The sequence below is a fragment of the Silene latifolia genome, chromosome 2 (genome assembly GCF_048544455.1).
Source record: "Silene latifolia isolate original U9 population chromosome 2, ASM4854445v1, whole genome shotgun sequence".
NCBI lineage: Eukaryota > Viridiplantae > Streptophyta > Magnoliopsida > Caryophyllales > Caryophyllaceae > Silene > Silene latifolia.
This window is the reverse complement of record NC_133527.1, coordinates 195493559-195562798: the sequence shown is the minus strand read 5'-3', so window position 1 is coordinate 195562798 and position 69240 is coordinate 195493559. Positions and strand designations below refer to the sequence as shown.

At 36.9% G+C, this 69240-nt stretch overlaps 7 protein-coding genes and 1 long non-coding RNA gene across 13 annotated transcripts; 3 read left to right on the top strand and 5 right to left on the bottom strand.

Moving 5' to 3' along the window:
* Positions 1–11496: 11496 nt before the first annotated feature.
* On the bottom strand, positions 11497–14504 carry LOC141644204 (uncharacterized protein At1g27050-like). Its single transcript, XM_074453673.1, has 2 exons — positions 14095–14504; positions 11497–11973 (listed from the first exon to the last, which is right to left on the bottom strand). The coding sequence occupies exons 1-2, from the start codon at positions 14422–14424 to the stop codon at positions 11731–11733; spliced, it is 573 nt and encodes a 190-aa protein (XP_074309774.1). The 5' UTR covers positions 14425–14504; the 3' UTR covers positions 11497–11730.
* Positions 14505–16162: 1658 nt separating this feature from the next.
* On the bottom strand, positions 16163–18358 carry LOC141644203 (aldehyde oxidase GLOX-like). The gene has a single exon (XM_074453672.1). It carries the CDS (start codon positions 18123–18125, stop codon positions 16449–16451), a length of 1677 nt encoding a protein of 558 aa, XP_074309773.1. The 5' UTR covers positions 18126–18358; the 3' UTR covers positions 16163–16448.
* Positions 18359–21108: 2750 nt separating this feature from the next.
* Positions 21109–29689, top strand: LOC141644201 (uncharacterized). 2 transcript variants are annotated; one of them, XM_074453670.1, is made up of 11 exons: positions 21109–21443; positions 21565–21962; positions 23521–23598; positions 23705–24225; positions 25271–25888; positions 26040–26194; positions 26705–26916; positions 26998–27131; positions 27217–27521; positions 27608–27711; positions 29284–29689. In XM_074453670.1, exons 2-11 carry the CDS (start codon positions 21572–21574, stop codon positions 29352–29354), a joined length of 2589 nt encoding a protein of 862 aa, XP_074309771.1. In that variant the 5' UTR covers positions 21109–21443; positions 21565–21571; the 3' UTR covers positions 29355–29689. The 2 variants fall into 2 exon arrangements, with proteins under 2 accessions (XP_074309771.1, XP_074309770.1); XM_074453669.1 differs by having other exon boundaries at positions 21141–21443; positions 21535–21962.
* A 1640-nt stretch (positions 29690–31329) lies between these two features.
* On the bottom strand, positions 31330–32521 carry LOC141644202 (transcription factor TCP21-like). The gene has a single exon (XM_074453671.1). The coding sequence runs from the start codon at positions 32372–32374 to the stop codon at positions 31637–31639; it is 738 nt and encodes a 245-aa protein (XP_074309772.1). The 5' UTR covers positions 32375–32521; the 3' UTR covers positions 31330–31636.
* Positions 32522–35216: 2695 nt separating this feature from the next.
* LOC141644200 (uncharacterized) lies at positions 35217–37869 on the top strand. 5 transcript variants are annotated; one of them, XR_012543949.1, is made up of 3 exons: positions 35217–35977; positions 36148–37339; positions 37428–37869. It is a non-coding gene; the product is annotated as an uncharacterized LOC141644200 (long non-coding RNA). The 5 variants fall into 5 exon arrangements; XR_012543948.1 differs by having other exon boundaries at positions 36083–37339; XR_012543950.1 differs by having other exon boundaries at positions 35217–36261; positions 36682–37339.
* A 7234-nt stretch (positions 37870–45103) lies between these two features.
* Positions 45104–52049, top strand: LOC141644199 (serine/threonine-protein kinase PBL34-like). The gene is made up of 6 exons (XM_074453668.1): positions 45104–46189; positions 47001–47338; positions 47428–47563; positions 49913–50049; positions 50138–50261; positions 51280–52049. The coding sequence occupies exons 1-6, from the start codon at positions 45970–45972 to the stop codon at positions 51795–51797; spliced, it is 1473 nt and encodes a 490-aa protein (XP_074309769.1). The 5' UTR covers positions 45104–45969; the 3' UTR covers positions 51798–52049.
* A 3270-nt stretch (positions 52050–55319) lies between these two features.
* On the bottom strand, positions 55320–56175 carry LOC141644198 (MLP-like protein 43). The gene is made up of 2 exons (XM_074453667.1): positions 55926–56175; positions 55320–55798 (listed from the first exon to the last, which is right to left on the bottom strand). The coding sequence occupies exons 1-2, from the start codon at positions 56110–56112 to the stop codon at positions 55515–55517; spliced, it is 471 nt and encodes a 156-aa protein (XP_074309768.1). The 5' UTR covers positions 56113–56175; the 3' UTR covers positions 55320–55514.
* Positions 56176–57440: 1265 nt separating this feature from the next.
* On the bottom strand, positions 57441–58993 carry LOC141644197 (MLP-like protein 31). Its single transcript, XM_074453666.1, has 2 exons — positions 58670–58993; positions 57441–57916 (listed from the first exon to the last, which is right to left on the bottom strand). Exons 1-2 carry the CDS (start codon positions 58854–58856, stop codon positions 57639–57641), a joined length of 465 nt encoding a protein of 154 aa, XP_074309767.1. The 5' UTR covers positions 58857–58993; the 3' UTR covers positions 57441–57638.
* Positions 58994–69240: the final 10247 nt, after the last annotated feature.

Here is a 69240-nt window from a genome sequence, read left to right as displayed (position 1 = left end):
TGAGCTGAACACAGGAAGCCTTCTGGGATGAGGCGTCGGCGGAGACATTTTTATCGCCCGTCTGCACGGGCTGCTTCTCCAATTGCCGTTCGGTGAGAACAACAGTTGGCGACGGCTGATCTACAAAAAACTCAGACAAAGCGTCCATGTCAACATTCATCGACATATCAGAAAGCCTGTCATCAGGAATGCACAAGGAACCTGCTAAATCCGAGCCATGGGTTAGATCCGTACCAGTCCTGGCCTTCTTGGATTGAGGGTCGGCTGGCCCCGACTCTTTCCCTGCCTCGGTAACAGCAGCAGCAACAGGCGTTGTTTCCTTCCTCTTATTTGAAGGAGGAGGACCCTCCAGAACGGTGAGGTCCTCATCAACATCAACGACCTGCTTAACTTCTTGGACTATGGGGGTTGGAATTGACGCCGTAGCTGCCGAAGACGTTGCTTTCCGTGTCCGGCGCGGCACGTTACCGCCAATCTCTGCCTGAGTCGCCCCCACGTCCATTGCCTTCAACGCCTGCTCCATCAGTTCGTGAGGGGCCGGCCTACGATCACGCGGTGCGGCCTTAGGGTGCAGCTCAACAACGCTCCTGTCCTGGTCAAGTCCCAACTTGCGAAGGATGGAGACAGAGAGATCCTGGCCAAACCGGTCTGCAAGAAACAAAGCAAGAGTTAAACAAAAGAAGTAAACCGAGGCTAAAACATCAAAGCATAAAAAGAGGGGCCTCACACCGACCCTACTCACCCTGGCCGAGGGCCGGTATGAGGCCGACGTGACAAAGCGGCTCGTCTTGAAGGACGATCTGCGTCGGAGGCATCCACCCCTTCGGAGTGCCATCCTTCGTCGCCTCGAACATGATCATGGCCCGCACTTCGTCATCCTTATGATAGACCTTCTTGGCGTCCATCTTAATTTTATTACGGGAGACATATCTTTCATGCTCCCTCTGACTCTCACACCGCAAATTGACGCGGCGCTGGAAGGACCGGGGCAATGGATAGTCTTCCGGAAGCTCGACGTATACCCACCGCCCCTTCCAGTCTTTGCAAGATGTCAGCTTGGTGACGGTCACATAGCCCGGCTCAGCCTGTACGCTGTACCACCCCGTGCCGCCTAGGGTAGCCTGCCGAAGATGGTGGAGCCGGCGAAAAAGATTCACCGTTGGGGCCTCCCCCTTAAACAAACGAAACCATACAAAGCCAACGATCGTCCTAATGGCCAACGGATGCAGTTGTGCAACGGCGACATTCATAGCTTTGATTATGGCGGCGACGTGTTCATTAAGAGGAAACCGGAGCCCATACTCCAGGTGTCTGATGTACACTCCGATACAACCTTTGGGAGGGCAACAGACGGCCTGATCACCCTCAGGGACAATTATTCTATACCCCCTGCCGAAGGAGTAATGATTTTCAAAAAGTTCAGGCCCGGAGACAGAGGCGAACTTGTTTGTCCAAACGCGATCAGGATTGATCGAGCAGGCTTCGCCGTGCCACAAGAGATGCGGCCTCTCCGAATCAGATTGGGTCGCCTCATCATCATCATCCTCAAAACCCTCCAAAAAATTTGGATCAATCTCAGGAGAAGGCGACTTGCGGCCCCCAAACCCTATCGGGGTGACAACCAGTGGCTCATGTTCATCAGGATGCGACGGTTCGCCCCCCAGAGGGTCTTGGGTTGAGCATCGTGAAGACATGGTGACAATAAATACTTAACAAATAAAAGTTGGAAAAAACTTGTTTGTTTACCTTGGAAGAAAGTGTTACGCCGGATAACGCTTCGAAGAATAGAGAGAGAAAACTCTGAAAAAACTAGAAAGAAGAAATTTTTTGAAAAAGAGAAGTTTGCACGTCCAAAATGAGGGGCATACTGCTCTATTTATAGAGCAAAGCCCATTCAGCGGACCAATCAGATCAAAGCCCATGAAGCGTCCACCAATCAACACCGGGCCACGTGTCAAGCATGCAGCCACGGAATGTCAATCGACATACAGTAACCAATCTTCTTTGACACGCTCCTTGGTATCTACTTGCCAACGGCCAGCTGATCAACCAAGCTTGGTGGCACCGGCCGGGAGCAATCGAAAGCACGCGGCACTCTCAACATTGGTCTCGGCCAGCGCCATTTTTCTTTTCCACATTCATTGTCCATTACACAACCATGTGGAGGGGGGATATGGTACGGCCTGAACAGGACCAAGAAACAGAACCAAGCCGAGGAAGAAGTTCGACATGCGCAGAATACGCTCAACACGCATCGGAGTCCATACCACGGCATAGACTACGCTGGGGGCAAATTGATGGGGCATATTCTGCACCCGCTGACCGAGTCAACATATTGACCAAGGTCAAAGCTAAAAGACAACAAGTCAAAGGAAAAACAGCCTAGCCGACGAAGCCTGTCGGCCTGTCACTTGGGTCTCGGCTCGGCAACTAGCCGGCCGAGAGGCATATCCGCGTACTCACATCCAGTCCCCTCGGCATGGAGTCAACCAGGCTTGCCGGCCTGCCATGGGTCCCTCGGCCGAGGGTAAGATAGTCTTTCCACCTGCTCTGCCACTTGGCCACTTGGCCACTACGTGACAAAAGGTGAAAGTCTATAAATACTCCACTTCTCTCATTGAGAAAAGGATCCGAAATACATCCAACAAATCTGGTATAAAACTCCCTTATCTCTCTACAATATACTTTCCCAAGTAACATACAAATTATCTCTCTAAGTTTACTGACTTGAGCGTCGGAGTGAGTACGCTCGGCCCCAAGCCGAGCCCTCAGTTTGTTCATCTTTACAGGAAAGAATACAAGGAAGAGACGAGCAACGACATCATTCTACAAGCTCACATGGTCACAAATCCTGCTTCGGAATTACACCCGGAACAAAATGACTGAGACAAAGAAGTGTTTTTTAGTTTTTTTTTTTTTTACAAAGTTTTTTTAGGTAAAAATAGTATTGTACAAAGTTTTACTCTAATTAAGTAGTCTTGAGAGACACTACTGGAATCTTGAAAAGTTTCGTCTTATTTAGTTAAGTAAACCACAAAAGCCATATGAAAAGAAATGGCATCTAACCTAAAGAATCAACACAAATTATAGAATAAAACGATCTCACACCGTATAATAATCCACTTTTATCAAAATTTATTCATTTACTGTTAATAATAAATGAGTTATCATTTTACATAATGGGCCGTCTCACCCTATGAGACCGTTTCATAAAATAATTTCCGAAAAATCGATTAAATTACAATAGAAAAAAAAAAACATGTTCCTTTACTTCAACCATTTAACCCTCTCCCCACAATACAAGAGTACTAAACTCTTCTCCTCCTTGCTCCATATATACACCTTCATTTCCTACAAGACTTTAACATCACTAAACCATGAACCGATATCCACTCACCCTCGCTTCCCTCACCCTTCTTTTCTTCCTTCCAATCATCCACTCCCAAGTATGTCAACGCTTTTGCGGCGACATCGATCCTACCCTCCCCATCGATCCAAAGTAGAATCCCGATCCTGACAACATTGGTATTAACGCAAGGATGCTATTGATATACTTACACAAACCGGACTCTTAGGGGCCAAACCAGCACCAATCCCCATGGAACCAAATCACCAATTAGCCCTTTCCACAACTCCTATTCTGCATGATCCACTGCCCTATCGCCGCCTTATGCGTCGGTTGGTTATCTATCAATTACTCGTCCGGAGCTCAGATACTTCGTTCATTTCCTAGCTCAATTCATGCATGCCCCTACAAATGACCATTCGGCTGCCGCGCTTCATGTAGTACGCTACCTTAAAGGCTCTCTGAGTCAAGGCATTTTACTTCGCTCCGACTCCGATCTTTGCCTCAATGCATATTGTGATTCAGGCAAAGATGTTTACGTTGATTTTGGAGTTCTCTTTAAAAATTACATTATTGTTGTTAAGTTGCTGAAAATTGAGACTTAAGATGAGAGTTGCAAACGACTATTCACTAATTATTGTGTAAGCCCGTCTTATGGTGAGATGCATGGTTTATCTATACATAAAAGCACTCAGGGTTTAACTAGTAAAAGGACCGTTACAATTATACTTCATACATCACACATAAAATAGAACAATAACAAACAAGAAAATTACCAAGGTTAAAGCTCACAAACATATTGTCAGCAATTTCCATCTTTGCATACTCTTCTTCCTAACATTTGTAGAACAAAACAATTTCACTTTATTATACTCATAAAAAAGTTGGCGTATTAACACGTTGATCAAGTGACACGTGGTGAAGTATGTATGGAAGTCAAGAGGGAGATAAATGGTGGTGACTAGCTAAGATAACTCATCTCGTGGACCGGAATACCCAGCTGTTTCATAGTCATTGCTGTTTTTGGTGTGGCTACCAACGAGAACCCTAAATGTTGAAGTTCAGTAGCTATGAATTGCAACTCATTTTCATCGGCAACATAAACAAAAAAAAAAAAGCGCGTTTGAGCTGTTGCAAGAAATCTACGAAAAGAATAAATCATTTCAGCGCAACCCCTTTATACAATGTAAAAAAAATTAGGTTAAAAATAAAGAAAAGTGATTAATCTATACTTATAGCCGTAGTTGATGGCCGAATCGAATACCAAAAGGACTCATAAACATGTCCAATGACTTTCATAGCATGGGTCAACTTCAATGACTTTCATACTGCGAACTCGAACATGGGCATTAGGGAGAACATCTCTGAAAACCTGATCGCTTCTTTGTAATCTTCATGAGAAGACACAATGAGGCTATTTGTGTAAACCTGGTAACAACAAGAACGTTAGAACAAGTTGGAAGTAACCCCTAATATATTTAATTAGGAATGTATGTATAAGAAACTAACCAAAGCAGCATACGCAAAAAAAAGCATTCGGTATAGGAGCTAGCGCGATAGGCTTTGGATAGTTGATATCATACAAATTTACCACCCGGATTTGGAAATCACCTTACAAAAAAAGGTTATAGAAAGAACATATGCATTATAAAGATATTGAAAGTTAATGAAAGAATATCAGAATATACCCGTGTCTAATGTATCAAACATATCAGAGGATAAAGCGTTGATCTTGCCAAATTTTTCATGTTGTTAAAATTATAAAAACGTCAACTTTTTTGTTTTATCATTATCACAAAAAAAATTGTATCTACAGTTAGCGTCTAATCAAGATAATCGCTTACAACAATCACAGGAAAGCCACGACACTCAAGAGAAGCGGCGATTACTGGAGAAGCATAAATGGTGAACCCAAAACGTACAAGTACATAAGCGATCTCATCAATGTCGGTCTCATCCATAACTGATATGAAATTAGACTTCTTGTCATAGCCGTAACTAATTTGTAGTATATAGTCTTCTCTCCATGTGACTTGAAAGTTAAAAATTAGACTTCTTGTTTTGGCTCAAATACAAATTCTGAATTGTTAAAAGACGGGTTAAACTTTATGTATCGAAAACTTAATGACTGCAAACCCGGATCTGATCGACTGCAGCAATTGCGATCGCACTGTGGCCCGAGGACAAAGGACCCTCTTATAAAAAAAAATTCACAATATATTTATGTTATGTATATTGCCACAATTTAACAAAATTTATTTGTATTTTGCCACGACTATTGCTAATATTGTTGTTGTCGTTGTTTTTCTGTTTCTTTTTCTTATTTTAATTATCATAGTTATTATTAGTGACTTAAAAAAATCTTGAACTAGGTCTCTAAATTAACAACTCCGTTTTTGAATGACAGCACTACAAGTTCGTAAGACTAGCTCCAAACTTGGTTGTTAGTTGAAAGTTCAAAAATAACAATAACGTTATGATTAAAAGTTCGTGGAAATTATCACTGGGTTATGTTATTTGATATTGGAAATAAAAACACGTTTAGAAATTCATAATAATTAAACGTTTGTGATATTTCTTCAATTGGTATACGTATATTCTTTTTTTAAAATTCCGTCGCAAAAGAAAAATGTTTTTTAATAGTTTTTTTCCAAATTAAATTCCGTCGCAAATTCCGTAGTTAACAACTTTGTGTGATCTTTTCCGTCGCAAATAATTCCATTTGATACTAAATTTTGCAATAAACAGCATCCATCGCAAATTTCGTTAAAATGACCCTTTAGCGACGAATTTCCACTTGTTTGCGTCAGATTATTCCTGTAGTTAAGGACACATTTTTTTTGTAGTGAATAGGCGATTATGTCAGAAAACTTCCTTGTAGCATCCCCCCTACTACTAAGAGAATAAAAATTCTCTTAGTTTTCCCGCCTTAATAAAATATCCTCTTAATTGGGCCTTTTTTAAATACTCTAATTACCTTGACAAATGGGGCTATAAATTGACAATCTTAAATAATATTTCCTTCCCTATTTTAAAACTACCTCAAATAACATTTTATTTTCTATTCATTTTTATTAAACTATCAAATTTTCTCTCTTTTTTACTCATTGAAAATAAACGTGTCTTTTACAATTTTCCCACAAACAGAAAAGATGAAATACGTTCAATTGGAATATTAATTACGGAGTTGAAAAGATTTAACTTTATCACATAATAACGATTATAACCCTAATTAAATATATTGCGTTTCTAGAGTTCTATTTGCTCGATTGAAAAATTCAATACCTTTTGTTTTAAGAAAGTTGTCTGTTTCAAGACCGTTATTGTTCATGATTAAAGATTCGAACTTTCGACCATCTTAAATATTTGTTTGCCCTCTTTAAAATTATAATTTGTTCGTACTCTTTTGTTGCGTTGCAAAAATAAATGTGTGAAGAATATGAATTTTCTAAACTTTTATTGTTCCTATTACTCCCGAGCTATCATTATTTGAATTCTCCGCATTATAACTGGGAATGAGATCATCTGTCCCATTTTCATGTCTCATTTTGTGTCCCACTACCTTAAGATCTTGACACATCACACATAAAAAAATAAAAATCGTAATAATATATATCAAAGGCCTTATGTGTCAATAGGAGAAGTAATGGGACACAAGATGGGACATAAAATGGGACAGAGGATCCGCACTGTTATAACTGTAATAATTCCTTTATCAATGTCTTAACGTTAAATACAATTATATAACTTTTATATTTTATTTTACTCTATAGATATGCCAAAACTTAAAATGCCGTGCATTTGCACGGGACCTACCCTAGTGTTTAACAAGGTTTATGCTCCAATGATGGAAAGGCAACAGGATTTGATTGAATTTGTTGAAAATGAGATTGCAAACAAAATGGCTTTCATGATTAAAACAAATGTTGTAAGGAACTCATCCGCAGTCTTGATTGTTAAGATTTTACCTCCTTATTCTTCAATCTTCATATTTTAGTAGGACATATTTCTAATTATAGCAAGACAAATGGCAAAATAAAATGCTCGTAATTATCAATTTAGTTTGTATTCAAGCAATTGAGCAATTATGTTTTCTTAGTAAATTAGTTTAAACTAGAGTATGTAATGGAGTATATTTATTTATGGATTACATGAACTCGTCAATTTTGTTGGTTATTCTTCCTTTCTTGTTTAAGAATTAGTCTCCCTTATGACATAGAGTATCCTTCACAAGTGAGAGACGGGTCGGTTTCATACCACATTATGCTATATGAGCAAAAGTAGATGGGTAAATTTATAAACTGATTTGACTACACAACATTTCCACAATAATTATAATAACCTTATACGACAAGAGCAGCTTAGAAAGATTGGAAAGCTACTCCCCAACCAGATACACAAGTTCATCAAAGTGATCAAGCTAATGTCCCTTCAAAAAAAAAAAAAAAAGTGATCAAGCTAATGTTGAGCTAGTTGTTAAATGTGCAATCATTAGATACTAAATGTGCCCACAAATGCACACTCAAAAATATAAGGATGGATCCTCTCCATTACACCTTCTCTCCATTTCCTCAAATACAACAATATAAAATTATTATTCCCTCTACACCTCTTCAAAATAGCGAACCGTTAGATCATTTCGAAATAAAATCTAGACCCTTGAAAGGCACTGGAAGGTACTGGAGAGGGTATCGCTGATAGTCTCTTAAACAAGAAGTCCCATTTTCTTAACAAAACAATCCTCAAAAGCTTAATGAGCAATGATTTTCCTGTAGAACGTAGAACACGGGCTATTATTAAGCTAACAACAAATGAGGAAAGTATTGAGAAGGCCTACACGTAATTCTATTACTCACTTTCTCTCATCCATTTTGTTATACACTCCATTTTCCGCCGTCTCAACCATCATTTACGTCGCCACCATTGAATCTGCAAATCTCACTTTACCTTTCTGCTTCCCTTTACCTTTTTGCACCGGTTGCTTCCCTTTTTTTTTTGTCATCTATTCATGCATGATATGTGTAATTAAATCATTTTATCAACAAAAATAATTAATTACACAATATATTCCATTGATTAAATCTATTCATGCATGCATAGTTTTATGTGTAATAAAAAAAATGAAATAACTACATCAATGTAAGCATTTTAACAAACAAATAATTAATTAAAACAATACCTTCCATAGTTTTTTTCGCAAACTTCTTCGAAGGTGTTCTCTTCGACATTGTTTTTTTACCCATTATCTTCAGGAAGCTAGGAGATGAAGATTGTTAGAAAAAGTGGATCAATATATTACCGTAACAATAAACAATAGTAAAAAGACATAAATAAAGTAACAATATTATAAAATAGAGTAGAGAAGAAAGATGTAGCCTGAGTCGAATCGCGCTAGGCGCTTTCCTAAGAGAGATGACGCCTCCACTGCACTGGTTACCAAATAGTGTGTTTCTCTCTCAAGATACGACAACCAGTTGGACTCCTTCGGTAGCAGCCAGAGGAACCCCGAACCGACGATCGCGATGCTCAATAATATTTTAATAACGAAAGGAGCTTTAACACATTATAGAATAAGGATTTGTAAAAGTAACATAGTATATAAATATAGTAGTTAATCATCGACTTGTGTCAGATATATTTGCAGTTGTTGATAAGAAATGAATGAAAAATAATGACATAGGCTAATAGAATTTGATTTTTGGAAGTAATGGGAATAGAAGGATGATGGTAAGTTGACACCTAGTTTTGCTATAGACGGGTATATCCGTCTACTGCTATAGACGGGTCAAATACAATGAAAGTGGTGACATTTTTTGTCCCCACCACCCCACATGTTGTTTGTCTTTTTTTTTTTTTTTTTTTTTTGAGAAAAGATCATTATCATTAATAAAAAGTCATACGACATCTACAACATATGCCAAGTTCAATCGGATACAAATCGATTACAACCATAGGAAATAAAGTCTTGTTCAAAGAATGAAACACTGCAACAGAGTCTCTATCATCAATTCGCCGCAAAAGGCTTTCATCCATAAGAGGGTCTCCGAATCTTACTTGACGAGTATCCATTTCTTCTGACGTGATTGATTGTAGCCATGAATCGGGCAAAATATGTGAAACCATATAACGATCTATAACAACGTTGATCTTCTGCTGACTTATTAGAAAACTGCAAACGAATCAGAAAACGAAAGCTCTCAAACTGAAAGAAGGACACCACCGATAGACGAGGACAGAGCCCTCGGAAAGAGAGACGAAACAAAAACGAAAGTGGAAATTAAACAAAAACATAAAGGAAACAAAGCGGAACACAGGAGAAAAAAACGGAAGCCACCGCCTCCCTACCAACCCACAACACCGCCAGATCCAAGCACCACCCTGCCACACCACCTCAACAAACTTGTCCGATAAGACCCGAACAGCCCACATACACCACGCAGACCGAGAGGAACGGGCAGACCCGTACGATCAAGAACCGGGTGTGGGTAAGAAATGGGAGGAGGGTTAATCGGAAGAGAGGAGACGGGTCGCCGGAGAAAGGTCTTGAGAGACCCCATCCCCGACGACATGGTAGGGGGTTGATGGGTGGCGGTGGGAGGAAGGAGGAGAACGGCGGCAGCAAAGGGTTTTGTTTTTTAGAGAGAAGGGGAAGAGAAAACTAGAAAGAGATGATATTATTAGTTTTTAATTATTCCCATGTTGTTTGTCTTATTAGGAAAGTAGTATTGTATTTGACCCGTCTTTCATTATAAACGGATAGTGTCCGTCCATAATGAGAATTGGTGGTAAGTTGATTGAACCTTCACAAGAATTAGGGGAGCGGGAATCATGGAATTAAGTGATACTACCAACTTACCAAGAGGGTGTGAGTTAAGGGAGTATATATAAATTGCAGGACGACTTATTAGTCATGAGTTAAATACAATACTATTTTTACCTAAAAAAACTTTGTAAAAAAAAACTAAAAAATACTTCTTTCGTCTCAGCCATTTGTTTACCTATTCCATTTTGGGGTGTCTCGACTCTCGGTCAATTGTTTACTTTTCTATTTTAGAAATGCCTTTGATGGCAGTTTGATTCTCCATACTTAATTTGGTCAACTTGTCATCTAATAATTGACCATCTCCTCTTTCTTTGGTCTTTGTGTCAAAACCAAAGGTAAAACAAATGACTGGAACAGAGGAAGTATATTTTAGTCAGAACATTAGCATTGATTCCTTTGCTAAAACATGCTCGTAATACCGAATAAGTTTTAGTATATTGGTATAGACAGATCAACTATTCGTTGGTGCGTTTTTGCCTTTTCCATATCTCTCTAAAAAACTAAGAAAATATAAACAAAACAATAAGAAGATCGTAATAAATAAACAAAAGTAGAAAAATGGATGAATTGATAGAGTTAAAGGGGGAATAGGTAGAGAAGGAGACGATGAGAAGGGAAAACCGGAAAAGGAGAAGAGTTGGACTTAGGTGTGATGAAAAGCCCGTAGAAAAGTAGGAGATTAAGAAAAAACAGACCAAAGCAAAGCCCAACACAATGACCCGCCAACATCACAGCCCAAACCCGCCCAATGAAGTTGGACTTCAGTTGTTCATTAGTGAACAGTACCAAGTCTTGCTCACTTTTTAGTAAGGGGGGATATTTCTTGATATTTTAATTGATTGTAGATAGAATTGGAGAATGAAGGTGGTGGATCATACCTATTGGTGGTATATACCATAAGATTGAGAATCAAATTTTGTAGCCTTGAGATTGTAGGGATATATTTCTAGAACTTTCATAATTGATCTCGACCCGTCTGACCCGTAAAATACGCGGATATGTACAATGTATTTTATGATATTTACAAAGGGCCCTTCCACTAACTTGTCCAAAATCCGCCAAAACACCTGTTTCGTTCTGTTTGTGCCATTGTGGGCTAATAAACATGAGTCCGCTCATGTCCGACCCAAGTCTACATTTCAAAGTAGACACATTTCAACTTCGTTTATGAGTAGCTCCTGTATGGGCCTTTCTTGGACTGAAAATGAAAATGCCGGACATGAACCGAACAAATCGGAACTAAACTAAGCTGAAACTAAGTCGGAAAACTAAAGTGTTACATCTTCAGCAGGTTTTGTGGTAAGTTGACATGTGCAGAGTCGTGCAATGAAAGAATAACCTTTAGATTGAACTCAAAGCTTCATTAACAACACAAGGCGCGATTGCGGCATTGCGCGACAGTGATCCGCAAAGAATTAAGCAAGAAACTAGAACTACAAACTCGTGAGGTTGGAGTGACCTTAAGGCTCAGCATTATCACAATCACACTAACGGAAATAAAACAGCACCTCAACTTTATAATACAAAGAGAATCAAAGTCGAAATTACGTTACCATTAACTCTACAAGATATCATCGTAGGCAACAATTTCTCTATTATGCTTGAATGGCGGATCTAACACTGCACTATTAATTGTGGCGTTTGGGTTGACAATGGCTGAACTCAGCCTCTTTACCCTACCGTGTCTACTCAAAGGGGTTTCCCCGTTTAAAAGCTTCGACAAATTTGAATTCCTTTTTCGTCTTTCACCGACATTGTCTTGTGCATCATCGTCTTTCGTGTCGCTTTCCCACATCACTTGAACCTGCAAGTTAACCAAAACGATGACGGACATGCATCATCACAACCTATCCAAATGAATCTTAGGCTTTTAAAACAGGAACACGAACAAGCATAAGCTAAAGACATCACCAGCTTTTATAACATTGTCGTAAATAGAGTACCCATCACCTATCAGTTTCCCTTTAAGCAATGATAAATATAGATTATGTTAAAATTTTCAATCTTTTTCTAACTTCCTATCCTACATTCAGCAAAAAAGCTCTTAGATTTAGAAATCTAGACCCGCAAACATTTGAAAAATCAACTTTCAACTCATTATGATGTTAGTACCATCATACCATGCTAAAATACTCCTGAAAACTTCATACTTGAAAATCAAGTATTCAAATCCTAACATCACAATTCACGAAGAATAATGACACACTCGACCAAATTAACGAATGTTCAAATGACTTGCCCTTAGTTTAAAAAAGCGCACCTAGGCATGAGGCGCACAGGATCCAAAAGGCACAAGAAGTGCAACTCGTGAGGCGCATTACTATGCAATTCCATATTATTTTTCCAAATTTTTTAATATTACCATTCTCTTCTCCCCCTTATCCTTAATTTGTCACTTATAAAACACATGTGAGCAGTGACCCTTCTTTAAAAACCAAAAAGAAGTATAAATGTTCTTTTGAAAAATTAGCATGCCTCATGTGCATATGGGAAAAGCCTTGTGCATTATCACTTTAACCCATCGCCTTAGTGCGCCTAGCACCTTCTCAAAACTAAGGACTTGCCTACAATAACATAGAGCCTTAACCTCTCTATAAACCACAAAACTTTCGAGGTGGTATATGATTTATCTTATACCTCACATCAACAATCAGCAAGCAATCCGAGCTATAGTTGTCAGCTCAACATCAAAAAACAAAATTTACTAAGTTTCTATATCCAGAACTTGGAGAAAGTCGACATCACACAGAGGTAAGCAAATTGCTATGTTCATCAAGTAAATCACAGGGAGCTTCATATGACTAAAAACCAATAAAATTTCTATGTTCATTAAAGGCTTAATCCCAAACTTCATGTATCAATCTAAATTGCAGTTCTAGTTCTATGTTCATCAACTAAATCACCGGGAGCTTCAAAAGACTCGAATTCAAGTAAATCTCTATCTACATCAAAGGCTAAACTCAAACTTCCTGTATCAATCTAAATTGCAGTTCTCAAACCCTCAGAAAACGCTCAAACAAAGAATTCGAGCAAAACCTGAACACCGATCACCTACTCAATATACAATATCACTGTCAATTATTCACTCCTGCCCAATCATTTGTTTATTAGGCGGAGGGAGAGCTATCTATCAATCAATTATTACTATCAATGGGGATATCAACCCTAACTAAAGACGGTGTCTCATCCTCATACTTTACCGGCTAATCTAGCTAACATTTGCTAAGACCAGGGGCGGATCTAGGGGGGGCCGGGTGGGCAAGTGCCCACCATGATTTTTCAAGAATAAATATTTGTAAGTATAGATGATAGACATAAGTCTGTTGTAGCGCAGTTGGTAGAAGGTTGGGACACAATGTTAGGCGTCCTTGGTTCGACTCCCCTAACTGGCATTTTGCTTATATAAAGGCCTGTAGTGCATATTTTGGGCCTTGGGCGCCCATAGTGCCCCCATAGTCCATTTTTTATGGTCAAAAACTTGTTTATAACAAGATTCGAACATGAGAACTTCAGTGTAGCATGTCAAAGCTCCTAACCATTGAGTCACTAGTATTCTCTGTTTAATGTGGAATTAAAATGTTTTTTATATCAAAAGAGACATTCTTCGATGTTATAAATCCCGGAGTACGTTTTATAAAGAAAAGTTATGTATTTAAGTTACAAAATAACATTTAGCTCTTTAATTAATGTTTATATTTTATATAAAAAATAAATTAAAATATTTATAAAGTGCCTTATAAAATAGACGACAATTATTTAAAAAAAAAAAATTGTGCCCCCTTATACAAAAATCCTAGGTCCGCCCCTGGCTAAGACGGTCGCATATTAATATAATGCCACCAATACAACTAATTATAAAACCGTCTCATATAAAAATTAGCGCAAAACAAAACAATACATCCAAGTCGAAGTATTAAAAAAGTACCGGGTGAGAGTCGATGGAGATGGGAAAAGAGGGATCAAGCGATGCCGCGACAGCAGAATCGGCACCGGAAAAAGTCCGAAAAGAGATAGACCCAACACCAAGCGGATTAATCCGGATCCGGGAAATAGACCCGTAAATTTCGAACCTGGATTTCAAGTCTAAGACGGAGCAGCCCGTAGGAAGGCCAAGTACTAGTAAAGCGGGTGGGGCGGCGGGTTTATCTTGAGGTTTGTCTTCTGGTGATGGAGCTCGTGGTTGTGGACGACGTCGTTTTGGGTTGGAGTAGGGTTGGTGAGGGGAAAAGTAGGGTTTCTCTCTCTTTCTGCTCATTCTCACCAAACGGGGTTTTGAGTTTTGACTCTTTGGTCTACTCGCACGCCAATTTTAATGGAGGACTACTCCAGTGTGAACAAGTCGTATTTAGGTAGTTGTGTGCTAGTGTTTTGATTAAAAAATTACGACCGGTTTATTTGGACTGAAATATGAAAATTAACTCAAATTAAATACTTTTTAAATTTTAAATTGACCTAGATTTATTAGAACTTGACCGGCCCAAGCGGGTTGGCTTGGGAAAGTGGAGCAAGGTAATCGACCGAACTCAAGCTAGGGACGAGCTACATAGCCTGGAAAAGTTGACCAACCGTTAGCTGAGTCAGGCCAACCTACCCACATGAAGACTGTTGGGTTTTTTGTACAAATAATATAAAATGCAAAGACTTGCAATATTTTGTTATGGACTTAATCAGAACCTAACCTTGTATTATTATTATTCTCCAAACACTAACAATAATAAAATCTCAATCTTCCAACACTTAGCAACTGGCGAAGATTTCAATCTATGCTTAACTCGGGATATTAAGCACACACTCTCTTGCTTTCGAACAATGACTAATGACCCTTATTTATATAAGGTCCTAAGACCTAACTTACCTAGTAACATTAAGAGTCTTTAACATACAAAATACTAACTCCTAATATTTACTACTAATAACATATAACATAAACAAACTTATGACTCTTAATACTTAATAGAATAACTTAAGTGCATCAATGTTGGGGTTACTTTCTCAACAAAAACCTCTACATGAGCCTTAAGTTACTTTTGGATGAAGTTTAACGACGTGGTTTAAGTTGAGAGTTGTTAGAGTTATGAGCGTAATGGCTAGATTTAAGAATCTTTATTTACGGGGATGTGTCATTATGATTTTTACATTAAATTACTCCATAATAAGTAATTTTTTGCTTGACAAAATTGTCACTTAAACCGAATGAGAATATTTAAGTAAAATAGGGGACTAAGATACATACTCCCTCTTATTCTCCATTTTCTTTCCTCTTTCCTAAAACGGATTATTCAGGTTTTCTTCCCATTTTCTTTTTTGGAAACTTTTAATCTTATTTTATTCAATCCTCTCTCCTATTACCAAACCTCACCCAACTCACAATTCCTTATTTAATTCTTAATTATTCATTCATCTCTCATATCACCAAACCCCACCCGATTCACAATTCCTTATTTTATTCATTCATTTCTCTTATCACCAACCCCACCCAACTCACAATTCATACTTTATTCCCTTACTTAATTCTTGTGCCCCCAACAAAGGGGAACAATATGGAGAATAAGAGGGAGTACAAAGCATTATGTTTTCCATGGTCAAAACAATATTACTCCCTAATATAGTGTAGCATAAGCCATAAGCCTACAATGAATGTTTTAGTGGTTGTTAATACCCGTACTTAATATGAAACTCAATTTTACTATTTTGTTATATTTGGAATTATATGTCTAAATTAGTTTTTGTTTTTCTTTACAAAAAAGTTTGTTCCCAATGATGTATAGGCACTGGTAATAATCCATGAAAATTACAAAGTAGTTCTTATTTCTCTTTACCGCTTAAGAGTCTCAAATCACATAATTCGTAGCTACTCTAGCTAGAGTATGGAATAAGAGTTTGAGGAAGATGTATGCAACAAAAACTCAACTAATAAGATTGGTGATCATATTCATAATTAGTACTGTAATACAGGGTATTATAAAAACATAACTCAAATTAGAAAGTACTCGTATAATAGATCTCACACTTAGAAAATCATATTATTACAATTTACAAGCATTATGGTCAATAATTGTCACACCCTAACATACTTTATTCAACAAATCAACAACATATTTTCAAATTTCAAGCACTATACAACAATTGCCAATGCTATTCCATATCATTAGTTCATTACTAATCACAATTTACCAACAAAACAAAGAATTCACAACACTACATCCAACAAACAAAAATCAAACATCTAAATAAAAAAAAAAAAAAAAAAAAAACCCAAAAATAAAATCATTTTCCAACTCACTGCATTACCGAAGGTTTAAGCTGGACCCACACACCATGACTTGGCACTCCAGCGTGTACAACAAACAACATATAATACCCAGGTAAGGCCACATTCACATTAACTGGCATCCTAACTGTCACTTTATATGCCACCTCAGACAATTGAATTACCCCTTCGGCACCTAAAATTACCAACCTTTGATTCATCCCAAATGAATGCGTGGTAAATGGCGGTAAAATCATAGTTACCGCCAACCCTCTTTCTGGTAAATACTCTCCAAGCACAAAATTTACTGCCACCATTTGTCCATAATTCACCACTTTCCCTTCCGTTTCGATTGCCAGTATCGACGGTCGAAACCGTCCGAAGAGCGGGTCTAGGTACGGCGGGTGGAACGTCTCTAGAGATAACTCTGTAGGGAATTTAGCTTCACGGGTGAAATTATAAGTCGGGTGCGGGTTTGACCCGCCTACTAGGACCCGCCCGTCAGATAGTAAAATCGCAGAGGAATGGTATAAACGTGGGATTTTTGTCGGGTTTAGGACGATAAACCTTTGGGTCGGGTCGGGTGCAGAGACCCGGTATAGAACCGGGTTTAATACCGGATTATCCGCATTTTCCCAACCGGCTGTACCATTTCCCGCGCCATTTATAATCAAAATATCACCCGTAGGAAGCATGACCATGTCGGGCATAACACGTGACATTGGCATCTCCTCCATCATCCAATGCGGGTTCGGGTCGGTTATTACCATACGACCACACGTCATCGACGCTGCCACGTATACACCTTCAACATTCGCGAGATCAAACGAACCCGGTTTTGCCCCGCCGCATACCAAGATTTCAAGATTCTCTCCAATTATCGGTAGCAGGGTAGAAGACCCTGTTGAAGGGTAATTACGTCTGTCACCCGAGGGCATTATCGGAAATTCCTTTACGACAGTTCCGGTCATGTAATTGAACTCGATAGACCGGTTGTTAGCGAAGATGAAGAGGTGATTGTTCGGTAAAAGATGCAAGAACGGGTAAAGATTGTTTTCTTTATTTCTACCGTCCCATGTCTCAGAAAGAAATCTAAGAGGGTATTTTCTTGGAACTTGACTCGGGTAAAACTCGTAATTGGGGGACCCACGTCCCCCAACTACGATCACCCTCCCGTTAGGGAGGATATGATTTGACGCGTACCACCTCCGCGCTGCTAAATTAGTACGTAACTCATCCCAATCACACGTAAGCTCATTATTATTACACGGAGAAAACGTCCGTATCACACGCTCTCCACGCGCGTATCCGCCAGTTTGGACTAACCTCCCGTTCGGGTCCACCGAACCAGATGAACACCACGTGTCAGTAAGGACGGTTAGAGGACGGTACGTATTGGAAACGACGTCGTAGAGGACGGAGTGGGCTGTACAGTCGAGTCTTGAAACGGTCCCGTTTTGGTAGTAACGAGGACGACACTTGTCAAAAGGTAAGGTGAGATTAGACGGACCGAAATCGGTTCGGTCGAAGATAACGACTTGATCGTTGTAAAGAAGTTGCATGTGCATAGCGGAAATGCCTATGCTACGATGGAGTAATGTCCACCATCCTAACAGTGGTTCGAATTCTGGGAATGTAGCCGAGGTCGGAACGGTGAGTAGTATGAGAAGTGAGAAAAAGATAATCAAGAAAGATAAGGTAGACATTGTTGATGATTAATGGTGGAAAAGAAGGGTTTAAGAGAAGATTATTGAGAAGAGTTTGAAAGGGAATGGTGAGTTAAAGAAGATTAAAGTCACAGGATTCTGGTTAGTTATATTAGTTTGTTATGCTCGGAGTCTCCGTGAAATTTTGTTAACTCTCTCTATCTTATATGGAGTCTGAAGTATCTATCATTTTCGATTTTTAATGTTTCTTTTTATATTAAAAAAAAGATTATATTATATACTCCTATGTAGATAAGTAAATTTACCTCATGTATTGTACTCGTAAAATGACAAAATGCTTTTGGCATTGGGGAGAAAGAAATGTATGTCGACTTCAAAATATATAGGGTGCAAAATCGATTACTAGATATCTCCGATTATGATAAATATATAGGATTAACACTTTGTATAAGTCGGTAAAAGTAAAATGATATTCTTTCCGTCTCACTTTTTTGTTTATTTTTTTAATCTTAAAATTTCTGTTTGGTAAAACTAATCGAAAAGAATGAAACCCGAAAATGTCTGGCCGAAAAGGTCGCGAAACTCGAAATGAATCGATAAGGTGAATCGAAAATTAGAATCGATAAGGTAAGTGATTATATAAAAAGATATTTGACAAACTAACTGAAAAGGTAACTGATTTTGATGAAATGACGTAAAAGGATATGATAATTATTTAACAAAGATAGATTTAAAAGGTAAAAACGGAAAACTAAAAAATCAAATCGACGAAATCTCAAATCTACTCTGCAGGTAGCGTTCATTTCGCGTAGCTTATTTGGTTAAATAAGCTACTTGTAAAACGCTTACAAAAAATAAGGTACCTGAAATTTTGGTCAAATAAGCTACTTTGACCAAATCAGATACCTGAAATGCCTTGCCAAACGGAGCCTTAAACCTTACACCTTATGTATATCATCTGGTTACGCTCTGTTTATTAGTGGTACTCTCTCATGAATTTCCTAAGTGGACCAGATAATATTAAAAATGTTTCTATTCGATATAAGGGGAGCTAAAAAAGGCAAATATCTTGCCGATTATATCCGTTTAAAACAAGAATTTACATGAAAAGAAGGTTGGATGGGTAATTATTGAGTAATTATGGGGAAAGAAGAATTAGATGGAAGTGAATAAATGTAGCATTGAAGATGGTCCTTGGTCCTTACACAAACACAAAAAGGATGTACGTAGTAATTAGGAGCGGTTGCTATAAGTTATCACCATCTGACAAACATGGGGGTGATAGTAAGCTAGGTAAAGACCAAAACGGATCTGACACTTTATTACCCATACATTTACACGCAACACGTGATACTAAATTGTGAAATTTAGGACACGGGACACGCTATTTAAATTTAATAAAAAAAACATATTTTATGGTTATAAATAACGTATGATTTTATTTTTATAATGTATTTGAATCTAAATTTAATGTATTTGATACTAAATTTAGGTAACTGAAGGTAAAAGTCGACTTTAACTATAACTAATTCTAATTTCGCACCCAAACCAATCTTCTAGTCAATCTCTTTTGAGAATTTATTCCTCGTGTAAATTATAACATGATTAGGCGTGTGTCTGACGAGTGTCGGATGTCCGGGTGTCCGACACGGTGTCGGACACGGGACGGCTAGTTTGGAGGAGTGTCCGTGCTACCTAGATAGTAAGTATGTGTATTGTTCATGATTGATGATCATCGTCTAATCATGGGAGTATACCTGTATAGTGTCGGTGTGAGTTTAAAGCTACGGCTCTCACATTTATCTTCACCGCTGTAATTACCACGGAGTAATAATTTAATTACCAAGACATCGACCGGAGAAGTGGTCACTTCGAATGCATTCATTTTCCTCTTGTCTAGTTGCTCGTATGAATGATTCTTTTTTTTTTTTTGGATAGATACTCCTCTATGTAAATGAATGCATGAGAAGTAGCAATGGTCTTTTTTCAACATGGAAAAATAAGTTCTAAATTTGGATAAGATTGTGAAAAGCACATTAACATTATTTAGCATTTTGAATTAAGTGTAAATTCAGAACGTATAACTTAAATTTGTTTTTTATATGAAGTATTTATCAGCCTTAAATAAGTTATGTGTGATAAAGTTATTATATGTCGTGGGAGACACCCGTTTGGACTCATGTATACTCATAGAGTTATGAAGCACTAATGATCTAATTTAAAGACTATGGACGCTACATTTCTTATTGGATGGATGTCAATTGACAAGTGCAAGGGAAAAAATGAAAGTGAAACGAATGTAATAAGGATAACACAAAAAATGATGATGCAAAAAATCTTTATAAAAGAGGGAAAACCGTAAGAGGTTTATTGCACTCCGTAGTAATTCCAGTGTGAGTGGTACTTCATCAAAGATAAGAAGTAATAAGATAAGAACAATTGTAAGTTTAGAAGTATGAAAGTCGTTGTAGGGTAAAAAGTAAGCAAAAGTGCAGACTTAAGGTAGTGGAACCTCCAAGTATTGAACTATTGTTGTTTTTGTGCTTTTTAGAGGCTTCAAGATGTCTTAAGGTTGTTATATCGACCTTTATTTATAGTTGATTCTCCTTTTTTTATTTTGCGACGACCAATTCTTCCTAAATTTTGGCCGTGGACAAGGTCCCTCCTAAATTCATCGTATTTACGAAAAAAAAATTCCACTTTCAATCTGAGTCATCATTTGGATTGGTCCGTGAACTTCCTAGTCAAACAACTCATAAGATAACACGTCAATATAAATCAATATACAAAAGAAAATATGTTATTCGTTCGCATTTTAAACTCTTCACACATTTAACATTTGTAACTCATTTTTTTAATAGATACTCCAATAACTAGTCCAATTCAACTAACAGTAAATTATAGCGTAAGACGGACGGTTTTAAGTTAAAATCTCTCACAATCCCCCTTTTCTTTTTAACGTTATTTAAATTAATTGTGAATATATCTTAACTTAAGACGATCTGAACAAGAATTGGAGTTCAACTAATTACTCATCAAGTTGTCAATTTGATAGCTAACTTCATTTTTGACACACAAAACACAACTAACAATTTAACCACCAAAATTAAGAATAATACAAATCCAACGTCTAACATGAACTGATCTAAATCCAACGGTTTAAATTAGATCGCGCGACTTCTAATCAAATCACCTCTATTGCAATTATTTTCCCCCTTTTCTCACCTTCGATCAAATCGATTCAAATCCCTAATTTCAGTCTTCATACTAACACACTCCACCAACAATTCGACGATTCGATCATCATACCAAATCATCAATCACTCCACCAGCAATTCGATCGATCATCATATCAAGGTAATCCCCAATTTCTCGATTTGATTAACATTTCCGCAATAATTCCTTAATTCATGATGAATCATGATCTAATTTTCAAATTAAATGCTAGGTTTTGATAAATTAGGGTTTCCGATTACAGTGAGACGATGAATTTCCTGCTGCGGCAAAGCCAAGCGGCCGCAGCAGTAGCAGCATCATCTTCATCATCGTCTTCATCGTCATTATCATCGATATCGTCATCGTCGCCGTCATTGTCATCAGGTCATCATCTTCCGCCAACGTCGCCGTTTATTAAGATTCCGTCGAAAGGTGTAACGACATTAGAAGGTTTAATTTCGGAGGATAAGTCGACATTTGTTGATCAGAATCGTTCTAGTGATAGTAGTATTAATCATGTTTATGATAATGGGAATTCTGATTTGTATGGTGATAATGGGAGCTTGGTGAATTCGAGTAATTCGGATAAGAATTTTGCTCCGCTTGTTGATAAGCATGTTGATGTTTTGGAAGATGAAGGCTGGATCACTATCCCTTTTAGTATGTTTCCTTCTTTTTTTGGTTGTTTTCGTTTCCGTTTCCGTTGTATGTTGACTGTTTTGAGTTTGAGCTAATTGTATTCATGTAATGCTGTTTGATATTTAGTTTGTGAACATCTGCATTTGGATCTTCCTAGACCACATGTCCCTCCGCCCCAATCATTTGTATTACCTTTGATTAAAATGCCCCTCGAATAAATTAAAAAGGTAAACAAATGAACGGTACAAAGGGAGTATAATGACGAAATGATCATTTGTGAGTTTCGAATGATTTTGTGGGATGGAGTTTTGTGTTTCCGGCTTCTTCCCTTTTTGCCCCCATCAAATTATAGATCATTTAAAAATAAGGTAAAGAGGGAAGGAATTAAAATGATAAGGTTTAAAACTTATTTTGTCGTCCCATTTGACTAGTTTTGCTCATGTAGTTATGTTCCTTTTAATTGAGGCTAATAAGAAGTGGCTAACTTGCCAAACTTAGTAAGTTGTCATCATTCAATTTGGAGCAAACCAAAATGGAAACATGGGTAGAGGAGCTTTTTTTTTTTTTTTTTTTTTTTTTTTTTTTTTTAATTGAGGCTACGAAGGGGTAACTTGCCAAATTTAGTTAATCGTCGTTTTTCAGTTTGGAGCAAACCAAAATGGAAACATGGGCAGAGGAGTTTTTTTAGTGAGTTTGAATATCCTAAACCAAGTTATGTTATTCTTGCCTCTTTCCTAATGGTATGTGCACATAGACCAACGTAGACAACGCAAATAGGAAGATAAAGATTGAAAACTAGTATATGTTGCTCATACTCCTGTAGGTATGGACGTCTGATGCCAGTATGCGTCGTAGTGTTTGTCAGACTCGTCATGACTTAAATTTCAAGATACTAGGCCCGTGTCCATAATTGAGTACAAAGGTACGCACGCGGACAAAAATTTATAGCAAAATTTAATTAAAATTCTGTCAAAATTTGAATTTCTATTGTAAATACAAAGACATTGGAGATATAAGATTTTTGTAGCTAGAGATATAAAGCATTGACATTGATAAAAATCGTAGTAATTGTTTTATACACATATTTTCTTCAGATTTTGTCATGTGAGGCTCCTTTTCCAGTTATATTATGGTGAGCGTTTGACCGCTAAGGGTCATGTACAGAATTCATAGCCATGTCCTTGATTCTAGTATCGAGCACAGTATCGTCCACAAGTGAAGAGCCAAAATATCATAGAAGTTAGATATATGATGTTATTGGTGCTTTCTGTTGTGCGGAATAGACGGTTGCCAATATGGTCATTTGTCATAGATTGTTTCTGGATGTAGTTTGCAATACATAAGGTTTTACTTGCTCTGGAGTGGATGGTTGGCATAGGGTAGTGGATAGTTGCTGCTTTGCGGTGTTGGTGTAAGGCAGGGATTGTTTGTCAATGTCGTTGTATCATGTGATGTCAACCTTTGAGTATCTCTAAAGCTATTCTTTACCGCGAATTACTGCCTTTCTTGATGTCTGATTTGATTTCTTCCTAGAATATATTTACTTATCTGCTATTCTAATTCTGAGATGTTTTTACAGAGAAACTTCCTGATGACTGGGACTGTGCTTCAGATATGCATGGGCTCCGCTCTTTGGATCGCTCTTTTGTTTTTCCTGGTAAATTGTCATTAATGCTACTTTTCTTTGCTTTTATGTTTCCCGCCATGTTGGTCATTGTTTATTTATGAGCTTAGTGTGTCTTTTTTATACTTGATTATTGTAGGTGAGCAAGTTCATATATTGGCTTGTTTGTCAGCTTCTAAACAAGACTCTGAAATCATAACTCCTTTCAAAGTTGCTGCTATAATAAATAAGAATAGTGTCGCAAATGGTGCAAAGGACCAACATGGAAATTCTTCAGATCAAGAGTCAAGCTCTGGATCTCAACAACTTGATTTTGGTGGCCATGCTGATGCAAAAAGTATGAGTACACCTTCTGACGATGTATCTGCTAGTGAATCTTTCTTGAGAATGGAGGATCATAAGAGGCAAACACAATCATTGCTACAGAGATTTAAGGACTCCCATTTTTTTGCTCGAATTGCGGAGTCTGGTGAGCAGCTTTGGTCAAAAAAAGGTTCAACAGAAAACCTGCACAATGATATTCTGGAGGATGATGAGGTTTCGGGATCAGGGTCATCCAACAGTGCCATAATTGATAATGGCAGCTTTAATCCTCAAGTTTCTGGCGGTGTAGCCAGAAATTCTGTTAAGTGTTGCTCTCTCAATAATGGTGACATAGTGGTATGTTTCAAAGAATCTCACCGCATCTGCATTTGTCGTACCTTTTTCACATGCCAAATCCCTTGGAGGTTGTAACGTTAACCCTTTGTTTGGAATCTGGATACAAAAAAGGGAGGGAAAGAGAGGGGACAGAAGAGGGAAGGGAAGTGAGGGAATTTTCTCTCCAAATCTTTCCTTTGTTGGACAATAAATAATTTGCCTTGGAGGAGGGAAACGGAGCGATCCATTTTACCTTCCCCCTAAATTCCAAACAAAGGAAATTGTCGCCCTCCAAATCCCTCCCCTCCCTTGCCCTTGAAATTCTCCTATCCAAACAAAGCCATGGCCTTGTTTGGATATCAAAAATGGAGGGAAAGGGAGGGGTGGGGGAAGAGGGAAGGGAAAGGATGGGAAGGGAAGGGGGAATGGAGGGACGGAGTTTTCCTGCCAAATCTTTCCTTTGTTGGAAGAGAAACACTTTGCCTTGTAGAAGAGAAATGCAGGGATAAAATTTCCCTCCCCCCCAAATCCCTCCACCTCCATTTTGCAACCGATACAACAGAAAGTGTCTCTCTGTCTACTATTAGTATCTTATATTCTTGCTTATATTTTTGAATGATTGCATCATCCAGTCCGTCTCTACTTCATATCTCTCAACCTAATGACGTGATGTGGCTTCTTTTTACTTATTTGCATTTAGTTTGCTCACTACACTTATCAGCATTATATTTTCGGTTAATGACTATTCATCTCTTATTGAAAAACAACTGATAATACATTGACTTGCTGCCAGTTTGCGCTGACGATAAGTAATTATTTAACTATATACCCTACCTTTGTTTCTTGACATGGATGAAGACCAATGGATGCTTCATTGCTTCTTCATTCTTCTTCTTCTTTTTTATTTATTTATTTATTTATTTATTTATTTTACTGAGGTCAAAGGTTTAGGTTTTGTGAACTGCTAAATTTGACAGTGTTACTTTGAATCTAAAATGGGGTCGTCGTGTTTTGTTGCTGTCTCATTAATGTTCTCTTATGTCTTTTGTTGTTTGGAAGGATGCAGGTTCTTTTACAAGTGAATATTGGTGTTGATTTTTTAAAAGATCCTATACTCGAGATTCTTCAATTTGAGAAGCATCACGACCAAATTAGTGGTTTAAATAGCGATGTACCCATCAAAGAAGAGCTCCGTCCAGCTGTTGAACTGTTAAAATGGTTGCTTCCTGTGGATAACTCTCACCATCAAGTTAATCGAAACTTATCGCCTGCTTTAATGAACTCATCCCATAAAACAAGTTTTTCAGCTTCAAGTGGTTCCCCACTCTTTTCTCTTAACCACTTCAGAAGTTATTCTATGTCTTCACTGCCACAAAATGTTACACCCACTGCATCTCCATCTCTGTCTGCTGCTGCTTCATCAAAACCTAATTTTGACTTTGAAGATTGGGATCGTTTTATGTCACAAAAGTCTGCGAAGAGTCCAAGAAGTGGCAGTCAAGGTTTACTGTCTTTTCGTGGTGTGCCATTGGAGCCAGAAAGATTCTCTGTTTGTTGTGGATTGGAAGGGATATATATACCAGGAAGAAGGTGGAGAAAGAAGCTTGAAATTATTCAGCCTGTTGAAATCCACACTTTCGTTGCCGACTGCAATACAAATGATTTGCTTTGTGTTCAGCTCAAGGTTAGTGTTCTTTTGTCTTTTCAACTCTTTTATATTACGTCATGCTATGCCTGTCTATGAGACTTTGAGTGTGCGTGTTTTCATGCATACAGTCTTGTACTCTTTACTTAAATTATGATTTGATATGTTGTAACTACCTGGTTTCTTGCAGAATGTGTCGCCAGCTCATATTCCAGATATTGTTGTTTATATAGATGCAATAACCATTATCTTGGAAGAGGCATCAAAGGGATGCCCATCATTGTCTGTTCCAGTTGCATGTATTGAAGCTGGAACTGATCACAGCCTGCCAAATTTGGCCTTGAGGTTGTTCTCAACATCTTATGCTTGTTGACACTTGTGATTTTGTTCTTTTGCTGCTCTTTTTTTCTTGGGTGAGTGGCTGGAGAGAAGAGAGTGTGCAATAGCTGTTATATTCATTTTCAGTAGAAGATTTAGGACATTTAATTCTCTATTTCTCCCTGTATCTTTTGTTGGTTTATACTGGTAAAAATGCACCGGCTTGCTGCTCTCTCGTAGCAGGGCTGAGTTTAAGCGCATCTTCCGGACCTTGGGATTATTTTCTTTCCAGTTGTTGGAGCAGGCTCTGATGTGCAATTGCAGCACTTTAATCAGAGCCAAGTCTTCAATCTTGAACCCTCCTGCATTAACTTGTTTTGACGTAAGACCTGTAAATAGAATAATTAAGGGGTGTTTCTGATCTTAGGCTCGGCGAATAAGTAGTCAATATTTTAACGGTTTTGTCTCCCAATTGTGTACGGATATGCCAGCAACACATTTTACAATTTTGATGTCTGTGAAACCATCTTATTACAGGAGAGGAGAAGAACATTCTTTTATACTGAAACCAGCTACAACAGTGTTAAAGAAGCCTAAGGTTCATGGCGATATAACTTCTCAGTTCCGTTCTAGAGCTGGAAGTAAAGCTGCAAGTATGCGTCTGCCTCCAACAACTGTTGATGCTACTATTGGTGGATCTGCATCTGATAAGTATGCTGTTCTAGTATCATGTCGTTGCAACTACTCTGGTAATCTTCGGTATTATTAACTTGTCTGAGGTTTGAACTTTATATTGAAGTTTTTGTTGGTAACATGTATATTATATGTAGAATCAAGACTATTTTTCAAGAAGCCCGTAGAATGGCGGCCACGCATTTCAAAGGAGTTCATGTTATCAGTTGCAACTGAAACATCCAAACAAACTCTAAATGCTTCTAAAAAAGTTTCTCAGCTGCCTGTTCAGGTCTGATCTACTTGTTTACAATAAACTGTAGTGTCTACTTATTTTCTTGAAGAGACAAACTATATTAACTTTTTTGAATCTTCAGGTATTGACTCTTCAGGCATCAAACCTCACATCTGAAGATCTTAACTTGACTATTCTTGCTCCAGCTTCATTTACGCCCCCTCCTGCAGTGCTGTCACTAAGTTCTGGGCCTTCATCGCCAGCTAGCCCATTTATTCTTTCTACGACACAGAGGCTAAGCTCATTGGCTTCCCTTGCCGAGAGTAAGAGTCGAAATGGGACACAATCTCTTTCTTTGGAAGAACAGGCTGCTCCGGTTGCTGATGCTATTCCTACAACTGTCTTGAGCTCTAGTCACTTATGGTTGCACAGCAGGGTTCCATTAGGGTACTAACTACTCGGCTGTTTAGTCCTTCAGTTCATATTTCAGTTGGGTTTGTTGACTTTGAAGCTAATTTACTGTGGTTCATCAGGTGTGTTCCTTCTCAATCCACTGCCACTGTCAAACTTGAGCTGCTACCAATGACAGATGGCATAATCACCCTTGATACTTTGCAGATTTATGTTAAGGAGAAAGGTAATCTGTTTATTCGTGTCGCCAATGTGGCAAGAAGTTGTTCGAGGAAGCTTTAGTTTATATTAGAAGGGTTCAGTTTGATGTTTGAAATTTGAACTACCCCCTTTCCCTGGTTGCCCCTCTATCGTCTGGCATCCTGCTTGGCGGCGGGGGCATGATACTAAATTGCTATTTCCTGTATCAGTTTCTAAATTTAGATGGGTACAGTCTGATCTATTCCCCCTTAGCCGTTCACATTTACGCTTTGATAACCATTCTGAATCATATTTTTCGTACCTGTCATGATGCTATTTGCTATTCATGTTCTTTTTACAAGTCGTGAACTAAGTTGCTTCCCTTATACTCCGTAGTTTAATATTAGCAATCAATTACAGATGGTGTTGATAGTCCGTAGCTTATAAATACTCTTATACTCCAAGAAGATTTATATTTTATTTAGGGCGCGAGGAGATTGTGAGGTTTTTATTTAGACTCAGCTGTCAGCTGTTCGGTAACTAGAAAATCTTCATAAGACAGGCCGATTCATTATGGGTCATGTTTGTGAGGTTAAGTTAAAATGGTTAGTTTTGTAAGGTCCAACAGTTTCTTAAATCGTAGTGTAACATATTATTTGAAAACCATCATCCTTGTATGATGTAGCTGAAATCTCGTGTTTCATCTCATGTACTATACAGTTAACACGAATCTGTTCACTTTAATGTAAGGATCATTTGCTTGGGTGGTCTTTGTAGGCTTTACCACCTTAGTATAAGATGATCTGTAAAGCTTCAAATTTGTAATGAATCCAGGGATCAATTGGTGGGGTGGGCCTAAAGGGATGTGCCTTTTTAGTCTATATTGTCAGTACTCTACGGGCACTAGTTTGAGGGTGATGTGTTGTGAATTGTGATCTCTTGGATATGCCTGTGAGTGTTCCTTATAACATTTAAACTGAATTCCGTCTCTACTTCACATCTCCTTCGTCAGGGTGATCTTACATGAGTTTTCCTCTTTTGATCCTCGATTTGAATTCTCTAGAATTTCTTTCAGCCAAAAACTTGTTTCCCCACGTCTGACCCTGTTTTTCACTGCATTTGGAATAGGATTTAGAATTGCCCATATGTAAGGCTATAAGCTTTTACATGCTGTGAAGCAGCTGACATGTAGTATCTTGTTGGCGGCTTTTGTTCTCCTGCATTGGGAGGGGACAGGTGATTGCAAAATAAACAGTAAATGAAATATTTTATTTTTTATTTTTTTATTTTTTTTTCTTGACATTGCTATACATTGTTGTGGAGTTCTTACCCGTATTTCTCCGGGTTTATAGATTATTTGTTAGATTTTCATTACTATACTTTGGACTTTTGCTAGGGTAGCATTATTTGCCAGTAGGCAAGTTTATTGTGTTAAATAAGGCTGTTTTGTTCTCACTGTTTTCCTTAGTTGCATTGATGTACCTGATGGACTCCTCATCACAACATTATAACCTATCATTACATACACCTCACATCTACTCCCTTGTGTTTTGTATAAAAACCTAATACGTCGACATTGTGAAGAAACAGTAATGATGATGGTTTCCCCTTGTTACAGGTGTAACATATGTTCCTGAACGTGCATTGAAGATCAATGCAACTTCAAGCATTGCCACGGGGATCATCTAGGAATTGAATTGTGTAATTATCGTGTATTTCTATGCTGTCCTTTATTAGAAAACCAGAAGCAAAGCAGGTATGTCCTTTGAGGTACACAATGCTGGCTGTATAATCATTAAGTAAATTGGATATGGATCACAAGTGCTCATCTTTCTACCCACATAGTTTAGACAATTTTGTGACGCAATCGTATTTCTGAGATGCTGTTATTGGCAATTCAACCTGTTAAAATACCTTGAGAACTGGATACACAATTGACACTTTTGACAGGGGTAATGTTAAGTTTTGCCGCTGTATTTTGTAGATGTGCAATTTGAAATACGACGATTGTTCTGAAGTATGAATATCTGGTCTTTCTTCTATTGGATTTATTTGCATTTCAAATTTGATCATCAGCCTCTTGCAATTATTTGTCGATGATCCGGTCTTACTGTTTGAGACTATGGCATTAAATACCGTCTTCAGCACCGCATCTCGACTTTAGTGCAGTAACCTGGTCATGAGATGATGGTTTCCAGGATGAAATCTGAAACCAAGATTTAATACCATCATTATTACCACGTTTGAGTCGAATTTGGATGTTACTGTTACCCTTGTGCAAATATTTGTTACATGTGCCCCAAACTTTGTACCTTGACATCACTGTGACCTTTAATGGTCAGTCAGGCTGCCCAGTCCTGTCTCGTTGTATCTGTGGAACGCAAACCTGCAATAACTAAGGCATGGCTTTAACCTTCCAGCCTGATGGGAGATGTCTACAGGTGGAGAAGTCGGAGAACTACCTACCCTTCAGACAGCAAGTCCTTGCACATTGAATTATTGATCATTGATCATCATAGTATAATGACGGAGTTTAGCCTAAAGAAGGCAAACAACTAAATTTCAAGGACATTTTTCATGTTTAGGACGCCCGTTTCCATATATATTGTTACGTCATTCCATTGTTTTATTTGGAGGGTTGGCGGGAGACAGCTTCTTTGAAGGTATCCAAATTACGGGGGGCTCTGAACTTTTCATGCCCGTTCCTAAGACTTAATACTAGTTTTAGTGCTCGCCTGCTCGGTCACATTTGAGTTATCTCCGAAAAGAATAGATGGTGAAGTGAGGATGACGGACAAATTGGAAACTAAAAACATTTATTGGGTATAATTATTAAATGTGTTTATCCTCTTCTATCCACCACCATCATCACCAGTCTACTTTTTACTAGAAACAATTTATCCAATTTTAACTGACGCCTTTGTACTATTCTTTTGGAGTAATAACAACTTTAAAATGAGGCCTTAAAAAAGCTATACAAGAATAAACCTTTTATAAAGTTGCCAACATACATACTCATAGATGACAAGAGTAAATTTTTTTGGATGATGCGAGTAAATATATTGTTACACTTTGAAATCATATACGGGTATTTATATTGATTGTTCGTAATCAGATTTGTTTTGCATTGGCGGTCACTTTACATTTTTCGATTATGCAGCGCAGTTGCGGTTGCGGTTGCGGTTTACCTCCTCTCCAGTGATCTTGGATTTAAAAAGAATCTCACTGTTCTGTTTTTCCCTCGTTCTTGAAATTAATTAATTACAATCGAAATTTCCAGCTTTTTCAAAGCTGTGAGGCAGATAGTCCAAAACACAGTTGTATACAAACTGATAGGCAACCAGCCAACCACTCCAACCGAGTTACCCTTGACAAGAACATCTTCAATCTTCATCATCTAAACCCTAACCCTAAAACCCACAAATTGAAAAATTAAAGGAAAAATTGATAGAAATAATCCCAGGTTTGCGACATATATCGGTTCCAATCAATTTTTTTCACTTATTACGATTTTTGGATCTTTGTTTAGCCCGAGTCAAAATTCTAATTAAAACCGTCACCACCCCGAAACCGACCGATAAGAGTGGTGGTTATGCATCAATTGATTAAACGAAACAAAATCATAACTTTGGTAGACATACATGTGTTTCGAAAAGGGAATAAATGATATAAACTTGGGATTATTTCAGGCATAACCAAACTTAGGATAGCATTACTGCATTACAATGACATTATTTTGGCCTTTCGGACATAATCAAACTTGAGATTAATAATGGAAGACGTCTAAAACTCGGGATTATTCCCGTCAATTTTTCCAAATTCTCACACACACAAAAACAATCAACCAACCCAATTAACCAACAACTAATTCACCACAACAAAAACAACAACCAAACAAACAAAACACAAACAACCAACAAATTCACAAACACTACATAATAAATAAATCCATATTAATAATTCATAAACAATCAACGAGGATTTTCATCCGCACCACCACCACCAGCAGCCGAAGCGGAAGGCGGAGGACCCGAACCCGAAAGCGAAGCCAGTAAATTAAGATGATGTCCTTGAGCAATCGGCATATAATTCCCAACCCTAGCCATACCCAAACCCGAACCCGAACCCGCACCCGAACCAGAACCGTCACCTCCTAACCCAATCCCATTCCCAAACAACCTAGCACCAGCAGAACCCATAACCATATCCGGCGGCGCAAAACTCCAAAAATCGGGCCGGGCCGGAATAGCCCAATATCCAGCTGTCGGCCCAATAGAAGCAGTAGTAACAACATCCTCTTCCTCCTCAGCAGTAGTCCGTAACCGTTTCCCAAGTAAAAACGGTGTCGGTTTCGGGTCTGAACTCACTGCCGAACCTACTGTTCCTGCGCTTCTAAAATGAGTATGATTCAAGTGCGGCGCGGAAGTCGAGAACGAAGCGGGTGTGGTTCCTGTTCCTGTCGCAGCTATAATTGATGGTTCCGCTTGACGGAGAAGCCATTCAATTGTTTGTCCATCTGATTTATGCCCTAACTCACGTGTTAATTGAAACACACGTGCTGCGCAAATGATTGGCATACGAATCCTTCTCCCTCGACCGTCTACTTTACTGTGACGGTCTTTTGCTGGCGGTTTTTTTACCGTTAGCGATGTGGTTGTTGTTGTTGCGGTGGTGGTGTTATTGTTTGGTGTTCCGTCTGTCGCCGACATATTCGGGTTTTTGATTTTCTTTTGTTGTGGAATTAAATTAAAAGTAGGTCAAATAATAATAATACTAATTTAATTTAATTAATTTGGGGAAAATTGAAAGGATAAGGGACCCAATTTTTTTTAAGTATTTTTTATAAGGAAATTAGGAGAGTGAAGAAGAAGGGTTGAGTAGAGTTGAGTTGAGAAGGGGAAGAAGAGAGAGTAATGATTGAGAGAGAGAAGAGAGAAGAAAGAGTCAAGAGGTTGTGGTAGAGACAGGAAGGAGAGCACATGGTGTGTGGGGTATACACTATCTGGCCCCCACTTACCTACTACTCTGTAGCAATTAATATTATTATCCGTCTTACAATGAAAACGGTTCAAATACGCTCTCACTTGGGATATACTTGTATTCCATAAAACAAATATTTTGTCTTCTTTCATTTGTTTTGTCTATCATATCTGACTTGTTTTAAATTTAAATGAATCAATCAATCAATCAATCTATATATATAAAAGAGGCTTTTTTCAGGCAATTCTAGAGACTCCAAGTTTACTAAAACACTCTTCTTCTTTTTTATAATTTTTATTTTAAATAATTATCTTATCAAATCTACTCTAATTATTTAATCGCAATTGTATTCGTAGTATGCTTCTTTATAGATAGAGTTCAAATTGTCCCTTAAATCTAACTTGGCATTATAAATACTTACAAAAGGCAATTTTATTTAGCCGTCTAGATCATTCCTTTTTTTTTTCTTCTCTATTTAGTCTTCTAAATCATGCATTTTTTTACGATGTATTCAACATACAATTATATTGGAACTGATATTTATTTTTGTATGTTTTATTTCAGGAGAATTTCGTCTTTTGTGATGAAACTAGCAGCAAAAAGGCTTCTGGACGAACAAGAAAGCAAATTGAATAGTTATTCTTGATATCATCATTACAAGAGGAAGAGAATGATGTCAAAACAAATCTCACTCAAGAAGGCCCTTCGTCATGGAAATAACATGGCCAACACGGCAACACGTATTAAACCCTATGCCTTCTCTTGATATAAAGTGAAAAAACTCAAAACTATATCAAAATAGTAAACCATGAAATGAAACCATAATTGGAATTGATAGACGATACCCTATTTTTATTGTTCCTCTTTATTATTTTAAGAAGGATTAAGAAAAAATGATAATAGATCTCCATTCTCCAATACTCCCGATAGTAATTTGAGACTTCGTAGTTTATTTGACGATGTAACTTGACTGTCATCTAAAGAATCTACTTTATTTTTTCTTCTTCATGGGACGATTGTACTTTATATTCACAAGTTTATTTATTAATGAAGAAAATTTAAGTTATTTTTCATGTCTAACATCATTCTATGAAGAGACGGCTTTACTGTAATCTTATAATGTTATTTTGGAGAGAAGCTACTAAACTATGCGTTTTAGTTGAAGGCAACTTAATTATGGATTATTGTTTTATTGAGTTATTTCATGGAAAAACATTACGTACTTGTTTTTTATCATCTTAGATAAGTTGATTCGCGTAGCGATATATCTTTTCTTCGACGGTATTTGTTAATCTCTTTAATTTTTCCTTTTTTGATAGATAGATGAATTCGAGTAGGAAGTAAAATGTAATAAAGATAATTAAGTAATACTCGGATTGGATTCATAGAGGTATAATTTTACAAGTAGCTGAGTATGAGTCGAACACGCATGGAAGATATGAGAGGTAGCATTATGTTTATGCGTTACTCATTACTCTCATCCATCATTCATATCTATTTGAAACCTACAAATATCGAATCCCTATTAACCGAAAAGTAGACGTTGAGTCTTTGATTTTATGTACGTATGAAATGGACTTTTTGTTTAAAAAAACAATGCAGTATGAAACAAAATAATAAGAAGAAAACAATTCAATTAAAAACTCAAATTAATCAACTACATAAAAAAAATCAGTTCAAAAATAGATGACCAATAAGAAAAGAGCACCACCAAAAATATGCTGGCATAATGTATGAAAGGTTGGAACGGAGTTAGATTTGTATATATATACTAATGTTGTAGTTAGTGTTATAGTTCTAACCAACTTAATAATATAAAATATGATAATTATCTCTAGCTTAATATAATACTCCCTCCGTCTCATTTGTTTATTTTTGGTTTAGAGTTTAAATCAAGAACGAATTGCTAATCAAAGACATTTTAGTTTACTTATTTATTATTATAATTATTATCCCGTGTGAAAAAGTTTGCCTCAATATCTAATTTCCCTTGAAATTTTAGTAAATATACGAGATAAAGCCTATAAGATAAAGCCTATAAGATACATGAAGGTGTGATTTCAATTTTCTCCATAATCCTCCATTTGGAATGTTTGACAACTTTGTTCATATAGCCTCAACACCAAATTTGTTGATATGACTTCTTATAAACTACACAATAAATTAACATAGTAATATACATATATACATTTAATAGTTTGAGGTGAATTTAGAATATGCAATTTTATAATTGTAAGACGTGTATACAAAATTTGCTTCGAATATATTCCAAACATAAAAAGATTAAAATAAATTTGATGTCATGCTCAACTCTAGATGGAGAAATATTCTTCAATAATAATTAAGGCAAGTTAATGAAATATTCATCCCGAGTTTGTTAATTTCATTTGCATAGAAATCATTACTTGATAAATAAATGAGAATCTTACCGATGACAATATTTAATTTTGATGTTACTTACACAACTTAACATTAAAATGGCCAATTTTACGGAAAAAAATAAATAGCGCCACATTTAAATAGAATATTTTTAAATACCGTGCAACGCACGGGCATGAAATCTAGTATGTTGTATTATCGGTATTTGTCTTTTGTTAGTCCGTAGGCATCTTACTTTTGTTTTATTTACTGTATACTATGTCTGGCATGTTTTAGGTTAGGTTTGAGACGGATATTATCGTGTTAAGTAGGAGTTTGGGTTATGGAAAAAGTGTGAAGTTTGATTGAACAATATCCTTGAGTGTGTTACAGTTGTCAATGACACATTTACTATCATATAATAGGATAAGTGTTTCGGACACGAGTGAAGAGTCGAAATAACATAGAAGCCAGATATTTGGTGTTTTTTATATTAATGTTTTTATATTTCCTTATATGTTGGGTCATATATTGGATTGTTTGTCAGCTGCCAAATAAGATTCTGAAATCAGCATATAACTCTTTTTTAAAGTTGGTGCTATTATAAATAAATATAAATATAAGAATAGTGTTTGTTATAAATGGTGCAAAATACCAAAATGGAAATTCTACAGATCATAAGAGTCAGCCAACTTGATGATTTGATGATGTATCTGCCACTGAATCTTTCTTGAGAGTGGAGGATCATCATAAGACGCGTTTTGAGATCTCAGGAGGGATCCATTTTCCCCCCGCCATATAATGGAAACTGTTTCCCTCCAAATCTCCGAATATCCAAACCAAGCCTAAAGGTGGTTGGTAGTCTATTACGCGTATCTAAGAATTTTGCATGATTGCATCGTCCAGTTCGTCTCTACTTCACATCTCTTGACCTTGATGACACGATGTGGCGGCTTCGTTTTACTTATTTTGCAGTTAGTTTGCTCATTACACATATCACTATATCAGCATTATATTTTCAGTTAATGAATGTTCTTTTCTTATTGAAAAACAACTGATATACATTTACTTTCTGCCAGTTCTGCCTGTATGCATCCGATAATACTGAATTTACTGTCTTTTCGTGGTGTGTCGTTGGAGCCAGAATATATATATCAGGAAGACGGTGGAGGAAGAACCTTGAAATTATTCAGCCTGTTGAAATCCACACTTCCTGATGAAATGCAAATGACTTGCTTTGTCTACGAGACTACGAGAGGTAAATAAATGATTGGGATAGATGGAGTATTTTATATTAAATCATGATATGCTTGACTGAGTACGAGACTATGGGAGTGTATGTGCGCACGCGCATACACAGTCTTGTACTCTTGACTTGAATATAACTTATGTGTTGAAACTATCTGGTTTCTTGCTGAACGTTTGTTTAGCTTATATTCTAGATATTGTTGTTTATATAGATGCAATAACCATTATCTTGGAAGAGCGTCAAAGCGTTTATTTGTGTTACAAATGTGGCAAAAAGTTGTTCGAGAAAGATATAGTCATCTAGCACCCATTAGAAAGGGTTCAGTTTGATGTTCAAGACTTGAACTACCCCCTTTCCCTGGTTACCCCTATCTGGTCTAGCATTCTGCTTGGTGGCATGGGCATGATGCTAAATCGCTATTTCCTGCAGCAGTTTCTAAATTACCATTATCTTCGAAGAGGCATCAAATTAAAGCGATGCCCGTTGCTGTCTGTTCCAGTTGCATGTATTGAAGCTGGAACTAATCATGGCCTGCCAAATTCAGCCGTCACTCCGTCAGGCTGTTCTCAACATCTTCTGCTTGTTTGATTTGGTGTCTGTGGTGAAACTAATTGTAGTGTTGAAACTTGTGATTTCATTCTTTTTTTTTGGGCGAGTGGCTGTTATATTCATTTTCAGTAGATGATTTAAGGCATTCAATTCTCCCTTTGTCCCTGTATCTTTTTTCTAGATCATAGGCTCAGCGGATAAGTAGTCAATATTTCAACTGTTGTGTGTTTTCAATTGTGTACGGGTATGTTATTTTCACTGACATAATACAATTCTGATGTCAGTGAAAATAACATACTGTATTACAGGTGACCAGAACATTCTTTTATACTGAAACCAGCTACAGCCGTGTTAAAAGAAGCCTAAGGCTCATGGCGTCATAACGATATAACTTCTCAGTTCTGTTCTGTTCTAGAGCTGGGAAGTAAAGCTGCAAGTATGCGTCTGTCTCCATAGAATGGCGGCCATGCATTACAACTGAAACATCGAAACAAACACTAACTGCTACTAAAAAAAGGTTTCTCTGCTGCCTGTTCAGGTCTGGTTATTTACGTTATACTGTAATGCCTTGTTATTTATTTGAACCGACAAACTGTACGTCTGTACTAACTCTTTTGAATCTTCAGGTATTGACTCTTCAGGCATCAAACCTCACACCTGAAGATCTTAACTTGACTAATGTTGCACCTGCTTCATTTACGCCTCCTCCCTCAGTGCTTTCCTTCATCTCTGGTTAGCCCGTTGTTCTTTATACGACACAGAGGCTAGGCTCATGGGCTTCCTTTGCCGAGAGTAAGAGTTAAAATCCTTGACAATTTCTTTCTTTGAAGAACAGGCTGTTCTGGTTTCTGATGCTATTCAACAACAACTGTTTTGAGCGATTATACAATTCTTTCTTTGAAGAACAGGCTGTTCTGGTTTCTGATGTTATTCAACAACTGTTTTGAGCTCTACTCGCTTATGTTTGCACAGCAGGGTACTAGGTACTAACCACTCGACTCTTTAGTCGTTCGGTTCATTTCTGAGTTAGGTTCGTTGACTTTAAAGCTAATTTACTATGGTTCATCAGGTGTGTGTTCCTTTTAATTCACTGTCACTGTCAATTTTGAGCTGCTACCGATGACAAATGGCATAAACATAATACACCCTTGATACTTTGCAAATTTTTGTTGACGACAAAGGTAATATGTTCGTTGTATTACCAATGTGGTAAAAAATTGTTGGAGAAAGATACAGCCTATATATTAGACTGGTTCAGTAATCAGTTTGCATACTTCAAACTTCAAACTTCAAACTTCAAACTCTCGGTGGCCACCAGTAAATTACGAGCCTTCAGTTTCCCTCCTTTTGTAGGGGCTTCAGCAAACTCTTTACCTTAAGGTTTTGGTTGAGGCCCAACTATTATAAATATTCCTATTAAAATCTTCTCTCAAGTCGTGATCTAAGATAAATGACACTGCCGGATTTCAGGGTGTCCACAACTTTTTGGTAATCGTCGGGATTAGCAACAATGACTATTCCTAGTTGTAACACTGCCGGATTCAGATTATATCATAGGGTGGGTTATCTTTTGTTGCTGTTTTTTTTGACTTGGTCATACCGAATATAAGCTACATTTGTCCCCAAGAATTTGATTAATAAATTTCAAATGTTTCGATATCCAGCAGGGACGAGATCCCCTACTTAGCTAAACGCAAATATAGTTTTATCTATTACTGCCTATATTTCCAGCTCGTACGAGTCGTGTTTGGGTAAAGAATGAAGAATCAGTTGAACACGGGTTGTGGAGTGATCTGTATAGTAAGCTAAAATCACGTCTTACACGGATACAACCGGTGCTTTATGGGCCAATGGTCCGATGGGCCTATCGCTTAAAATCCACATGAATTTCTAACATATCTAGAGGCATCAAGCCCATCTTAATTATGGCTGAGGTGTCATGGACGGACACTCTTTCTAATCGGCATATCCATCTTGGACACGCATAAAATATGCCGTATACCTATAAAACCGTGTCTAACTTTTTTCTTTTATTTGGGCACGTGTCTATATTATTTGGACATATTTTGAATCCACCTTCAAACGGAATCAAGAAAATAAAAAGGATCTAAATTAATATCGAGAACCTCCCTTAAGACTAGTGGAGGAGCAAAGCAACATTAAAAAGGGCATAAAATTTCAACGAGGACGAACAAGAATTTTATGGTGGAAACTCGAAAAAGTTCGAAAGCTTAACTAGAATTTTTGAAGTTTTTTATTTTATATTTAACTGGGACAACCTTCCTACTAGCTTCTTTATAGGCTTCACTGCTTAAAACGAATATATCCGTTTATATACTGAATTTATACTTCCTCCTATTCATAATAACTCTCCCCATTTCTTTTTTCATCTATTCATATAACTCTCCTCATTTTCCTTTTCAGTAAAGTTTTATACTTATTTTAATCACCTCACCCAACAACAATACCCCACAATACCATATTCTTATTTTAATCAACTCACCCCACAACAATACTTAGGGGGCGTTTGGTTAGTGGTTTATAAGAAAGGGAAATAGAAACAAAGTTATTGATTTCCTTTGTTGGTGTTTGTTTGACACAAACAAAGGGAAAGAAACTCTCTTCCTTACCCTCGATCCATCTAATTACTTACTCCTCTCCCCCCCCCCCCCAAGGTATGACATTTCATTACTATTGTTATCCTTCAACCACCTTGTAACACCCACGGTAATTGAAGAGGTTGATTGATAGGCTTAAATGACTAGTGCTTAAAGGGATTGAAAGTACTACTCATATCAACAAAGTGCACTTTCTTTTATGGTCATCCATGCTAAAGAACTCCAAAGTTAAGCGTGCTTGACTGGGAGTAGTCTTAGGATGGGTGACCTCCTGGGAAGGTTTCCGGGATGCGCATGAGTGAGGACAAAATGCGCTATAAAGGACTCGTGTTGATCTGTGGGCCATGTTTACAGCCTGGTGAGCTATCATAAGTAACCGCTCCCGACCCGGTTTGGGTCGGGGTGTTACAACCTTATTCACATATTACCACACTTGCAACAACCACCACATCACCCACCCACCAAAGCACAACCATGACGACATCGTCGCCGCCGCCACTACCGCCATGATGCCACCACCACCACCACAACGACCCCACCAAACCATCCACACTCCAAAACAAACCACAACCCACCTTCTCTCCGAGTACTCCAGCCGCCAGCAACCCATTGTCGACCCCACTGCCCTAGACCGCCGCCGGAACACCCCAAGTTCCTAGTATTTTTAGAGGTGGGGAAGGGGATTTCGAGGGTAGGGAAGAGGTTTTTTTAGGGTGAAGAGTGACGGTTGTGGTGTTGCGGTGAGGTGGGGCGACGACGGCATATGGGCGATAGTGTCAGGTAGGGTGACGTGGTGTGGTCTCAGCAGTGGGGTGGGGAGACGGCGGCTGCAAGCCTGCAACCATTTTTTAGTAGATAAGTGGTTTTTTGTGGTGGTGTGTTAGTGGTAGGAGTGGTAATGAGTGGATCATTAGTTCTCTTTCTTGATGTAACCAAACAACTAGTTAAATTTTATATAATCTCTTACCTTTTCCGTTTTCTTTTCCCTTTACCTTTCTCTAATCAAATGCCCTCCTTATTTTAATCACCTAACCCCATAATAATACCCCACAAATCCACAATATCTTCCCTCTCTCCAATTATCTCACCTTGCCACAATACTTTAGCTTATTTAATTCAAACACCTTTAATTCATGTGCCACCTTTCAATAGGGAGAGTTATTCCGAAGAATAGGAGGGAGTATTTCCTAATTTGTGACTTGTGAACGAACATGGCTACTTAGGGGGCGTTTGGTTAGTGGTTTATAAGAAAGGGTGAAGGGTGACAGTTGTGCTTTAGGATATTGTATAAAAGATCATGGAAAAGTCGTTGTGTTTGGAGCAAAAAAGTGCGGATGTAAATATGTAATAGTATTCTTGTTGCGGAAAATCTCGCTTTAAAAAATGTGTTTTAGCCGCTAAATACTTAGGAATCTCAAAGTTAATTGTGGAGGGTGATAACTCATTTGTTATTAACTCACTTCGTAGTACTTGACAAATTTCTTGGGAAATCTCTAGTATTATCAAAGATATGAAATTAGAACTTCATTTGTTCGATGAAGAGATAACTAAACATTATTTTCGTGAAGCCAATAAGGTTGCTGACTTCATGACTTCTATTGGAAATTCATGTCCAACTCTTTCGAGATGGTTTGAAAGTCGGTGGTTTTAACTTACCTCACTCATTCGAAACGATGAGATAGGTTGATCATACCCTTGAAAATCAACCTAATTTTCTTACCTTATAAAAAAAAATAGATGGTCATTTTACTACTCGTACATTATTGCATCTTCAAGTACACTGGCCGACAAAGACATGGGCAATGTCATGCTTTCATTGCCATTTTCAATAAAAAGTACATAAATTAAAACAATTGCTTATACTTGCACACGCTTGTAGTACACACTGGTACCTAAATAAATGTAACCAAGATTCTAAAATGTTGTTTGATTTAATTTAATTTTCCATTTTCTCTATTACGAATTTACGATGTCTATTACGATTACTCATACTTGCACACACTCCGTTTTCTCTATTACACTGTCTTCTTGATAGGAGACACATGAAGTATATTCTATTAGTGTATTACTCCTTTCTATTTTGAATAACTGTCTCATTTACTATTTCTGTCTATTCACATAATTGTCCCATTTACCATATTTGGACATGATTAATGACGTTTCTACCCTTTGCTATTTTCTTTATTTACAACCCATACCACCCCTAAACCATCATATTCAATACTTTTCATTATTTAACTCTTATATTCTTACCCCTATACAATACTTTTCATTATTTTAACTTCATTCCTTAATTTTCGTGCCATTGTCCAAATGGGACAGTTATTCGGAATAGAAGGGAGTATTATAGAATAATAAACAAATGATTCGAACTTTTTTATTTTTTTGGGTAAGAAAATTAGGTTGATTCTTTAGGGTAGAGTCAACCTATCTCATCGTTTCGAATGAGTGAGGTAAGTTGAAACCACCGATTTTCAAACCACCTCGAAAGAGTTGGACATGAATGTCCAATAGAAGTCATGAAGTCAGCAACCTTGTTGGCTTCACGAAAGCAATGTTTAATTATCACTTTATCGAAAAAATGAAGGTCTAATTTCACATCCTTGATAATACTAAAAATTTCCCAAGGAATTAGCCAAGGACCTCGAATTGAGTTAATCACACATAAATTATCACCCTCCACAATTAATTCTGAGATTCCTAAGTATATTATTTGCATCTTTTCCTTCTTTATTCACCATTTCCATGTAGCATACTTAAGACTTGACACTTCATAGTTCATAGAAGTTAGTAAGTTACTACAACTCAACTCAATCTGATTGTTGTGAACACAATAAGGACATAAGTATAAACTCTACCGGTTAATTTATTAGCCTAGACTTCCTTTTGCTAATCCTCCCTCCATTCAACTTCACTTTGCAACATTGCTTTTTGCGCGGGTATTAAGAAACGGATTAAAAAAACTATTAAAAGTACATAGGGAAAGGGAATGGTGGGGTTAAAGATATTAAAAAAATATAAAGGTGAGTTTTATGGTGGATTTGTGTGGGGTATGAATGACATTTTTTGTAAATATATATTTTCAATAAGGATAGAAAGGTCTTTTACATGTCCAAATAAGGAAACCTGTAAAGTGGAGTTGAATGGACGGAAATAGAATACTTGTAAAGTGGAGTTGAATGGAGGGAGTAGTGACTAACAGTATGCCTGACAAAACAGGTTTTGTCGTGTTGGGTTTGAGTTTGTGTTAACTTTAGTTTGATCATTACTTTCTTAATTCAAATTTGGCCTAATTACATAAATGGTTGTTCGTTTCAACCCTAACCGAACCCATTTAATATTTCAACAACCCAACTAACCTCTTTAACTCCATATCTTGTTAGCGGATGTTCTCCTGAATCGATACAGGACAAGTAATTGCAAACAGTAGTAAAATCATGTTCTGTTGGACTTAATTTTGCCGAATTAAAATGAACTGAACTTATAAGAGTTTAACTTTTCAGAACTGAACTAATAGGAGCTGAATTTTTCAGAACTTACTTTTATTAAACTGAACTTAAGAGCATTACAACTAGTTTGCCAAAGAATTTTAATAATATCAATTACTATATTATCTCTTAATTTTTAATTAACTTTTTAGTTAGCCTAGTAGTTTTGAGTTAGTTATAAGTTTTCAACTAACTATTCAGTTAGGTTTCCAAACAAAATTTAAGTTTGCGCATATATAATGAAATTATCTATAGTTATTACTTTCTCTTTATGTACATGCTTTTAGAGTTAAATGTACGAATATATGACTTTTATTTTATTTTGAAGTTAACACATACCTTTTTTAACGTTGTTAATAAGCATTGTTTTTGTTCAAAGTGACCATTTCTTAAGTGAACTACTTATAATTCATTAAATCATTACCATTGTTATACTTTTAATAATAGAATTTTCTTGAACTAATTTTATCGTCTAATAGAATACGTCCAAAATAAGTATATTCGAATCTTACTTGTCACGCGTCTTATACCGTCTTACACGAAACACACGTTTTGGTTCCAAATATTATATAATCGAAAGAGTTGCCTGATATTTAAGCGTAAAATGATTTCCGAAGTTCATCGCACTACTAAAACACTAAAAATCGTTTATAACTTTCTTCCCCTTAGTATTCACATATTATTTTCGTATTTCCCTTCAACTCATCTTCAAGTTAAACAACCCATATTTCCGACGATTTATCAAACAACTTAAATATATTGCCTGATGGGTTCATGGTTGTTTCTTCGATTCTCATTATCAATATCGAAAACTTGGTATGAGGTGATTGTTTGAATTTTGCTTAAATAGTACGAGTATTTTTTTTTCTCGAGCATCTAATCTACAATGTAATGAAGATTATTGAAAACACTATAAAATGTGGTATCTTGATTCATATTGTAATCCTTTTTTTGGTAGGTTTACCCGTATTATTAATAACACTTATTCTCAAATTGTTGGCTACTCACATATAATAGATAAATGGGAAGAACATTAAAATGTGGAGATAGTAGTATTTATCGATGTTAAGAGGTAATACCAATTATTGAAATATAGTTTTCCTTCAAAAATAAATTATTCAAATATAGCAATTCCTTTTTAACATAAATATCAGTCATTTTTTTTTTTTGGTTCACTTTTAAAGTATTCCGAATCCTTAAGTTTTTCTTCTATTTTCAAAATCGTTTTAATCTTTATTCCCGATTTAAATTCTAAGTTTTTTATAAATGAAATCCGGACTTCAATTTTAAAACCTATAAATTTTCAAAATTCCCTTTGTTTTTCACCTTTCCTTTTCTATATTTTCATATTTTGAGGTGTGCGTTCACCCATGAACGATTTTAAAGGATAATTCACGTCAGCCGACTCCAAATCATTTTGGGATTAAAGTTCTGATGTTGTATAACAATTCCTTTTTTAGTTACTGACTACATTATTATAGTACAAACCTCATGATGCATGGAATGCATACACGGTATATCTAGAGAGTTTTACATTTGTTAGTATATTATTTACGGATTTTAAAAAGACAATCAAATAGTTTTCACCTCTAATACTTGTATTTTGATTGGAAAAGAAAAAATGAGATTGTAAAGCTAATAAGAAAATCGAGTAATGTCATGAGAAATGTGTTTAGTGAACATATTTTTTAACACACAGCTAGCTATATCATTGTATATGTTAAAATTTTTTGACGATATTTTTTATTTGCCGTGTACTCGTAGCCGTTTACAGTTTTGTATGATATGGAGTATGATTAAGTAATTCTTAATTAAATTTGCCGATTAAACATATGTCAAAGTTTGAGAATTTGCCATTTTTTATTTTTATATATCAAAAGTAATTTGTTGATTTAATTTTATAATGGTTTGAATCACATCATTATTTAATTTTTATTACCAATTTCCATTAAAATATTACAAATGACTTATAAAAACACCAATTAAAACACCAATAAGTCTTACTAAAAAGTACGTAATAATCTTTGTAACTTTCAATAGAGGGGTGATATGCACCAGCACTACTACCGCTAAAAAAAAGCGTTGATTTAAATAACGTCACACTCCATTTTATACATTACAACGATTATAAATCAAAATTTGCGATAAAACATAACAGAAAAAACGTATACATACATATAAAGTTGAATAAATCGCAGAAAATATTGCATAAATAATTACTTTAACCAAACAGATCACACTATTCATCATTTAAAACACTCATCATAATCCCAATAACAACAAATCATAGGATGAATTGCATTTTTATGCACTTTTATTAACAAAATCAAACTTATTTTCTGCAACTTTTTCTTCTTTATTCACAATCTTCATACCAACACTAGCATAACACATTAACACACACTACTTATTCATACAAGTTACAACTCAACACAATGTGTTTCTTGTGAACACACAACGGGCAGTAGTCTCCCCTCTCCCGGGCAGTTTAATCATACTCTAAAGTCTAATCCCCCTCTTCCCCTACCTGCCCGTATTCTCCGGGCAGCTTGATCTTACTTTTGCAGTCTCCCATTATATATATAATCTGATTAAATTAAAGTTTCATGAAAATGATTTGTAGTGATAGATAGAGAGTGAAGAAAGCAACTGATGATTCACAATATTTTATTTCTTTTTTAATTTTAATTTTCAAGAATTTTTAGCTTTTTTTTTTTTTTTTTTTTTTTTGAATTAGTCAGTTTCTTTTTTCTGGGTCTTTAACTGTTTATTATAAAAACTACCAAAAAAATTCATAATTTATGCAAAAAAAATCATTAAAAATTTGATCTTGTGTGTTTTTAAAGGCATAATCTTTTAAATTTTATCCATTTTTATCAATTTTTATCATCTGGGTCTGTGTTAATTCATCAATTTTTTTTTGATTTTTATAGGTTTTAATCAAAAGGGTACTTAATTGAAGTAATATAAGTTTCTGGGTTTTGGTAAAAATTGAGTCTTTGTTTGGTATTTGAGTGGAAATTAGGGTTCTTGAGGAGTTTGATTAATTGGGAAATTATAAGATGGGGATTGGTAGTGGAATAGATAAAGTGGAGAAATGGGATGTTGAGAAATCAAAAGAGGGGAAAAAGAAGAATGTTAATGTTGATTTTAATGTTAATGATGAAGATGATCATTCAGCTGAGAATACTGGTTGTTGGATTAAGTTGTGTTTTTTGGGTGGTTGCATTTCTGCAAAATCCAAAGTTGAGAGTTCTCTTAGTGGGAGCAGTGCCAACTATGGTAATTTTCCATCTTTAAAATCCGTATCATTTGTTTATCTTTTATATTCTTCGTGAGACGTATTTTAATTAAAGTAAACAAATGATTGGAACGAGCCCGTCCAGGAGTACTGGGATTATTTTGGTATAGAATTCCATTTGGGAGAAGTTATATGTTTGACTGTTATTGACAGTTTTTGTTGTTTGTCTGTTGTGTGTGTTCCCCCCACTTATGGCATTTTCTAATTAGGGTGTTAATGTGTTTTTGTAATTACACTTAAATGCATTTTGTAATTAATGTTGTTAGTTTGTTATAGTTATTTTGTCTTCTGGGATTTGATTTATTTTGTTGCATGTTTTGGTTTGTATACATCTTCTTGTTATTCTGAAAGGAGTTACTGAATGAAGATCATGAAATGCATTGTTTTATAGATATCACTGAGTTCTGTCATCGGGTATTTAGCGAATGCTCAATTTATAAAATTGCTTGGTGGGTGAAATAAATTTGCATTCAGAGTAACGAGCATTACGAAACTTCAAAAGGCGAGTTTGTATCGATTCTAATTTGACAGACTTCTTATCCCAAATGAACTTAAATTCATAGATTCTGATCCGCTGCAGAAAAAGATAGACGAGTTTTGCTGGCTTAGTGAATCTATCATTGGTTTTAAAGGTTATATACTTTAATTGCCAGTTTAATTTTAGAAAGATCTGCTCTGATATTACTACTGCTCTGATATTCACTTAGGCAAAAGAGTGCTCTTTTCTGATTAAAATTGTTTTCTTTCCGATGACAAAGACGAAAAGCTACTGATGATGTCATTTTGTATCAGTTGAAAGTAAATCCCCAACTGATGCTAGCAAAGATCAGCCAGTGACTGCAACTGTCCCATCTACAACAACAAGTAACGCTGAAAGTAGCACATCAACAGCCAAGTTGGAAGAAGAACTTAAACTATCCTCTCGTCTTCGCAAATTCGCATTTAATGATTTGAAGTCAGCAACAAGAAACTTTAGACCAGAGAGTCTACTTGGTGAAGGAGGGTTTGGCTGTGTATTCAAAGGATGGATTGAAGAGAATGGTACTGCTCCTGTGAAACCTGGTATGGGTCTTACCGTTGCTGTTAAAACGCTCAACCATGATGGACTCCAGGGTCATAAAGAGTGGCTGGTATTTCAATTGATCTTTACTATTTTACGCTCACGTTTCTTATGTTACATCTTGAACCTATTTATTCCCTTATGCTGTTACATTCACAGGCAGAAGTGATTTACTTGGGTGAACTTATTCATCCAAATCTGGTCAAACTTATTGGCTACTGCATGGAAGATGATCAAAGGCTGCTTGTTTATGAATTCATGCCCCGAGGAAGCTTGGAGAATCATCTTTTTAGGAGTATGTTACTGTTTTAGTCAAAAAGTCTCATTCTTTTCCTTGGTAGCGTAAGTGTAGCCGTATAGGTGTAATAATTGACTATTGGTAGTTACGCATCAGAATGATTGGTGATGAGAGCAAACCAAACATGAACGTACGTTTCTCTGATTGCTTATCAGTAATCACCCTAGCTTTTCTATAAAGCCACTACTTTAGAGGGGAATCGGGATTTAAGCTACTAGGATTCTGTTCATGGCGATTACTGTGACCTCAATTTTACCACCCTCATTTCTTTTTAGTTTGGGGTCTTTAGGTGCATTTTTTGGAATGAATTGCAGATTAGGCATACATTCTCAGCTGAAGTGATCTCTGATGATTCGCGATTCCTCTTATTCAGTTTATAGTTTCGCTTCAAATTAGTGTTAAAAAATTTTAAAAACTGACTTCACTTTATTTTGCTAGCATGTCGGATTTTGACAATTAGTCTAACGTCACGGACCTAATTGACAAATGACAAGTATTAACTGTTCCAGTAACATTTAGTAGCGAGGAAACACATATGAAGTATAATTGTCATGGTATCTATTTCGTGATTGTTGAAGGTTTGAAGCATACTAGTATAGTACATTATATGTTATTTGAGTTCCTTTCTATCATCAGACAACTAAGAAAGGTTTTAAAAACTATCTTAAGCTTGGACCTAAAAATTGGGATGATCCATTTTCAGTTTCTTTCTCGATTTATCAGATTTAGCCATTGTATTTAAAAATATCAGTCTTACCAAACTCACCTTCTATTACTGTTTGCAAGTATCGGAACTTCCATCCATACGCTTTCCCTCAATCCTAAAAGAGCAAATAATCTTGCAAATAACTCCATCTGAGTTTTATCATCATTAATTCATGGTTGGCATAGGACTGATAGTTTCATTTCGTCATGCCGGCTACTATCTATTTTAGGAACTTGGCTCTCTGAGCTCCCATAAAAGCTCTCAGCTTTATAGGGTTATCATGGTTAATATTTCCATTTATATTAATAAAGAAAGAGAGTTAATAACATCCAATATATCAAATGTTACCCATTATATTAATCTCCTACGATAGCTATTTTCTGTCCGTAGACATAAAATTTTTATGGATTGTCACAAGGATTTCTTAGGATAAGTTAACATGGAAACTACTATTGTAAAGCAAGCCAAAATATTTTTGAGATTTTTAGATTTAAATCATATATTCATTGTTCGTAATCAAATTCCTTGTGCATTTCCGGTCACTTACCATTTTCCGATTTTGTAGTGCATGTTGCGTTTGACAACCTCCTCGATGATCTTGGAAACTTGTATTTTGTTAAACCTAACAGTGCAATGTCTGTCTGCCTTTAGAGTATCCCTTACTTTTGATTTCTTAATCACATTCAAAACCTTACAACTTGATATAGCTTCGACACTACATTTTAACTAAAAAATTGAAAACTTGCTGAAAATAACCGTATCCAACACTTGTAGCAGAGTCGGAGTAACATAGATTTAGTATGTGAAGATGTAATACTAATACTACTACTACTACTTAAGAAGGCGATTTTTAAACATTTGCATTTTTCCAAGACTAATTTTTCAGGTTTTTTTGGGTGTGTGCGTGTCGGTGGGCGGGGAGTTATTTTGGAATATCTGCTAACTTGTAGCAGAGTCGGAGTAACATAGATTTAGTATGTGAAGATGTAATACTAATACTACTACTACTACTTAAGAAGGCGATTTTTAAACATTTGCATTTTTCCAAGACTAATTTTTCAGGTTTTTTTGGGTGTGTGCGTGTCGGTGGGCGGGGAGTTATTTTGGAATATCTGCTAACTAATTGCTTGCTCGTTGATATTAACTTCTTTTTGGGATAATGCCAGATCTATGTTATGTTGTTGCATAGACATCCTCGTGGGATTTATACTTAGATTATTGTCGTATAGATGTCTCTGTGTGATCTATATGCATACTAGTATTTGACCTGTGATTTACTTGTGCTATTAAAGTTAACTATTTTGGTCAGCTAACATGAATCTCCCTTTGAAACCGCCCATGAGAGATAAAACAGTGAAAAAAGATGGAAAAAAAGGACAGATATATTTTTATTTTGCGACGGATCATTTTACGCTGGATAGGAACGTGTTCTCGCGGAAATGAGTTGTTTCAACTTCGATGAAAATTGTTCAAAAGTTTGCCGTAATGAAATGGTGCTTTTGCCTATATGCCTTTTCTGTTTTTCATTGTCTTTCTTCTTCTTCGTAGGGCTGCAATCTGCTATGCTTTTTATGTAGTCTTTCCATGTCTGATGGCAAACTTCCATTTATGAAAATGTTCTAAATATGGTAATTTCGTAGGGTCTCTGCCTCTTCCATGGTCAATCCGGATGAAAATTGCTTTAGGTGCTGCTAAGGGTCTTACTTTTCTCCATGAAGAAGCAGAAAAGCCGGTGATATACCGTGATTTCAAGACCTCCAATATCTTGTTAGATGCGGTAAGTCCTTAAATTACCGTTTTACTTTGTATTTCACTATTTACTGTGTAAGCCTGTTACGTTACCCTTATGAGAGATGCTATGTCAGGAGTACAATGCCAAACTGTCGGATTTTGGGCTTGCTAAAGATGGTCCTGAAGAAGGTAAAACTCATGTTTCCACCCGTGTGATGGGAACATACGGCTATGCAGCCCCTGAGTATGTGATGACAGGTAAAGTCTATCCAAGAAGTATCTTGCTTCTTTGCTGTTACTGAAGTTTTTCACATGCCTTTTGATTTATGCATATAACATTGACTGGTTTGGGTTGTTAGTTTCCCTCCTGTGTAAATTAATGAACAAAAAGACAAGTTTTCTAGATTTTGGGCGGTTAATAGATTCTTTGATTTATATATGATAATTTAGACTCTCTACTTAATCGTAGCTGCTAAAGTGATTTATGTGTTGACCAACCTGTTGTATCATCTTTGGTCTATGGCGCTGGTGCGGAGAACCAGTTTGTGTTGTTGGAAACACCATTTTGCAAGTTTCTGTTTTCTTGACAACATATGCTAATGTTATGCATTTGAATACAAAGAGCCCTCTTAGCGAGCAAGCTATGATTGTGCAGTGCGATCATGATGTACTTTTGTCCTCCATTGGAAGCGTTGCCATTTACCATCTATAATTTGTGAATCCACAAATGCCGGGAAAGTTTTGGGGAAGTTGGAAAGATTAATTCGCTGTATGCTGCTTCGGTTATTTCCGTTCTTTTAGTATTTGAACATGAATGCACCTTCCGAAAATTCTTGACATTTGCTTTTATGTTGAGAATCTTCTAACTGGTTCCGTGTCAGATGCGCATATAAATCTCCTTTGAGAACCATTGATACTTCTAATACCTGGACACTTATAGCTGTGCTCGACCGCTTGTAGATATTTCTTCTTCCTATATTTTTTCATTTACTTAATGGTATTCTCCTACTTACTACCCCACCTTGGCACCTTCCCTGGCTACATTGACCTCAAAAATGAATTTACCCGTATGTACCAACCCAAGAATGTGCCTAACTCAAAGTAATCTCTACCCGTAACAATTCGATGACTGTGCAACGATATCTGTTGCCACCATTTGTGGCAGTTTCACTTTGTACAGAAAATGATTAATTGCTGACTGGCTGACTGCTGTCTTTCCAGTTTTGGGAGGTTGATCCGAGTTCTAATATAGTAACATTCTTGTTTTGTGAATCAGGTCATCTGACATCAAGAAGCGATGTTTACAGCTTTGGAGTTGTTTTGCTTGAAATGATTACGGGCAGGAGATCTATGGACAAATCCCGTCCCAACGGGGAACATAACCTTGTCGAGTGGGCTAGGCCACATCTTGGAGACCAAAGGAGATTTTATCGTCTGGTTGACCCACGACTTGAAGGTCATTTTTCAATGAAAGGTGCTCAAAAGGCAGTGCAGTTGGCTTCTCGCTGCCTTAGCCGGGACCCCAAGGCACGACCCCTCATGAGTGAAGTTGTCAACATTCTGAAGCCTCTGCCTAACCTCAAGGACATGGCAAGCTCATCCAACTCGTTCCAGAGCATGCAATCTGAACGAGGCAGGCCCAACTCGAGTTCTCGAAATGGTCAAGCCCAAGGAACCCCCCAGAGGAACGGGCAGCAACCTGGGCTCAGGAGTCTGTCAATACCAACTGGTTCTCGGGCATCACCATATCACCAACAGTATCATCCCTCGCCTAAACCGAGTGGAAAATCTTAGCTTTGTGTCGGCGTCCATGAGCTGTTTATCGTTCTTTCATCATCAGCGTCTGATCAACAGGTATAGTTCGATATCAAAGAGTAGAAAAGAAGAAGTAAGAGTAGTGTGTATAAAATTGAGCAACTCTTTGTGTCAGATATCTCTGTATAGGGAGTTGTTATAAGGAAAGTGTATCGAAAATGTGTATGTCAAACTCGAAAGGTTTCATTGAATAATCAAGTTTGGAAATATGATAGTTTTACTTTTCTAATAGCTACCATTCTTTAAATATAAACTATTTCATCGGCGACAAAGCCAAAGAGCAGTTTTGATTAGACCTGACAAACAGATCGGGTCGTGTCGGGTTCGTGTTCGTGTCACATATAAACGGGTCACAAACCCTTCAACCCAAACCTGACCCGTTTAAATCTCGTGTCGTGTTCGTGTCGACTCACTTACATAAATGGTTCATCAAGTCACAACCCTAACCCGCTAATATCGTGTCGGGTTCGGGTCGTGTTTTCGTGTCATGTCAATATTTGAAAAGTTTAAGTATATTTATGTGATGAAAGATAAAAAAAAAATAGGATTAATTTATTAAACAGGTCATTCGTGTCGGATTCGTGTTTAGCGAGCTCAACCCAAACCCGACCCAATTAAATATCGTGTCGTGTTCGTGTTGACCATGTGAGAAGGAGACTTATGGACGCACCAGTTATGAGGCTGGAGACTTGGAGAACAGAAAAGGTCCCTAGAGGCAGAGGAAGACCGAGACAGACATGGTTGAGAGTGACAGAGCACGATATGAGAGTTCTGGGGCTTGAGGAGAGTATGGTGACGGAGAGGGCACAATGGAGGGAAAGGATACATGTGGATTTTTAGTATTTGATGCTTTTTTGACAGATTTAATGTTTTTTATTTAATTTTAAAAAAATTAAATTATTTATTTTTCTCTCCTTTATTACACTTTTTCACCAACCACTTTCTTATAGATTTTACCTGGTTCATTCCGGAGTCTTAACTCTATTTCGGTTTTTAAAAATCGTTTTAATCTTTTCTCTCGATTTAAATTTTAAGTTTTTATAAAAGAAAGACGGAATTCGATTTTAAAACCCCTAAGTTTACCATTACTTTCCATTACATTTTCGTTCTTCCTTTTTGTTTTTCATCTTCCCTTTTTTTATTCGCATTTTGAGGCGTGCGTTCACCCATAGACGGTTCGAAAGAATGATTCATGTCAGCCGACCCCAAATCATTTTGGGATTAAGGCTCTGATGTTGTTGTTGTGTTGTTGTCGTGTTCGTGTTGACCCACCTACATAAATGGGTTATTGAGCCTCAACCCAAACTCGTTAATTTCGTATCGGGTTCGTATCGTGTTTTCGTGTCGTGTCATTATTTGCCAGCTCTAGGTTTGATGCTGTCGGGTTTTGAAATCATTTGGTAAGCATATGACTTTTTGGGCCATTTCTTGATTAGGTAGTGGGCTTGTTTTTGTGTTAGTCCGATAAGGCATTGAAGTGGTTAGAGGACTTTATCCATTAAATTTCATTTAGTAGCCCAAAAAATATTGTCCCAAATGTCGATAGAAGAATAAATGTCGATAGGGGATATTTGTATTCCCGATCGACACCCAGAAAAGTTTAATCGTCGGTATTGGATCAACGCGCTTTACTCCAAGTTCATTTTTTCTACGAATCATTTTGTGGGTGACTAAGGTAAGGTTATTTACGGAAACATGTAAATCGTTCGCTTCATTCGTAAATATTATCGTTAAAACATTTACTCTCTCCTATTCCGAATAAGTGTCCCGTTTGGACAATGGCACAAAAATTAAGAATATAGTTAAAATAATGAAAATTATTGTATAGGGGTAAGAATATACTCCCTCCTATTCTAAATAACTCTCCATATTTCTTTTTTCGTCTATTCACAATACTCTCCCTATTTCTTTATTTGGCAAACTTTTATACTTATTTTAATCATCCCACCCCACAACAATACCCCACAATACTCATACTTTATATTATTTTATTCATTTTACCCCACAGCAATCCTTATTTTAATCATCTTACCCCACAATAATACTTATTTTAATCACACAATACCTCCCTTTTTCCAATCTCCTACATACCCCACTCCAATACTTTATCATATATACTCCCTCTCTTAATTCCCGTGCCCTCCATGAAAGAGGAGAGTTATGTAGAATATGAGGGAGTAAGAGTTAAATAATGAAAAGTATTGAATATGATGGGTTATGGGTGGTTGAGGTGGTAAATAAAGAAAAGAGTCAAGGGTAGGAAAGTAAATAACCATGTCGAAATATGGCAAATGGGACAGTTATGTGAATTGACGAAAATGGCAAATGGGACACTTATTTAGAATAGGAGGGAGTATTATTTTAATGATACATGGGGTACGATATCCACGTAGTAGTTTTGTTGGTTGATTTGGTAGATCAACGAGAGAATCGTACACTGTAGTCTCTAGTTAGCTGAAGAAAGGTGATGACCCAAGTCCTTGAGTACACCAAGGTCCAAAGTTGAGAAACTCTTTTAGGACGTCCGGGTGCATTTTCATCGATCTTCTCATATTCTAAACTCGCAACCACAAGGCATATTACATCAATCTTGTCTACCATATATGTCGTCTTTTCACCTGTTTCATAGCACGAGTTCTCATATAACAAATCCGAAAAAACTTAATTTTAAAATAGTTTAGGATCATAGCACTGAGCCAATCACCTTGTTGTGCTTCTATATTATTATTCCTATTATTATTAGGGGAAATTTATCTCCGGCCTTGAAATTTATTTGAGAAGATCATGGATCGGTCCACAGTCGAAAAACGAATATATGCCTTAAATTATTGGGCTTCTTTTGTATGCTAGATACAATTACCATTTTTTGCAAGATCCTACTTGTACTTGTCTATCAACTTTTATCAATTAATGGAAAGGGAATCGGATACAATGTCGCTACCTACTTGCACTTGAAATTCTAGTGAAATGCTTATTCTCTCAAAAAGTTTCTTTAAGGGGTATACGTATACCCGATGGGGAAAGAGTCTAACTTATATGAATAAAAATACGAAGAAATTTTAAAAACCGGTTTTGGAATGACATTTGCTCTACAATGCTAGATAGTTAGACAACTACCTTTACTGATCATATGATCAGTTCATAGACTATACATCTGAGGTAATACTCCTTACTGTTCATTTTCTGAGTTTTATTTTAAAGTTTTTGAGTTCTGCTTTAGTATAAAGTTTTTGAGCACATTTACTAAAACATTACACTAAAAAAAATATAATATTGCTCAAAAACTATATTTATAAATGGTAATATGCTCAGAAAAAAATGTGTATATGCTCAAAAACTACAAGGTCTGAGGTACTACCTCAGATGCGTAATCCTTTTTCTCTCATATGATCCCTATTTAGATCTGTTTATCGTTAAAACAGATATTATAGTCTTATAAAAGAATTTGTGTTTACTTCTCTTATTTATTTAGGTCTGTTGATCATATGATTATTCTTTTAATTAAAGGCACACAAATATTTACTTCACTTATTTATTTAAATTGCCATCTTACACGCGGTAGATGTTTTACAAGGGAAACAACAAGAACAATAATGAAAACGACGGATTATACAACCTCCGTTGGTTAACATAAACAGTAAAATACATAACGGTGTGATTGAATTGGCATTATTGCTTGTGACGTGTCCACACTCGCTAGTTAACGACAGAGTTGAGGCTATGACCCAACTCCTTGATCACACCAATTCCGAAATTGAGAAACTCTTTGGGTTCGGGTGCATCTTCATTGATTTTCTCATATTCCAAACTACCTATGAAAATGCAAGACTTGTTGTCATTCCCTTTCGGAATTGCTTGGACGTACCCTACCAGTGACTTGTAATGGGTCATTATCTCCCCCTCGATCACACTGCGAGTGATTTTCATGTTCTCTTCATCAATTGCATCGATCCTGTCTATGATATATGTCGATTTCTCACCTGTTTCATTACACATGTTGTAAGATAATAACAAAAGCCAAAAAAAAAAAACGTAATTTCAATTTTAACGGTTTCCTACATTTTTAATTAAAACGTAAAGAATCAGTTCAGACATAGAGATCAGTACCGATGTTCAAGTCCCATTTGCGAGTACTACCCACACTGAGCCAGTCACCTTGGTGTACTTTGATACTAGGAACTTTGTCGGAGCAAATCTCAGGGATATCGGATTGTTTAGCCCTCAGCATTTCGAATATTTTCTCAGCCGGACAATTCAGCTCAACTTTCTCCTCGAGCTTGTGGATTTTAGCCATTTCAACGTAAACTTGCACTTACAATGATACTGTTTATGTGTTTGAATGAGGTTATGGGTTCTATCTTCATTCTCCTAATTTATAGAAGAAGATTATGGTCCAGTCCACTATAGAAAAATGATCCTACCCACTTGTTTATGTGGTTTACATCAAATATGCCATGAATTATTGCCTTATTGAGCTTCTTTAGAAGATACTACTTGTACTTCTCTGTCACCTTTATCACTTAATGGGAAGGGAATCGGATATATATAATATATAATTCAATCTCGCTAGATTCTTGTATTTCTCTGTCGCTTTTATCACTTAATGGGAAGGGAATCGGATACAATTCAATTTCGCTAGCTACTTACTTGTACTTCTCTGTCGCCTTTATCACTTAATGGGAAGGGAATCGGATACAATCTTGCTAGCTACTTGGCACTTGACACTTGCTAGCCTTGAAGGGGAACGAGTCTTTGATTATGAGCATAAAGCGGGTTTCATTGTTCTAGCTAATAGCGAATTATATTAAATTTCTTAATATATTTGTAATAAATTTACACAGAATTGAGGTTAAGGAGTTTTTTCGATCTTACCGTAATCAAGAAGAAAGCACACACAATTTTATGGACATTATGTCCAAGAATAGAGTACTCCTAGTAAATATTAAGGCAAAAACGTTGATGGTTGAGGCCCAATCGGTGAATAGGTGGTTTATACCTTAATTATAAGTAGGCGGTAAAAAAAATGTGACTATGTAAAAATGGCCTCTCATGTGAAGTAAATATTTTAATTTGAAGCCTCTGTCTAACCTTATGGGCATGGCAAGGTCGTCCGACTATTTTTACTCCATGCAATCTGACCGGGGTAGGCCTAAGTCTAACCCAAGTTCTCGAAATGGTCAAGACTCAAGCCCAGCCCTGATTGGGGCGCACCATGCACGGTCGTCCGACTATTTTGGAATGCATTTTTAGTCCTTTAAACAATAACCACCATATTTTGGGCAAAATAATATTAGCTACAGTATATTTTTTTTAAAAAAAAAAGTTACGTACTAAATTATAATTATAATTTTTTTGTTTTCACAACAATGAGGGCATAATTGAGGCATTGTACCTACTTACCCACACCCCAGGCTCCAACTTACTTCTATATGGTTACTGTTAGTTTGTCCCATGCATTTATCTTTTTTTACTGAACATTAGGCGTTTGTCTTATTATGAAAGTGAGGACATATTTGCACCGGTTTACAACTTTAGATAGATAGTGTCCGTCTAAAGTGAGATTTTGTGATATTTTTACGGTTTGACATGTAAAAAATTATTAGCAGCACTCGTAGACATTAATTTAACTAAAGCCACACAAACGTTTATTTATTCATATAATCATCGCACGATGTTATACTGTTACATAAAAGGAAATGACAAGAACAATAATTAAAAATGACGGATTATACAGCTTCCATCACTTATATAGTCGTCGTACAATGTCATAGTTTGATTGATTTGGCATGGTGACGACTGAGGAGGTTGTGTCCATACTCACTAGTTGTGAGTGGAGAGTTGATGACCCAACTTCTTGAATACACCATGACAGAAGTTGTAAAACTCATGAGGTTCGGGTGCATTTTCATCGATCTTCTCATACTCCAAACTGTAAGTCATAACGCAAGACTTGCCATTCCCTTTCGGAATTGGCTGGAAATGAGTTTTCAGCGACTTGTAGTGAGTCAGTAACTCGCCATCAATGATACTACGAGTTATTTTCATGTTCTCCACATCAATTGCATCAGTCCTCTCTACCACATATGTTGGCTTACCACCTGTTTCATTCCACAAGTTCTTAAAAATCATTATTTCGATATGAATATAATTTAACTAACATTAAGATGCATACTGACATTGTAATAACGATTTTTCTAATGTGTTCACACACATTAATAAGAATTTTTTTCCAAAATGAGTTTATTTATCAAATTAATTACCGAAATTGGTTGAGTTTCAAAATATTAACTAACAATGGGTCCACGTAGGATCAGTTTTTGCGAAGCTAGGTGAGGAAGTCAAACCGCTCACTTGGTTGGCGACTTTAAGTCAAAACGCCAACCGGCATGGCGACTTGACGGTGAGAGATTTCAACCTAAACCGCCCGCCCCCATGGCGACTGGCGACCTGAGAGATGGATCCAAATTTGCAAAAAATTAAGCCAAATTCTGACTTATAGATCGAGTCGCCAAGTGAGACAGCGTTTTGAAGTCAAGTCGCCATCCCTCATGGAGATTTGCTTTGAAATACAAAAATGAGGTTTGGTTGCGCAATAAGTGACATTTTGAGTATGGTCGTCGACCAGCTTGGCGACTAGAATACGAGCCTAGATTCGGTGATGACGTGGATCCATTTTGGTTAAATATTTTGAAACTCTACCTAGTTTGATAATTAATTTGTGTTTGATCCCCATTTTGGAAAAAAATCCATTAATAACCTGAATGTGATAAGATTCACAATATGTGTCACAAAGGCAGCACGTTAGAAAAAGTGAAAAATAAGAAAGTAAAGCGGTAAATAAATTTACATACCCATGTTCAAGTCCCATTTGAAGGTACTACCGGCACAGTGCCAGTCACCTTGGTGTAATGTAACTCCAGGAACTGCGTCGGAGCAAAGTTGAGAAACATTAGGTTGATTAGCCCTAAGTGTTTCAAATACTTTCTCAGCTGAGCAATTCAACTCAACTTTCCCGTCCATCTTCTGAATTTTAGCCATTTTATCGGTACGTTTACTTATATGCGTCCGTTATATCGCTATTTATGTAATTGAGTGAGGTACGGTTTCAAAATTCGGCCTCGGAATTTATAGGAGAAAATAAAGGGGCGCTATACCATAGGAAAATGACCTTGCCCACTAGTTTGAGAAGTATATGCCCTAAATTATTGGGCTTGTTTTGTACGCTTGGATGCAAACGGAGCATAATTTACCACTTGTACTTCTTTGCTACCTTTTATCATTTTGTGGGATGGGAATCGGATACAAAGTTGCTACTGATATGTCTACTCTTGAATAAGGGCGGACGCAGAAATTTCTTATAAGGGGGCATACAAAAATTTCTAAACATCGTCCATCTTAAAAAAAAAAAAATTATATTTTGAATTTTTTCTCCTAAAATTAATATGCTATCTTATCTTCATAAATACAAGATCATTTAGAGCAATTCTGTGCGTCCACGTCAGCAAATAAAGTTCTTTTTTTTTTAAAAGTTCAAATGCGGGACCCACGGGAAAATTAAGGAATTAATTAAAAAAAACGAATTAACTATTTATTAACAAATAAACTATTTATGAATAATGAATAATTTATATTATTATATTATATTACAATAAATAACAACAAATTACAAAAAATTGATACAAATACAAAACAAATTTTTACTACAGAAATGATATTAGACTGTTTTAGTTAATTCTACATTTAGCTTTCTTGAATTGTATTGTAAACCCTCTTCAATTTTGAGAATTTCCCGATATCACGGATTTAAATCATGTGCAAGTTTCAAACCCTTGCAAGTTTTTCACGTGTTTTAACCTATTATCATTACAAAAGAAATAGAGTATAAAATATTCATGTATTTTGGTTAACATTTTTGAAATGTTAATCATAATATCAATAATCTTAAAAACATACCCGTGCAATTTTGCACGGGTTGAAAACTAGTAAAGTAAAAATGGAAAAACAATTTGTTTGACTAATTAATGGTACTTCGTAGAATTTCTACGAAGAATAAATAAATGTAGATACGGAGTATGTTATATGTGAGGTCTAAGGTTTGACTCTTTTTTCCCACGCTAGGAATTGAACCCGAGGTCAAGCACTGATTCAATACTACCTTTACCAACTGAGCCACTAATTACTACTGCTTGTAAATGATCCTAATATCTATGTATTTCGAAAATTCGATGGTGGGCACGTGCCCACCCGGGCCCCTCGCTAGATCCGCCCCTGCTCTTGAACGTTTACCTTATACCCTAGCGTAAATTTGATACGAAGTACACCCTCTGTTTTGGTCAATTGTTATCATTTGGTTTTGGCATAAAGACCAAGAAATGAGAAGGGGGCCAATTATTAAATGACAAGTGGAGCAAATTGAGTGTGAATGATCAAATTGTTCTTCAAGTTCATTCTCAAAATAGAAAAGACAACAATTAACTGAAACACCCAAAAAAGGAAAAGGACGACAAATGACCAGGACGGAAGAAGTATATTTTAATATCGAATTTGGAGTAATACATTGTATCTTGTTTGTTCTACAATGTATTTAAGTGTCTAAATAGGGGCAGCTATAACATATCACTGTATTAACTAACTTAACAGATAAAGTTATAAATGTTGTTTACTATTACTCTCAACATATAAGCATTTTAATTATATTTTTCATTTCAGATTGCCTTTCCGCTCTCCCACAGACCACTACTAGAGTACATGCTGGCCGGTCTGGGCCACGCAAAAGGTGACCCTAGGGGCAGGCTTTAGGGCAGGTTCGAGTTGAGGGTGGGCCATGCTTGACATGGGGGACCCAGAACTAGTCTGGGATAAAGGGTGTGTCGGGTTGGGCTAGCCCGCACTTTTGATCACCTCTAGCCACTACACCATCCTCTTAGTGAGAGGAGAATAGTTTCTCCCTCTAATTTTTGGGGAAAGTTAATCTTACCCCTTATGGCCACTTACTAATTGACATTTTACATGTGAATATAATTTATTTATTTTTTCTATTATAAAAATTGGAAAATTAATTTTATATGTTTTTATTTTGTTTATAGATAGTGGTGTGCAGAGAGAATTAAATTTGTGCTTCTTGTTTCTAGCTTTGCAATGTTGTTTTGTTACATTAAAATGTACACTTGGTACACGTTTAGCCTAGAGCTGATCAAGTGTGGCCCAGTGTAATACCCGCCTCGTGCCCCGTTGACTGACCTTAAATACATGTCTAGACCTCTTGAAACCTTATTAGTTCAATCTTACGTTATAATAATCTTTGGGATTGGAAAACTCGATCTAACGTAGGCCACTCGATCGAGTAAGTCCCATACTCGATCGAGTAAGTCGAGTTCAGGGTGAAATATAAATCGTGAAGTCGTAAACCCAAAGTCATAAGCTTCCATGTAAGAATACAATCTATCAAGCACCTAATAATAGTAAACCAAATACGGATAAACTTTGTACCAACCAAATTGCAAGAACATCAACAGTGGCATCGAATCAAGTCGGAAATAAAGGATAGAAAATTGAGACTAGAAAGTAGCCTATAATTCAAAGGAGTCATATAAAATTAGAAGATGATATCGACAGATATTTATGAATACTAACCTATTAGTATATGTCTAAATCTCGCTAAAGTTGATACCGAAAATTGGATTGAAAGTAAGATTATAAATTAAGGTTCCATTGTTGATGTTCTTTTACTGAAAGTTCTTTAATTGAAGTGTACCTTGGAAGAGTTGTGTAGAGGGACAACTTAATTAGAAGATGAAGATTGCTAGACAGTTGCTTTTACCAATTGGATTGAATTGCTTCTTTTGCCATGAATTTTTCCAGAATTGCAACTTCTCTATTTCTAGGGTTAGTTAGGAAATAAGAGTTGGGTTTGTTCTCGATTCCAACAAAAATTTCAAGTCAAGTGTTTTTGCGGTTCTTTTTTTGCGCCTTTGTTTTAAGTAAAGGCGGCGATAGGAGTGGTGTAACGGCAACAATTATTCATTTCGTTGCTCTAAAATTAACATTTTGGCGACAACTATCAATATTTGTTGCACAAAAACATATTTGGGCAACAAAATGATAATTCGTCGCACAAAGGGTATGCTTTAGCAACAAAAAATGGTTTGTCGCCCATGTTAATGCTATTGTGCGACGAGTCTAATATTTGTTGCCCGTATTAGTTCGTGTTGTCGCCCAAACCAATTTTTCTTGTGGTGTGCGTTCCCCACTGGCGGTGTGGAATGTCTGTTACGATGGATATTCTGGTAGGACTTTACCTTCGGGTTAGTCAGATGACGACGGTTGGTTAGAGTGAAGATGGTTGTGTGTATGTTGTTTCTTGTTTCATCTGTTGTTCTTCATTCACTGACCTTGTATGGTGTTGTTTGTCTTTCTTCTTATTATGTGTGGTGTTGTTTGTCTTTCATCTTTATGCTTGGGGACACCATAGGAGGGGAAGCTTGAGTCGGGTAGCGGTCTTGTCGTCGAAATGCCGAGTATAGGTAAGTCGTCATCATCATCATCATCATCATCATACCTAATTTTGTTCATGGTTATGTGTCTGCCGTGATCCTTTATGGTCAGCAGTAGAGATGGCAGTTCGGGCTCGGCACGGTGGGCGGCACGGCCAGGCACGGAAGTCAGCACGAGCACGGCGCCAGAATCGAGGTGGCACGAGCACAGCCCTTTCGTGCTAGCACCGGGCTCCGACTCCAGAAGTTCGATTTCATCGTGCCCAGGCACGACATGCACCAGGCACGGCACGGCCCGGTGGCAGATTGGCCGCTTATAGTCGTTGCTGTTGCTGTAATTGTTTTCTGCTCTGTTTTGGTACTTTTGTACCGCTGGCTCTGCTGATGCGCTGTAGTCTGTTGGCTGTTGCAAACGGCTAATTTTCTTCTTGTTTTTTTTTTTTTTTTTTTTTTTTTTTTTTTTTTTTTTTTTTAATAATTATAAACTCTATAAATACAACTTTAATTCATCAATTCATTTCTTCACAATTCAATCCATCTCTTATTCTCTTCTACTTATCTTTATTCTTATATAATTCTTATAATTTTACAATATAACTTATAAATATATAAAAATCTTATATAAAATAATTAGTAATATAAAATACTTAGTTATATAAAGTAATTAGTTAATCGGGTTTGTTGAATCGGAAGTTCAAGCAAGGGTTAATCGGGTTTTATAACATCGGGTTTGTTGAATCGAATATTCGGTTCAAGCAAGGGTTCAATTCTTCATTTCGATATTCCGAATTCCGATAGCTTTGTTTGCATTTTCTAACTCTACTTTTTATTATATTGTTTTAATTTTTGTTTTTTGAGTTAAATTTAGTTAATTAATTCTATTTAAATATTAGCTTGTCTTTTAAAAATTTAAGGATCAATTGATGAAAACATCCTTTAATGTTGCGTTTTTTAAAACTTAACACCTTATGAAAAGTTTTTTAAAACTTAATACCTTATTGTGCAGTTTATTCACATTTTGGTACCTTAAGTGGATTTAGGCCAAAAAATTTGTGAAACACTACCAAGATTGAATCAACTGTGACTTGTAGTTATAAGAGGGAAGAAAAGAGGTTGGAAATGTGAATGAAATGCATCATAAATACGTTGTCATGTCTTTAAAAAATGGTCGGAATATTCCATTTTTTGGGCCTAAATTCACTTAAGGTACCAAAATGTGAATGAAATGCACATTAAGGTATTAAGTTTTAAAAAACTTTTCATAAGGTGTTAAGTTTTAAAAAGTGCAACATTAAAGGGTGTTTTCATCAATTGACTCACAAAACTCGTCTAAGAGGTCACGTCATATTAGTGAGTCGGATTCACCAAACCCCGAATCACCATTTAACATGAACCAATATATGAATTTTAATCCGTCACCACTTGAAAACAAGCATTTTGCAAATACTATTTTCGAAAATCAAGCTTTTGACCTAGTACAATGCCTATTTTACCACCTTTTGTGACAGGAGGGATAAGACCACCGTCTGAACGTGGGTCATCTACCGAGACATCGCTACCCCAAACACAGCCCGAACAACCCATAAAAGATGTATGGTTTACCGAACAAGAAATGGACGAAATACGTAAAAAAGGTCGTTCTAGTGAAGCGTGGAGCCATTTTAGTAAGTGTAAAACTAGAGTAGTTTGCAAATGTATATATTGTGATCGCATATTTAGTTGTGTTACTACAGGTGGTACCGGTCATCTAAATCGACATTAGAAAACTTGTACTAAACGAATCCAAAGTGACCAACCTACAATGGACCAATTCGTGACTCACCCCGATAACCAAACATCCAGGGGCGGATATAGGTAGAAGGCTATGTGGGCTTGAGCCCAACCAATTTCTAAGAATAAAATTAACTTCTGTTACTAAATGTTCACTGATTTAATGTATCTCAGTTGGCTTGAGTATTGACATGAAAAATTTGCTTCTATTTTGACAGCGGGGGTTCAAACCCCATAACAAGCATTATGTTTTCCTCATAAATATCCCACAAGTTGGTTGACATTTCATCATAAATTTTAATAATTTTTTTTTGGTGCGAAAATCTCAATAATGTTTATGATAAATTGTTAATACAGTGCACATAATAATTTGATTGTTGTTAAAATTAATTTAAAAAAATTTTGTGCACACCCGTCTATTCGAGAATACAATAATATCATATTTCAAAAACACGGAGATAATAGGACGTCTTCGTTTTTTTCATGATAGCTGTTAAATTTAACGGAACTTTGAAAGTAATTTGTAAACAAGTATAAAATTTGCAATATTTAATCATATATTTTTACAAGATAATATTTATTCCGTATATTGTAATTCTCCCCAAAAACATATAGCTTTGCCTAATTATGCTATACACTATGTGCGACTCCGATTATACGGTTTGCCGGTTTCACAAGTCTAATTACCGCGGATGTTAACCTAGCTAGCCCAACCTACTTCTAAATCCTGGATCCGCCCCTGCAAACATCCAATTATAATTATGATGATTGTTCCACCCAATTGGCTAGAATGATTATTCAAACGGAAAACCGTTTGCACTAGTTGAACACCGTGCTTTTAACGAATATGTTAAAACAAATCAACCCCGCCACAAAGAAACAAGTAGGTGGGCCGTTAGAAATAAAGGCATGGTATTATTTTTGACGGCACGACAAAACCTTATTTCTGAGTTTGAAAAGACTAAATGTAAATTTAGTATAACTGCCGATGTATGGGATTCGGGCGTCGAGTATTCGTATATATGCATTACCGCTCGTTGGTTGGATGACACTTGGACTATGCAAAAACGAATCATGACTTTGCTAAATTAGAATACCCTCATACTGCCGAAAATACACATGCAATTATCATGAACGGTATTAATGATTACGGACTTGCATCTAAAATTTTAACTTGTACTTTTGATAATGCATATACCATGAATTCTGTTGCTAACAAGTTAAAAGCTAGTTTAAATGATGTTATTTAGATGGTGATTTGTTGCATGTTAGATGTGCATGTCATGTTTTAAACGTATGTGTTAAAGATGGTCTTGAAGGCATTAAAACTTATCATGCGAAATTTAAAAATATTGTTATGCATTTTAACTTGGCAAAGTGGAGATGGAAAGATTTTTGCGAGGCCAGAGGATATAAATGCATAAAATTTTCCGACGAAAATAACACTAGGTGGAATTTTATGTACATTATGTTGAGTGCTATGATTCCCTATAAAGAACATTTTACTACTTTTTGGAACCGATCCTTTCCCGATAACTTGTTATTAGAAGCGGATTGAACGAAAATTTCATTGTATATTGATTTATTAGGTGCTTTTAACTTTGCAACTCTCTCTTTTTCACATGTTTATAAACCTACCGCTCCTTATTTCGTTTGTAATTTTATTCCTATTGCGCAACTTTTTAACAATTATCGTCAAAATGTTATGTTTAGCGGGTTTCTTCCAAAAATGGAGCAAAAGTGGCTCAAGTATTGGTCCTATATTTCCATTGTTTACGTTTTTTGTATGACTTTAGACCCTAGGTGGAAATTAGAGGAAACTATACAATTAGTTGGTGTTTATAGAAGTCTATTACGTTTATCTTTTGACGAAGCTCAATATAGAGAAAAAATTAGTTCGCAATTTTTTTACTGTATATAACCATTATGAGTCTGTTATTGGCAATTTCACTCGTGTTTCTTCTCATCCTGCTTCTAGTGCAGGTACTAGTGGTGGTGCTATTCAAGGAGCGAGCTTGACCGCTCTTAAAGGTTTGATGAGTCGGGTAAGGCCGAGTCGACAACAATCTACTCCAACATCCAACTTGGCCGAGTATCAAATGTACACTAGCTACGATTATATGCGAGGTATGACCGAAGAAGAGTCCAACAACCTTGACCTTTTGCAATGGTGGCAAAATCAAAGGAGGTCGTTTTCGGTGATGTCGGCAATAACAAGGGACTTCTTAAGCATTCAATGTCTTCCGTTGCATCCGAAAGTTACTTTAGTGGAGCAAAAAGGGTATTGGATGAAAAATGAACTCGTCTAAGATCCGATACACTTAAAATGTTAGAGTGCTATAAATTATTATATTAATAAAAGTACTAAAAATCATACAATTATTATAAAAAGAATTTTATTTTATTTTAAAAAAAAAAGGAAAATAGCACGATGGGTCGGCCCATGAACAAGGCACGGCCAGCCCATGGGCTAGGCATGGCCCAGCACGAAAATAACTGTGCCATAGACGGGCCGCGACTGGGTTTGTAAAGTTAGGGCCAAGCACGACACGACACGGTGGGCCGAATTAGCGTGCCTGGGCCGGCACATTTTTAGGGGGTGGCACGGCGGGCCGGCCCAGCACGGCCCACTGTCCTCTCTATTCAGCAGTCAGTCTTAGCAGGTGTTGATATGTGAAGCTTAACTGGGTGCTTTGGAGGGCCGAGTCTATCACTGAGTCGTGGCATGGATAATGTCTTTATTGCTTTACAACATTCACGTTTTGTCTTTATTACTTATCTCACCTCGTCGTTCCACTAAGATATGTCCTTGATGGACTATTTCCTTTAGATTCCCGTAACTCTTCCCTCGCCAAATTCTTTACAACATGCTCCAATTTATTCCGACCAAATATCGCTACTTCCGACCTTATCCAAAAACGCTTGTTGGTTTTCCTCTTGTAGCTTCCACCACTTGATTTGTGCCTCACTGATAACCTTTCTCTTCCTCAAGTCTCTCTTAATCCGAAAACCGAAAATCAAGCACCACTAGTCTATGTTTTGAGTATCTTTCCCGGGGTATGACTTTGCAATCACTGTACGCATTCCTCCACACAGAAAGATTGAATATTATTGATAATTTAGAAGAGTTTGTAGAATACTTTACAATGCGAAAATAAAGATTACAATATCGAAGGTTAAGGTTGTGTGAATATTTGTGTGTGTTTGTATGTATTTTTGGAAGTGATTGAATGTATGAAAATGAGAAAATGAGGCCTAATACCTCTTATTTATAGGCTCCTAAATGTGGTGGTTGGGACGAAGGGTTTCTACCTTCGTGGCAATGGTTCGGAAAAGGAACCAATTGTTCCCCTTAAGATTGGCGCCAAAATGGATGTGTAAGGTGGGTGTATAGGATGGTTACAAACAAGGGGAATGTATCCATCAAGGGGGGATGTATGATAGTTATTTAGATGGGACGAATACGGACAAGGGACTTAGAACATGGCCCTTGGTCACATCTCTTGACATAATCGCATCATCTCGCGTTACTTAAGTGAGCTGGAGTAGACTATCATTGAGCTACCTAGAGCTTGCATTGTCGTGAGCTGGAGTAGACTATCGTTTAACTACCTAGAGCTAGCCTTCTACGCTTTAAGATAGCTACCATAAGCCTCCTTAAAGTATTACGAGAGCATGAAATATGTGGATCGTGACAGAAGGGAGTATCTTTGGGATGGAACGAGCACTTATATGAGAACTCCCTTGGTTAGATGGGATCATGTATGCCACAATGGGAAAACTAGTTTGGTGGATTTATAGTAAGCCAAATAGTTTATGGGTTAAATGGATTCATCGAATCTACTTCAAAAGAAGATTCTTGGAAAAATCAAATTCGGGCCGAAAGATGATCGAATTCGAAAAACCGACCAAAACCCGCCCATAAATAACAAACTATATTCAATCTGAACCCGAATAGGACCCGACCCGATAATAACCCATAAATTTAGGGTCAAGATGTAACACCCCTTCATACCAATGTACCTTACCAAGGATTACCCTAGCATGAAAGGCCGTTACCATCTCGGTTGCCCGAGGTTAGTATATCAAAAGCAACAACTCAAACACATTTATTAAAGTATGAAAGATTTAAAGTTACATGGTCTCAAATACGACATAAAGAACTATCCAAAAACTAACTATAAAATGACAACTAGAACTCTTGACAGTGGAAGCTAAGCTTGCGTGGTGACGTCCCATGACTGCCCCAAAGCTAAACGACTGCATCACCTGTCACAATCTGCTCACCATCCCCGAATGGATCACAACAGATTTTGCAAAACAACAATGGGCTCAGTTACTGAATAATTAAAGTAAGACAGGTACAGTAAGCAACTAGCTGATCATCCTCCTCCTCCGGTCTCCCGATCTCACACAGTAACTGACTACACACCGAGGTGCATAGCCCTGCTAGATTACCCATCGCAACAGATAATCCTCGCCGCCAGTGGGGGATCGCAGCCAATCCCCACCTAAGTCCCGCTCATCAACGAGCGATATCCCTGTCCCTTAATGTGCACATCCCCTCCTGTGGCGGATTCCACGGAGGGCGAACTAGGGTGTGAAGCCACTCCCGCAAGTGACTCCACCACAATCATCACAACACCAACACCATCACCACACCAACACCATACCATTACTCCAACGATGAACAACAGATAAACAAACGTACACAGTACATCATAATCTCAAATCAATTAAACAAGAATTGAGTAGGGAAACTCTACCTTTTGGCAATCCGCTACGCTGCAATCAATCATACAAATGCATAACAAATGCCACATCGTCACTTACAACAACTATAATCCACAATCAACACACATATGATGACCAAACCCTAAACCCCAAATCACAAATTAGGGCAAAACCCTAAAAGACAACCTATTAGCAGATTACAACGAACTAGAGACTTACCAAATAAATTGAGACAAGAGACGGAAGTGTAGACTTGCGACCGATCAATTAGCCCTGAAAATGATTAGGATGACTAAAGAGAGAAGTGAGCGTCGTTTAGTTTTGGTAAAAATGATTTAGAAACCGTAAAAACATAATTTATAATAATCTCTAATCACCTTAACCAAATCACGGAATTAAACCCGTCAGACCGGATACTCGGTGGA

Coding starts and splice junctions, on each gene's coding strand:
- LOC141644197 (XM_074453666.1), bottom strand. CDS start 58,856: ATGGCTAAAATTCAGAAGATGGACGGGAAAGTTGAGTTGAATTGCTCA. Junction 57,917..58,669: donor CAAATGGGACTTGAACATGG/GTATGTAAATTT, acceptor GGAATGAAACAG/GTGGTAAGCCAACATATGTG.
- LOC141644203 (XM_074453672.1), bottom strand. CDS start 18,125: ATGTCTACCTTATCTTTCTTGATTATCTTTTTCTCACTTCTCATACTA.
- LOC141644202 (XM_074453671.1), bottom strand. CDS start 32,374: ATGTCGGCGACAGACGGAACACCAAACAATAACACCACCACCGCAACA.
- LOC141644204 (XM_074453673.1), bottom strand. CDS start 14,424: ATGAGCAGAAAGAGAGAGAAACCCTACTTTTCCCCTCACCAACCCTAC. Junction 11,974..14,094: donor TCTCCATCGACTCTCACCCG/GTACTTTTTTAA, acceptor GTTAACTTGCAG/GTTCAAGTGATGTGGGAAAG.
- LOC141644199 (XM_074453668.1), top strand. CDS start 45,970: ATGGGGATTGGTAGTGGAATAGATAAAGTGGAGAAATGGGATGTTGAG. Junction 46,190..47,000: donor TGGGAGCAGTGCCAACTATG/GTAATTTTCCAT, acceptor ATTTTGTATCAG/TTGAAAGTAAATCCCCAACT. Junction 47,564..49,912: donor GGAGAATCATCTTTTTAGGA/GTATGTTACTGT, acceptor GTAATTTCGTAG/GGTCTCTGCCTCTTCCATGG.
- LOC141644201 (XM_074453670.1), top strand. CDS start 21,572: ATGAATTTCCTGCTGCGGCAAAGCCAAGCGGCCGCAGCAGTAGCAGCA. Junction 21,963..23,520: donor CTGGATCACTATCCCTTTTA/GTATGTTTCCTT, acceptor ATGTTTTTACAG/AGAAACTTCCTGATGACTGG. Junction 27,132..27,216: donor TTTCTCAGCTGCCTGTTCAG/GTCTGATCTACT, acceptor TTGAATCTTCAG/GTATTGACTCTTCAGGCATC.
- LOC141644198 (XM_074453667.1), bottom strand. CDS start 56,112: ATGGCTAAAATCCACAAGCTCGAGGAGAAAGTTGAGCTGAATTGTCCG. Junction 55,799..55,925: donor CAAATGGGACTTGAACATCG/GTACTGATCTCT, acceptor GTAATGAAACAG/GTGAGAAATCGACATATATC.